The 72089-nt window shown below is 40.1% G+C and overlaps 1 protein-coding gene across 1 annotated transcript; it reads right to left on the reverse strand.

Annotated features, from left to right (window-relative positions):
- Positions 1-30178: 30178 nt before the first annotated feature.
- Positions 30179-44849, reverse strand: TMEM26 (transmembrane protein 26). The gene is made up of 6 exons (XM_033004293.2): positions 44530-44849; positions 41214-41292; positions 35500-35613; positions 34785-35005; positions 33664-33740; positions 30179-31300 (listed from the first exon to the last, which is right to left on the reverse strand). Exons 1-6 carry the CDS (start codon positions 44718-44720, stop codon positions 30879-30881), a joined length of 1104 nt encoding a protein of 367 aa, XP_032860184.1. The 5' UTR covers positions 44721-44849; the 3' UTR covers positions 30179-30878.
- Between the last annotated feature and the right edge of the window lie 27240 nt (positions 44850-72089).

A 72089-nucleotide genomic window follows, 5' to 3' on the forward strand; every position in this document is an offset into this window, starting at 1 on the left:
TGGGAGTATTACTCTGCTTTAAATTGCTATAGTTTTCAAAGCCATAGAACACCATGAAATCTGTCCCCAGATGACACTGGAGTCATCTCATCTCATATGTGACCAAGCCAGAATTCTTATCCTACAGTAAAGTCTATCATTTTGCCTACATAAAATCCTCCTGCCAGAAGGAGGATTTTCATAGTGACTCCCAGATCTTACTCACAATGAGATTTCAGACTCCTCTAAGTCTCTCCTCACTGTTTCATGACCAAGATAGCACAGAACTGCTACTCCAGTAAGAAAAAATAGATTCAGTGATGAATTCCTGCAGGTGTAATAAGTGTAAAGCAGTTCATTTTCTCCAGAAACACTGGACTTTTGTTGGATTATGAATTTTCTCACTGTCCAGGAAAACATACTTAATCCATATCCCCATTTTGGTTACTTTCTTCCTAGCTGACCAGATTGTTCTCATGAGAAACTGTACAGGAAGCCCTACAGAATTTACCCCTGCCAATGCTGAGAAAAAGGCAGGAGCCCAGTGGTTGGTGCGTTAATGCTTACAGATGTATTGCACATGATTTCCACCAACAAGTAAATATTAAATCATTATTCTAAGACAGACTAAGGTATGTAAGAGGATATATGAGCTGCCTGAGAACCTAGAAGGGCAACCAGCCCTTTTAGTAATAGAGAGATTCCTAAGCCTGAGAGTCAGCTTGGAGTGTGATTCACAGCTGGCAAATCAAAAAGTCCCAGGAAAAAGAAAAGAGGAATCATAGAATCATGGAATGATTTGGGTTGGAAGGGACTTTAAAGCCCATCTAGTCCCAACCCCCTGCCCCGGGCAGGGCCCCCTTCCCCCAGCCCAGGGTGCTCCCAGCCCCGTCCAACCTGGCCTTGAGCCCTTCCAGGGAGGGGGCAGCCACAGCTGCTCTGGGCACCCTGGGCCAGTGTCTCACCACCCTCACAGGGAAGAATTTCTTCCTTCTATCTAATCTAAATCTGCCCTCTTTCAGTTTAAAACCATCACCCCTCATCTTATTCCCACACCCACTGATAAAGGGTCCCTCCCCACCTTTCCTGTCCCCCCTTTAAGCCCTGGGAGGCCGCTCGAAGGTCTCCCTGGAGCCTTCTCTTCTCCAGGCTGAACCCCCCCAACTCTCTCAGCCCGGCCTCCCAGGGGAGCTGCTCCAGCCCCCCCAGCATCTTCGTGGCCTCCTCTGGCCCCGCTCGAGCAGCTCCGTGTCCTTCTGCTGTTGGGGGCCCCCGAGCTGGCCCCAGCACTGCAGGGGGGTCTCCCCAGAGCGGAGCAGAGGGGGAGAATCCCCTCCCTGGCCCTGCTGCCCCCCCTGCTCTGGCTGCAGCCCAGGGCACGGGTGGGTTCTGGGCTGCGAGTGCACGGTGCTGCCTCACGGGCAGTTTTCCTCCCACCAACCCCCCCAAGCCCCTCTCCTTGGGGCTGCTCTCCAGTCGCTCCTCGAGGGCCCAGCCTGGATTTGTGCTGGGGATTGCCCCGACCCACGGGCAGGACCTTGCCCTTGGCCTTGTTGAACTCCATGAGGTTTGCCCGGGCCCCCCTCTCCAGCCTGTCCAGGTCCCTCTGGATGGCATCCCTGCCCTCCAGCGTGTCACCCACCACACAGCTCGGGGCCGTCGGTGACCTTGCTGAGGGTGCACTCCCTCCCACTGTCCGTGTCACCAGCAAAGATGTCAAACAGTGCTGGTCCCAACACCGACCCCTGAGGAACGCCGTTTGCTGCTGCTCCCCACTTGGACACTGAGCTGTTGACACAACTCTTTGAGTGCGACCATCCAGCCAATTCCTTACCCACTGAGTGGTCCATCCATCAAATCCATGTCTCTCCAATTTAGAGACAAGGGTGTCATGGAGGACAGTGTCAAATGCTTTGTACAAGTCCAGGTAGATAACAGCCGGGTAGATCAAACATGGTATTGTTTAGATGAAGGAAGCTGCTCTCCTGAGAGAAACAGGTTGACACTTCTGTTGGGTATCAGTGTGGGTTATTGCTGTCCGGATTTTTTGCAGGTTGGAGTTGCTATGTTCTTTTATCTGATGATGATTTGTACACAAAATGTGCTATGGTATGCGTCATCCTGCTGGCAAGAGCAGGATGTATCTAGGATGTAACCTGTTCAGATTGTGTAACTTTACTCAGTGGTTGTTTACTAGCTGTCCCTAACCGAACAGGTAACAGTTCATTCAAACCAGGATCAATATCTACTTCGTTTGTTTCCGCTTTTCAATGTTTTATTTTAAGATGATTTTTTTCTTTCTTTTGGCTGTTCTAAAGCTTTGTTAAGCTGTGGGAGGTGATCATTGTAGTATGTGGTTGAAACACCCCTGAAAATATATTTTAAGATCAATTCTTACTATATTAGTTTCTACTGGATTGAAGTTTCTTTGTATTTTCACTGCTAGAGCCAGTTCTTGTTTTTTTAAACAATATTGCTACAATTCAGGACATAGACCCAATGGAATTTAGTCTAGATTTTGTTTTTTAGGGTTTTCTTTAAAGCTTTCATTTACAGAGGGGGAAGAGGAACAATTTCTTGGTGGGCAGCAAAGCCATTTCAGCTTAGAATAAGGTAGTCCTATCCTTAGCCTGTGAACTGCAGTCTTTCCTGACAAGGAATGTATTGCTTCTTTTTATGTAGGAGTGCACTCAGCCCTGACATTGGATACATTTCTGTTCTCTTTCAGTATAGCAGACATCTAAACCTGATGTAACAGTACTAGACAGATGAGTCTCATCTTTATTCTGCAAAATGAGTTACTACAGATATTTATGCCTCTTTTTAGAAGATCAGTTTTAATGGAAAAAACCCCACTCCTTTCCTTCCTCTCTCCTTTGAGCTTGTTCTTCCATGATAAAGTATTGAGTGCAGAATATGCAGCAGTGCCAAGCTCAGGCAACCGGTGTGGTGGAATAAAAGTTCAAGAAATCACTTCCCCTATTTACCCACTGTGTAGGTAGTGAAAAAGCACTCTAGTACATTTGGGAAATACTTTCTCCACCAATAAAGCCTTTATTTATTGTCTTTATACCACTGATATAAAAATGTTGTGGTATGAGCTCAGAGAGCAACGGAACACCACACAGCCGCTCACTCACTCTCCCCCAGTAGGATGGGGGAATCAGGGTAAAAGTGGGAAAACTTGTGGGTCAGGATAAAGACAGTTTAATAAGCAAAAGGTGCATGCACAAACAAAGTAAAGTAAGGAATTCATTCACAACTTCCCATGAGCAGGCAGTTGTTTCCAGGAAAACAGGGCTTCACCACACAAAATGATTACTTGGGAAGACAAATGCCAAAACTCTGATTTAGCTTGATTCGTTTTTTTCCCCAGCTTTTATTGCTGAACACAACATCATTTGGCATGGGATTTCCCTTTGGTCACTTGGGGTCAGCTGTCCCAGCTGTGTCCCCTCTGAGCTTCTTGTGCACTCCCAGCCTACTTGCCGGTGGGGCAGTGTGAGAAACAGAAACAGCCTTGATACTGTGTAAGCACTGCTCAGAAATAGCTAAAACTTCAGTGTATTAACAACACTGTTTTGGTCACAAATCCAAAACATAGCACCATATGGGCTGCTATGAAGAAAATTAACTCTATCCCTGCCAAAACCAGTACAGCAAAGTATGTGATTGCCACCAAAAGAACTGAAGGAACTGATATCCATGAATTCTATTTGTCACCTATCAGAGAATCAATTGGGATGTCATTCTGAATGGTGGAAGATGAAGTAGGTCTGAAAACTAAAGGATCATCCAGGGGAACCATGTAGCCAGTTTCTGGAAGGATTGCTTCTGTGGTCCTGCTGTGCACCAAAACTCCAGTTGGAAAAGAGTTAGCCCAGGGCTAAAACCCAGTACATTGAAATTGTTCTTGAATACCATTACCAAGCTGCATTGCCCCATGTAGCAGAATTAATCCAGCCTAAGAAAAGGCATATCAGCTGAAAAGGAATAACCAAACTGAATCTAGGAGATAATCTGCTGCCATAGTGAGAGCTTAATCTTTACTGATGAGGTCATTCCAGAGTGGCTACAGCTGGTACTGATGGGATCTGAACCCCTAAGTGACAAGTAGGTTTCAAGTAATCATTTCAGTGGGCTAATTTCAGTCATATTCACTCCAGAAATTTCCCTTCAGAAGGCTCAATTGTTAAGGCAAAATGCAGCATCTGAAAGCAAAGTTTTAAAATGCCTTTTTAAATTATTTTTATCTAGCACATACTGGTTCATGAAGAAAGAAATTATGTGCTTTCCCTGAGCTCTCTTGATGTAGAATTTTATTCTGTAGCAAAGATTGTGGTTATCAGTGCCTGTTGCTGAGGATGTTCATTAGATATTATCAGCTTCAAATACGAGAAACAACCTTTGCTCCTACTTATTTTGTAGGAAAAATGATAGCACACAATGATTGCTAGTCATCATTATGCTTTTCTGACAGTTTGGTCATGTGGCATGCCTTAAAGAGATGCGTTTGCTTAAAAGAAAATTCAAGTGCATATATACAAGTGTGACCTATGGCTTGGTGGAAAATAAACAAGAATTCAAAAAAGAGGTAGGGCTTTCTGGTTTGTGTTATCCCTGAAATCTGTATAGATAATTAAGGCTTTTTCAGGGATTATACATGAAGATTGGTTTATATACAATACAAATTACAATTTTTTTCATAACATAATAGATTAATTGGCTAGAAGTTGAGAGGAAGATTCTGCCAACTGGGGATGTGAATGCAGGTATGAAGTGATTCAATACTGCCAAATTACTTTTGTGTTTAAATCACTCTTGATTTGCACTCGCAAACAAGAGTTTGTCTCTTCCAAAATTTGTTCTGGTAGTTTGAAAAAAAAGAAGGAAAAGATAATAAAAATTAGAACATCTTCTACTGTTCTTGTTTAATGAGATAAGGATACTAAAGGATTAATGTTAGACATAATGACTTTACATTTAGAAGATGACTTGCTGTAGTTTTAAAATCAGCCTTTCCTGTTAAGGTTGATCTGTCGTCAGTTTGTTTAATCTGTACCATATAAAACAGCAGTAACATTCAACAGGGTGTGGATTAGAACGTGGTAAGTGTATTTCCCAAGAGCCTTGGAAAATATTGCCAAAGTCTGAAACTCAATACACATCTTAGAGCCTGTAACTGTGCTTAAGCAATGAAACCTTCGATTATTATTCAGGAGACCTGATACTTGATTTTGTGTGTTTAGTTTTTGGAATGGCAATGCTTTGTGCTTAATCAGTAAACTAACTCTTTTCAATTCTAAATTCTGCTTATTTGTTCCATTCACTTCAGGCTATTTGCTTGAGAACCACATTTTAGTAGCTATTGAGCTGGGTAGGGAGTTAGTTTTATGGCAACTTTCATGAAACAACTCCTTTGAAAGCCTGTGGCGACACTGCTGATTGTCCTAAATGGTATTTGGCTCCTTTGTCCTATCTGTCTTCTTTTGCAGATATAACATGAGATGCAGGAGAGACAAATCAGGTGGATTTATGTAATGTACACCTAGAAATATTTCTACCTGGAGAGCATAGAACTTCTCTTGACCCCCAGAGTAAAGACTGTTACTTCAGTGTCCCCCTGCATCTCCACTCTTTTTACCTGAGCCTCCTGCTGTAATGTTATCACAGGAATTTTTATGGTCCATTCCCTTCTCCACAGAGGGATGAATGGGAATCGATAGCAAATCTCTTCTCAGTTAAGTGGATTTCATCAGACAATATAAATTTACTCACAAATTAATGTTTCATGGAAACCATTTGGTTTTCAGGAAACTTTGACCAAAACACCAGGTTTCTGGACAAAATGTGGCATACTAGCTGGCTTGTTTGTGCTACTGAAAACCTTCTGGTCGTCTGATATCCTTGCTCCAAGGAACCTCGCAATAAGCAATCATGGTCTTGTCTTCATACTGAATACTCTGAGAGCCTCAGCTCAATGAGGGCTCTGAGGACTTCTAGGCTAATCTTACAACAGCATGGGAAAAGAACTAAAAAGTTCCTTATGTCCAAATATCCTGAGTTGCTCCTAGCATACTGAAGCATAGGGAACCCCTGGAGATGCTTAAACACCTCCTCTTTTCCCGCACATTAAAAAAATAAATATAGAATGGATGTTTTTCCATATTAAAAAATTACTTTTCAGAATGTTTTGTGTCCACAGGAATCTTTTAAATGTCAAACTTTCATACTCAGCTGGAATTAAGACTTGGGAGAGTTTTAGGATCTAGTGGTATGGTTCTTTAGAAATAACACATTCTCAACACTGAGACATGATAATCTCTGCTTTTTACAGACTATTGTCTTCTCTGGAACCTCCCACTCCTACATGCTTATTTATAAGAGCCCACACTAAATAACAGCCATCCTTCAGCTTCCATGAAACAAGTTGTCTTTTTACAGCTGGGAAACTGAGGCACAAGATGAATGTCATTTGCAATGTCATGGCTTCAGAAAACTTATTGGAAAACTTGGCAGTATCTTGATCTGATCTGACTCACAGTACCTTCCACTTACTCTTCCACCCACACTCCAAAGAAGAAAGACTCCTCCCTTTCTCTAAGGAATAATGCTGGTAAAAGTTGTAAGCAAAATGCTCTACTTTGCACTCTTTCCCTTCTTCTTCCATAGCTAATCTATGGACCCTTTTTGTGGCTCCATATTCCTATCACTTCTTTCCTGGGCACGTGGAAAACCTCCTACTGTTTTGAGGAGGATGAGATGGGAGGAAGTTGCAACCACAATCTCCCTGTTAGAATGAAGGGATTCTGCCTTTGGCCAAGATATTTCTACCCTCTTTCCAATTCTGGATTATGTTTTTCTGAGAACCTTGCCTTTGAGTGCAACTGACAGCATTTTTTGCCTTTTAGTTCCTTTCCAAGGGGTGAGTCTCTGCATACAGTCATGCCCTCAGACCTCAGGGTCTAACTGAGCCTGTTCTAAGATAATTCCTTGTGCCCTCCTGCATCCAGCACTGTGGCACTGATATGCAGTCAGGTTAAGAAAGGTGAGACTACAGTTCTGTAACACAAGCAGAGCATTTAAATATGGGGTTCTTTTGTCTTTTTATTGTATTCATAAAAATGTTCCAGTGAAGGTGCGATAAAAAAAAGAGTGGCTTTATTAAATGAGAAAAAATAAGTTTGTAAAGTTGTTCCAAAATCTCCCTAAGATTCATAAAATGACCTGAAGGCAGAGGATTAAAATAAATGTGAAAATAGCTGAAATTCAGAGCTACTTCTAAGATACAGGGAGAGAAGTACTTCTATGCATCAAAAGAATAAAATGTCCATTTTCTTTGCTGGAAAATGTTCTGTGGTTTGGTGTTCAGATAGTACCTGATCTGGACCAGCTCTTGGGTGATGCAGTAGCTTGAAGCAGAGACCTGAGCAAAGTGTAACACATGAGCTGGGACTCCAGGGATATTATGTGACAATAAGATATCTCTGAGTCACTTCTTCTCTTTGTCTGTGCTGAATTGGGGTGGGATAAGAATTTTACTTCTGACTTAAGTTAGGGTAATGACTAAAATGTCTTTCCTTCATAATCTACTAGATGTGCAGGCTACCTGAGTGCTTCACTCAGTGAGGAGCTGCGACTATTTCCATCCTCCCCTCCATGGAGTTTAGTTACTGGGTGGTGGAACAGTTGGAAGAACTGGCTTTCTTTTTCTGTGTGCTGATTTCCATCCTGAAAGTGGCAGAACTCACAGGACTCTTTGCTCTGGCTTTTGGTTCTTAAGTGTTGAACATGCTGTGAGCTGCAATAGAAGCATATGCAACTGCTTCTTGCTAATGTGGAGCTGTTGATACCTACAAGTGGAGCTTTATATTAGAGGTTTCCTGTCAGTGTGTGCGCTAACAGGATCTCCCTCCTTTAGCTTGCTGTTTGTTTTCATGAAATTTGTAGGAACTTTTCTGTTCAATTCCTGCTACTATACCAGGTTTAATTCACATTGGCTATCGGGTATCCAAGTTATTAGGGGGAGAAAATGGTGGCAGCAGTGGGCAGGCACAGAAACATTTACATAGTATGATCACACAAGTCTTGTTTTCTTGTGTGTTCTTTTTCCTTTTTCTAAAGCCAAAATGTTTCTCAATTTGGCATAAATTTCTAGAGAGTTGGCCTGAAACTTCAATATCTTTGTCAAATCAGCTATTAAAAGATTTTTCTTCCAGTTCCATCCAGCAGCCTTGGTTACACCTCAGTGTAGGCTGGTAAACAGTTTAGTGAAGAGTAGGTCTTTTTTATTCCACCACTCAGGCATACAACTCATGTTATAGTGTAATTTAAAGAGCCTTTCATATGGAGGCAAGGGTACCAAGAAAGAAGGTGTCCTAGGAGAAAACTAAATTTTAGCCTCTGTTCCTCCTGCAATTTTTTTTAAAATGTTATTATTATTTTATTTAGCCTGAAGAGACATATAGTTGGGCAGCATGGCAAGGAAATAGGACAAAGAATTTGTTGAATTGAAAAAAAAAAATCCACATCTAGATCACAAATGTATAGTGGAAACAATATCCTCCTTTCCTCTTTCTTATAACATGTGACCGTAATGATATTAAATAGCACAAATGTGGATCAAATAAAAGGAAATACTACTTTTATTCGGTGTGTGGTAAGTCTGTTTAATCCATTGTTGAAGAAGGTTACCAAGATTAATACTGTAGACAGGTAGTTTAAACGGGCTGAATAATTTTATGACCAATAATACTAACTCCTTAAGCTATGTGAAATCTCCTGCTTCAAAATGTATGCTGATAGCAAACCACTCTTCACTACTCTTTTCTTCCACCACATAAATGGCCAGAGTTTGGCTTCAAGGTGTTTTCTGCAGTAAAGATTTCAGGATGAATTGCTGAAAGCAATGTGGTAGTTCCATAGTTCCTGTATAACGTGTGCACAAGAATTTAGTTAGACTGTGAATTCTTTCCTACATGTAATAGTAACTGAAAGATAAGGGTTTTTAAAAAATTTGGATATCTTAACATTGTTAGTTTCAGCTTCAGTGTTGTATCAAGCTCTGTAAAGGGTTGGTCCAAGTCAGCTTCTCATCTGTAAAATATATACAGTCCTCTTTGGACTACAGTGGTAATTTCACCTTGGCCCAAGACTTTCAGTTCTCCAAAACATGATTAGTAGCATTACTTGATGTGAAATAAAAATGGAAGTCTTTTGTATTGCTTCCACACAAGCACTTCCAGATGAAATCAAGAAGATAAATGCACTTTACCAGGTTTCTCACTTTTATCAACTTGTTCATCTCAAGACTTCCACTTCAGTCAGTCTTAAGTCACTTGTTCTTAGGCAGTCTTACACGTAGCAGACTTTTAAACTTTTCATGTCTTTCTAAATAATCTTTTAAATGCATGGCATTTGGTTTTGCTATTGTAATATTATCATTGAGGTTCTCATGTTCAGAGATGAAGGAATGTGGTTGTATTTCCTGTAGTAGAAGTCTTGAAAAATTGCGTTCTGATTCTAAGATGCTGTATTATGTATTATTAATTTTAATCTTAATCTTTTTTTGAGGGGGCAGTTACTGTGGGGGGAACAGTATGTAACTAATCTGTATAGTAAGGATACTATTCATTGTGACTTGCATTTGCCTCCCTGTATAGAACAATTTACAACTCAGACAAAAATAAAATGAGATGAATCTAGAAGATGCAGAGGTCTTTTAAGGTGTCTCAGGATGGGGTAAAGGGAGGTTGCTTTCACTGTGTAACCTGTTGAACTGTCCAAGTTCCAGGCCATATAGGATTCATGGCAAATGAAGATGAAGAAGACACATCAAGGAGGGTAAAACCTTTGACAGTAGAATAGCTCAACAGCTATTCTAGACCAGTTGTGGTCATATGTTACTGTGACTTTCATAGAAGGGTTCCTTTGCCTACATATGTCTCTGATCTTTCTTTTCTGTTCAGAGTGCTTGAGAGACAAGTAAATTGAATGTTGTTTTCTGCAACCCACCAATTAAACCCTTCAAAATTGTTCCATTTGTAAAAGTTTTACCATCAGTGTGCAATATTGTTACATCAGATATGACCAGAAATGGCTGCATTCTATTGCAGTCAACTGAGAGGTAAAATTCCCTGTGATTTTCAATAAGTAATGTCAATTTCTGGAGGTTTGTAGGATCTTACGTTTCAGTGAAGTCACATAATTTTTGTATTTTCTAGTGCTTTCAAGTTGAAGTAGCAGATTTCGATTAGACATCTAAAATACAGAAATTGCTTTGATGCAATCAATTACTCTCTGGTTTAAAAGTGCAGACAGCTGGGGACAAAAAACAAAATATGACTTTGGCATGGTTGGCTTTCAACACAAATAGAAAGTAGTCACAGCAATCGACTTCAGAGTAGTTCATAGTATGAAGAAATGTTTGTCCTCTGCTTGTTCATTCTAAGAGGTTGGATTGGTTTGTGGCTCTGGTGTTAACTGAGAAAAGAGTAACTTTGGAATGGATTGGACTCGTAATTAGCTCAGCTGTATTGGTTTACCTGAGATGGGTGAAGTGTCACACTGAGGAATCTAAGCTTCTGTAAAGTACGCCAAGGACTTCTTAGATGTGGGACAGAATTTCACTTCGTTACAGTTTCATAGGAAATTCAGTGAGCATTGCTTCTTCCAGGAATAATTTAGGTTTCACATCCAGAAGGATTTCTATTGTGTTTGTACAAAGGTAATATGAAATAAAGTAAAAAAACCCAAAGGGTTTTATAGCAATATATAGGACTTTCCTTTGCCATTTATCACTACTCTAATCTGATAATCTGGACTGTTCAGTGCCAGGGACACCCATAACACCTGGTGGTCTGTTGATCTAATTGTATCTGATTCCATCTCTTTCCCACCTTGCTTGGCAAGGATCACCTGCATGCCAAGCAGTGCAGGCATGCAAGCTGACACGCTGCAGCAGCACTCGTGGGAGAAGCTGCCATTTTGGTTCCAAAGTATGAGTATAGTAAGTAAAATTCTTTGTTGATCCCTTAAAGAGGCAACAGTGTTTTAAATAATAAAATGACAATGCAAAGACTAAAGGGAAGAGCTGTCACAGCCTAATTGAAAGTTCATTATGCTGCTTATACCATTATCGTAAAACTCTTTATCATGTGTCTGTAAATGTGCAAATTAAAAACCCAGAGGTAATTTTGTATTTTATCTGCATGTAAAAAGATTGTGAAATTATCATCTCTTTCATAGTTAAATAACTTTAACCTGTATGGTGACCTTTGAATATGCAAATAACAGAGCTTTGTTGGATGGAATACATTTTGTTAATTGTAAAACGATAAGTGGAGAAAATCTGAAGAAAACAGGAATTCATTTTGAAGTAATCATAGTGGAAGGTTTATGTGATAAGGAAAAAGGAAACGTTTTATATTTATGTGCAGGCTCAGAAGAATGATTGTCTACTGCTGTTCAAATCTGTGACTCTGCAGCTGTAATCAAAACCAGCAGGAGAATTTCTAACTTACATCACCAGCAGCAAACTTGGTGAATACATAATGCATGCCCAGAGACTTAGAGAATTTCAATGGGCTCTTAGGTAATAGGGCTTTTTCTTTTTTTTTTTTTTTTGTTCTCAGTTTGTAGGACATCTTTGAAAGAAACTTAATGCTGTGACCATGAAACTGAGTAATAATTAAACATTTTTCTGCAGGTCAGAATGATCATTTTCACATAAAGAGGAGACAGAATGTAATGAACACGAGGAGAGCATTAGTTGCTCTTAGGCATAGTACAAGTTGGTTTTGAACAAATCTGTCTAGTCTCTTGTCAAGACAGGCGTGCTGACTTGTGACTTGGCTGTCTCCAGGCCTGCTCACTTCTCTGTGTGTGTGTGCACATGAACATTTTAAGTGACTGTGTCTTGATTTGGTGATCTCTGGAATGAGGTGATTTTGGATTTCACTTCATATCTGGGGCCTCACCAGAAACTTCAGTTTACCTCTTCAGAGGTCTGTAGTGAGAGTCATAAGCTGCTATACTGTTCTAGACATTTTGGAGTGCTCCCACATACCATAACACTCCTGGAGGCATCAAAGTTTAAGCAAATTTCACCATTGATCTCAAGGGGAACAGTTTCAAACTCTCAGTGTCATTTATAGCTGACTTCCAAGCAAAGGTTTGGAAAGAGCTGGCAGTAATGCCTGCAGAATACAAAGCTTTACTCAAGGGATTCTTGCTTGAAGGTATGATTAATAGTTAAGGTAGAGGAAGTCTATGTTCTTGGCCCATTTACTGTTGGTATACCATTCACTGGCAGAGTTAAGATTCATGACTAGTCATAGCAGACTTCTGTAATACTGTAATAATGGTGTTTTTTAGTCAGCTTGAGCTTTGTTGGATTATATATAAAATGGAATGACAGAATAAAATTCTAACTGTAAATCTGGGTGAATTTTATTAATGTCTTTTTATAGGCATTTACTTATTTTCATAATTTCCATTTTAACAAATGTAAATTACAGTCAAGTCTTTCTTTCATCTCTCATTTTCTTTTCAGAGTGTGTTTATTCTCCATTGAGCTATACCATGACCAATTCAGATTTGTTGCTTTGAGGCTGCATTATTTGTTTTGCAATTCTGCTCTGGAAAATCAGAAGATAAACCCCTTTTCTTTTATCTCATTGGATCCTGCAAAACTCAGTCTTTCTCACAGTAGATCTTTCTGATTACTACTTAGCCCGTAAGTTTTGACAGGAAGTTAGACAGACTTGGAATTAAGATTCCAGGGGGCTGCAAGCATGCTATGTTTTGACTACTACATACGAATATTTTTAAAGGCTGCAAACTATGCTGTCAGTCAGAAATGCATCATATGAGCAAAATGTGGTTTTTCTGGCTAAAGTGGAAGGGCTTTATCAAGGGACATGGGCATTTTTAAAAATTAAATTCCCTAAAGACAGGGTTAGTCTAAGTTTCTCAAAAGATCTGACAGTAATGTAAATAATTCTTGAGGATATTTTGCTGTAAATACTCTTTTATACCATTCATATGCTCCATGCCACAAAAAGAAACCTTTTAGGTTGTTATGTTCCAAGAAGTGCAATAAAGCTATATGAAAGTAGAGAAAATTGAATTCTAACGTGTAGACAAGTTATGGACCATTTGTTGAAATAGTTTCATACTTGTACCTGTCCTGGTAATGTTTCTGCTCAGGGAATGAGTGCAGAAACTTCAGCTCTGCCATCACACAAGTCACAGCAGTTGAATTTTCTATCATTTTCTCACAAACTCCTCCCTATGGGTTTTCATTCCAGAGTTCAGTACTTCTGTTGTTATCTGGTTTTTGTAGGCACTCAGATCATAATGATATCAGGAAGGACTTGGGGCAAATTCAAGTATAGGCCAGATTCCGTTCCTTTCACTCATGGAGTGCATGCAGCTAGTTCTTGACATCAATCCATAGCTGAAATCAGTGGGAATTGCCTAGCTTACATATTTCCTACAAAATTAAACCTGTTAGAAATTAAGAAAATATCAAGGCCTTGAGGTTTGCTAGCACTGAACAGCATGTGATTACACTCGGAAACTCTCTGGGCCTCCACGTGTGTAAGTGCAGCTGGCTGGGGACAGCTCCTGGAGCATCATGACCCTAAAACACACGTTGGGGTTGTAGGGGCTAATACAGTTTTGTGTGGATCAGAAACATGCCAGGAACCATCCTATCTGCCTAACTGCACAGATGTTCATATTCAAGTGTCTGGGAATGTTCAGGGGCATTATTTAATATACTATTGCACTTCAGCGTAGCCATATTGGGCCAAATAACTTCAGAAGAAGTAGACTCCAGCTACCCATCAACTGCTTTATGCGCTCCTGAGAGTACAAGCAGAGTTGTCTGGGCAAGAGCAAGCTGCAGGGGTATTATGTCTTCTGAACTAGGATCCTGCACAGATCAACCTCAGGAACCCTTGATAGAAATATTGCTGTACTGGAGAAATGTTTGTTAGATAAGTACCTCTGTGTCTTATTTTGTATTTCAGCTTCCTTGGCAAAAAAAGGTAATTACAGGGGTGATTGTGGTAGTGTTTGGACTGCTGTTAATGAAAAATAAATTCTGTGTACTTTTATTCATTTTTGTGTTGCAAAGATAAAAGACTGCAAAATTTGGAAACGTGAGCAGCATAGTAACACGTATTTGGTACTGGGTCCTGGGGAGCATGCATATGCCAAAAACTCATTTGTAGCCTCATACTGATTACAAGCATATCCCAACAGGAAAGTCAAAGCCTGCAGACTTCCTAATCTAAAAGATTTTATTTTACCGATGTTGGTATCTGCTGATTCCTAGACATGTAGAGGGAGAAAGTCAGATAGACCGAAGTAAGAGTCTGTCTTAAGAGTGTGTGAAAAACTCGGTTCACAGTCATAGCATTGACTTGCTTTGGGTTTCTACTAGCAATAGAAAGATATCTGAGGAAATCTTTTATTGTTGCCATTCCTGGAATGGAGATGAGATGGTGAAGAGAGAAATGCAAGCAACAACTTCCCACACATCTTCCTGTTCTCACTGTTCCCAGAGAATGCCAGACTTCACATGATCATAGCTGATTTGGACAGTATTCTCATTCGTTGGGAAAAAAAAAAAAAAAAAAAAAAGAATGCCTTCCTACAGGAGACCAGGGTTAACTCTTCAAAGAAGCTACATTCCACCAATGTGCTCATTTACCTTTTCTCAATAGAAGAGGTAATTGTACCTCTGTAATGTTTTTAATGTTTGTCATTATTAGGTATAAAAGTGTAGTCATATACTAACAAATCTTGTGATAGGACTGAGAAACAAACATATTCTTCTTATGCAGAAAGGCTAAGTTATAAATGGGAATGGACTATTACAGGAACTTAATAGAAAAAAAATCTTTTCCACTGCCATATGGTTGTGATATAACACAAAGCATTTTCCTGCCAAGATATCCCATTACAATGGCAGTCAGCCAGTAGCTTCTCTCTTCCTCGTTTAAACAACAAAAATATCCAAAAAGAATTCTTTGGCTGAATCAGGCTTTTGCTTATAAGCATATACTATTGGCTGGTACTCAGTCTACATGCTCAGTTTCTCTAGAGAGCCAGTCATTTCACCGTGTTTTATTCAGAAGTGTACTGGAAAATGGCTTATCCCAGCTTTAGGAAGAAGAGGTCTTTCATAGCTGCAGTCATCTGTCCTGATTGCTAGTTCCTGCTTGAACAAATTCTGATGTTGGTGCAAAACTCAACCCATCTTAGCCATCTCTCTTTGAATCTATACTTATAAACTTGCAGCTTAATGAGGTGTGACATCACTATTCTCCAGACACTTTGGCAAGGTACATTTGTTCACTACAGCTCAGACTAGGAAAAGCCTGCTGAACTAGGCCTTGTCTCTGGCTCCACAAGGATTTGTCATGGGATCTGTGGTTGCTTCCTAAGACTATCTTATGTGATTAACATATGTGGCATCAAATTATACTTTCTGTGTGTTATAATGAGGAGACTGGGAACTTGTTTTCTTGTTTAATCCCTACAAGTAGGAAAATCATGGAATATAATAGAATAGAATCATAGAATAGATTACCAAATTGGAAGAGACATCAAGGACCATCTGGCCCAACCTTTCTTGGCAAAAGCACAGTCTAGACAAGATGGACCAGCACCCTGTCCAGCTGAACCTTAAAAGTGTCCGACGCTGGGGAATCCACAACTTCCCTAGGGAGACTATTCTAGTGGCTGATTGTTCTCACAGTGAAAATTTTTCCAGTTGTGACCAATCAGAATCTCCCCAGGAGTAACTTGTACCCATTAACCCTTGTCTTTTCCATGTGACTCCTTGTGTAAAGGGAGTCTCCATCTTCTTTGTAGACACCCTTCAAATACTGGAACATGGTGATAAGGTCTCCCCTAAGCCTTCTCTTCTCAAGGCTGAACAAACCCAGTTCTCTCAGCCTTTCCTCACATGGCAGGCTTCTCAGTCACCTTATCATCTTTGTGGCCTCCTCTGGACCCTCTCCAGCCTGTCCACATCTTTTTTTTATAGCAGGGACCAAAATTGAACACAGTGTTCCAGGTGTGGCCTGACAAACGCTGAGTAGTGTGGGATAATGACTTTATCTCTGCTGGTGATGCTCTCATTGATGCAGCCCAGCATCCCCTTGGCTTTCTCTGCTGTGGCAGTCCACTCTTCACTCCTATTGAGCTTGCCCCCCAGGAACGCCAGGTCACTTTCCACAGAGCTGCTTCCCAACCAGGAAGATCCCAGCCTGTGCTGTGCTCCCGGATAATGTTTTCCCAGGTGCAAGACCTTACACTTTGCTGAACTTCATAAGGTTCTTCTAGCCCACTCTTCCAGTCTATGCAGGTCTTCCTGCAGAGTGGCTTTCCCTTCCCAAGCGTCCACTTCCCCACTCAGTTTGGTATCATCACTGAACTTCATCAGGATACCCTTGACCCCATCATCCAGATGATTTATGAAGATGTTAAACAACGATGGGTCCAATATCGATCCCTGGGGGGACCCACTTGTGACAGGTTGCCAGTTTGAAAAGGAGCTATTTGCCCCCACCCTCTGGGTGCGGCCTGTCATAATTGTTTATTCACAGAGCCCGAGGTAGTCACTAATATCCCCAGCATCAAAGTGCATGACTAGCTAAGGATACTGATTCCATGTATGGCAATGACCCTCATTGATGCTGATGTGTGTTCAGGAAGCATTATGCCTTTATAGCTGTTGATGTCTGTTCCTCTACCTGAACTATCTACCTCTAGGAAATGCATCTGGTAGCCTTTACCTGAAGTCTTTAATGAGGACACGGTTTTGTATTGGACCACACCCTTAGATGATATAAATTATTACAGCTTTTTTGCCTTTGCACAGACATCTCTGATTTCCTACTTCTGAACTGAATATCTCTACTAGGTGAAGTGCCATTAGATGTAGTTACTTTGTGACCTGAAAGCACGTTATCAGTACCCCAGGGCATCTGACTTCATTATTGTTCTGTCTATCTTTATCTGCACCTTTGTTTCTGTGTAGTTCCCTGGAGATCATAGGAATATATCACACCAAATAACTGTCCTTCAGGGGGCAAAACAATATTTGCAAAATATTGAACAATTTGTCTTTTGGCAAAATAATTTCTTATTGTGTGTGCAAAGCTTGCTGAGCTTTCAGCCTTGCTAGGGATAAGAAAGGGTCCTGTTTTCCTTGTTGTCCTCACTTCCTAAAACAGCTAGAACTGACTGCAGCCCAAATACATGCTCATATTGCACTACAAATAATTATCCTCAGTTTCATCTATGTTACTGTTTGTCACAGATCATTTCATTTTGTGTGGACAGACTAATGTGATTAGCCACATTTAGATTTATATGTGTGCTGAATTGAGCTGCATTACACTGCATGGGTTTTAGGTGCAAATAGAATGGTGGTTGATGTTATCTCATGTTCTAAATGAGATAAGTGTCTTATCATGAAACTTTGCTCCTTTTACTAGTAATACATTGCTTTTTATTTCAGTTCACTTAGGTGAAGATTGTTCACAGGTTCTTTTTCTTAGACAACTAATGGTGTTGGAAAATAATTTTGTTTGGAAACAATTTCATGTGTTTGGAAAACAATTAATAAGTCATCTTAGCTATTTCATGAATCTTCGACAGTCAGCTTTAACAAATAAGGAATGATATATGGAATGATAGATGGCTGTTGGCTAACCTGAGGGGTTGTCATTTTCCTGCTGTAAAGAATTTGAGGAAGGTGTAACCAGTATGACTGTGTGTGAGCTGTAACAGGTCTGTCATCCTCCAGTACCAGAACTCTAGAAACCTCCGAAGTTGTTTCATCTCCACAACCAGGCCACTTCTCCTTTGGAGGCTGCAGATTCTTTGCTCAATTTCTCCATGCATGTGACTTTCGAGGAATGGATCTGTCACTTACTGAACTTAATCTAACAAAATATCTTTGTCTTGCAATATACTGAACCAAGATTTAGCACTTGGTCTAACACCCCCAGTCTACAGTGTGACATCTGGTGCTATTATCATAAAAGCCCAAGTCTAGGGCTAGGCCCCCAGTGTTAAGTAAGCTACAAGTGCCAAAAAAAAAAAAAAGTGCTGTTGTTCCTTCTCCATGAGCATTATTGAAGCCATCTACCAATCTGTTACAAGCCTGTCAGTGTAAATGCTTGTCGAAGTGCTGTACGCAATAACAGCATCTTCTCCATATCGGAGGACAGAACTTAATCTGCAGACCCAGGTAACAAAAGGGAGGGAGCCTGGGGGAGAGTTTGGCAGCCAAACATGTGGGTTTCATGAACCCCCTGGCTCACTGGTAGAAGGCTGGAAGGTCCAGTGTGAAGCACAACAGGGTGACGCTAAATAGATAATTATAAGGTCAAACTCTGTCAAAAGCAGAGAAGTGGAAGGCTGAGGCACAACACCCTGTCCTTTATATAATTAATTACTGTCAGAAAAGATCATTGATCTTCAGGGATGCTCATGTTTACCTGAATGTAAGGGACTGCTTGATATGCTGTCGTAGCTGTAAGGCAGCATGAATGGGAAACTGTCCACTATTGACTGCGTTGGAACTATGGCCTGACAGACTGGCATGATTCTGGAAGAGCCTGACTACACAGCTGAGTTCGTGCTCTTCATATCTGGCCTCTACCCTCTTTCTCTCATTGTGGCTGAAAATATGAATAGAGACAAATGGAAAACTTGCTGAAACACTTGGTATTCAGGCAAGCTATGGAACACTAAAGAAATGTATGTCTTGTAAAAATTGCCAAAGGAAAATGGGGACCTTAAGTTACTTTTTAAGTCACTTTAAAGAAATTCTCCCAAGTCTCAGACCTGTTTCTAAAAGAGTGATTTAATACAATTTTTTTCTTATTCTTTCCACAAGCCAACATGACAGTGCTAGTTAATCATCCCTTTTCCAGCTATATTTGAATGCAGTCAGAGCCCAAAGCGGATGAGGCCAAAATAGTCTGGAGCATCATTGCCATCTGGGATCCTAATCCTCTTTGTTATTAAGGGAATACAGAGAAGTGGGAAAGGCAGGGGAAGGCAGTGAAAAACTGGCAGTCTTCTGTTTTCTACTTGGGGAAAGGGTCCATATCCTTTTGGTCAGTCCTCCACTCCAGTTTCTCCTTAGTGCCTCATAGTCTCTTGTTCCAGTTGCAATCAGCTATTTTGGATAGACTTGTTCCACTTGAAACAGAAAGGGATCCTGCCACTGTGGTTTGTCCTTCCTGGGAAACTTTCCAAGTGCAGGCAAATCTGAAGAACTTTCTGCTGTTTTGCACCGGACAGAGATGTTCCTGGATAATCTGTCATATTGTGGGAGTCGGCAGCAGAGAAAAGAGAGCTTCCGACAGTAATGATCCACTAAATACAAGCTGAATTGTTCAACAGTTAACAATAGAAACAGTTTCCTGATCTGGCTCTTTCCAATTAGGTTATGTGACTTGTCATTCAACAGGCAGGTAGGTAACACAGCTGAGTTAATGCAACAACACGCTATTCCTCTCTTTCCTCTGCTTTTTAATTTTCTGCTGAATTAGTACATTGAACCAAGGAGCTGCTAACTCACATCAGGTGAGCCCCATGAGCAGCAAGAAGGGGAGGGAGTGGCTTAATAAACAGGCACTTGCAAGGGTGAAAATTCCTCCTGTTGTAAGCAGGGAATTGGGTTAGTTCAAATGCTTACGTGTCTGTATTCTTGGTCTCTCAGATGCTGGATGTAAAATGGACTGCCCTGATGTGGTAAGAGCTTTTTCTGTTCTGTGTTGATAATGAAGTTGTGAATTCAGAAACTGGTTATTTTGTAAAGTTTTCCAATGTATTTGGTCAGGGCAGACTCAGAAACAAAAGGGATGGAGATGTTAACCATAACATATGTGGTACCATAGTGAAGAGAAAGGGAAGACAAAGAAGCAGTTCACCATCTGCTAAACTGTCTGCTTCAGGAGGGTTTGTTCATATCTTGAATGCAGTAGAGAGGAAGGTAACCCTTTCTAGTGGGACTTTGTCCTGCTTGAGTCTGTCCTGAAGGATTATCTGCAGATTTCCCATTTATAGGATAATTGAAAACAAAAGTATGATAAGTAGAGCTGGTGAATCCTACATGTCTTTTGTAGTGTTGAAGGTGTGTGGTGTGGAGAGGTATATGTTACCCCATGGTTATGCAGAATTGTGCTGAAATTGTTACAGAAGGTATTCAATTACTGTAACCCCAGGGTTAAACAAGCCTTTGGCCTGCCCCAGAGTAAGGTGCAAAGGTATGCTCTAACTGTCTGAGTACTGTTTTTTTCTCCCTGCTTCCCTCCCAGTGCCTGTGGCCTTGTTCTAATAGTCATAAATATAAATAGTATATAAATATATACTATATATATACTATATAAATAGTAAATAAACAGAGTGTTTCTAAACACCGTCTAGTATAATCTGAAATGTTACTAATTGTTTGAAAAAGGTATGGTCCTTTACAGTGTCCTTGAAATGTGTAGCTAGAGGGCTTGGCTATATGTTCTTGTACGTAGTTGAATGAAACCTCCCTGTGGTGGTGCTTCTTCTCCTGTATCACACGTGACTACTTGCTTCTCCTACCAAAGCAGTATCTGTAACACCAAATTCCATCAGGACAACAATGCCTGTGCAGCATTTTCTGTTGTTTTCCTTAACTAATATTGCTAACTGCTGTGAGATACTGTGGGAAGGCAGTGATACTTCAGACTTTACCCACTTTTATTTTCAGTTTTTATGTAGCTTGATGTCCATTTTTCAGAAATGACTGTAAGTAATAAGGGATCCTTGTTGATGAAGCTCCTTGGAACAAAGCTGTGTAGGAGCAAGGGGATGGCAGTAACTTCTCAGGACATAGAAGGAAGGCAGAATGAAGAGGTTTAACTTCTCTTGCTGCCACTATGACTCAGTAAAGGACTTTTTTTTTTTTTTCTTTTTTTTTTTTTTTTTCCTCTCTTTTTAAGCATTTGTAGAGGTTAAGATTCTATGTTCTATTAAACCATTAACAGCAACTCTTTCTAGAATAAATCCTTTCATGCTCTGAGTGTAGTGTTCAGTATTGTCTTTGCTGCTGCTTAGACCTATAATCTTGCAAGGTGTTAATGACAGCTGTTTTGCTAAATCCTCCACCACATTGTAAAAGTGTGGGTTATGTGTTGTGGGGTTGGATTGTTTTGTTTATTGGTAGGGTTTTTGTTTGGTTTCTTTAGAGTGCAAGGGCAGTATAAATCTGTGGTAAGGAAGTAGTGCAAGCAACAAACAGTTGTTACTGATGACAGAACAACCGGCAAAGAGCCTGAAATCTATAAATAGGACACTCCACAATAGGAGTTAGATAATGGGAGGCTAGGAAGTATAAAGTACTGAAAGTGGAGTGCTCATGGAGTTTCATAACTCACAGGACATGTTTTATGTTCTGTCTTAGATACTCTTTCTTAGAGATACACGAGTGTCTGACATGCTTCAGACCTTTTCTTTTAAGACCAAACCATTCAATGGGACAAACAGTGTTTTTTCTAGTGGCAGTGTAACTTCTAGTTCCTGGTAGACACTAGTTCTCAGTGCACCACAATTAAGTATGTTGCTCTTCTAAAAAGGTTTGGTTTTTATGTGATGTGAATAGTTGGTGCTATTGCCCATCTGTTGAGACCACACTGACAGGATATTTGATTTGCAAAATGTAAATCTGCTGAAGTTCATTATTGGAAACACTTCCACAGTAAAGTCACTTTAAGAGCTAGCTTAGATTCATAGCCAGTTCCCATTGTGTTTCCTTACAGGACATGCTTTCTTCCATTTTCAATGCTTTAAAGAGAACCTTGGCTTCAGAGCTAGTTAAAAGGACAATTTGCTGTAAGAAAGCTCTGTCCAGGATGCGTTGTATGTAGATAAACACAGAAACATTCAGTGCAAATTAAAATGTGATCAGCTGAAGGTTTCTTAAGGGGGCTATCAGACTAGCTCAGTACATTTGATTCAAACTAGGAAGCGTGATATAAGCTATCCCAGCTACAGAAACAAACCTTTAAAACACAAGTGTACAGCCTTAAAGCTTTTCTGAAAGAAACACTTACCTTAAAGAAACGATACTGTAAAAATCTTCCCTTCTCTGTTCCTGCTCATTTTACAAGGATACTGTTTCTTATATCCAGCTGATGAAGGGAAAGACTGTAACTTCGGAACTATGCTATTGGTAACTGCATTACATGGTGTTCTCTGGGAATTGCTCTGTGGCACTAAGGACCCTAATAAAACTCCAAGAGGTTAGAACAAAGCCTTTTCCAAGTGTAGTTTTATGATGTTGACTGTCTCTGGGCCAGCCTACTTCTTGTCTGTCTTTCCCTCTTTCTGCAGTGGAAAAATTGATGTAGTTGGTCTATTTTAATAAGGAAATGGACTTGAAATCATCTGATGGGAGTATTGTTTAGCTAACATAGCTGGAAGAAAATAAGGAGCCTCTTTAAATACCCTACTTGTCTAATTGTGTATCCTTTCAAGAGTCCTAGAAAACTGTGTCCAGACGGACTCAGTCTTAATTTAAAGCACCTAAAGCTTGGCTACTGTGGTACATAGGCAGCAGGCAGAGTGTGAAGGTTGAGGGTTGTCTTCAGGAGCAGCCCAGCCTCTTTGTACGCTCCTTCATAATGGTGTGCATAGGGAAAACTTCCTAGACAGCTCTTCTATTTTAATATTGCACAAAGGAAGAACTTATAGCTTTGGATTTCTGTTTTCATGTTTGCACATTACCTCAGTGTTTGCCTGGACTGTGATATACAACTATCATTTAACTTTCCAGCCTTCAAAAGATTTGCCCAAGTTTATCATCTTTTGATATAAGATAGCTTTCCTTCATGCTTCTCAGATTTCAAAAGGATGATCCCAATTCAAAGACCTCTCTTGAATTTGCATAATTATTGTGTGTTATATTTATTGCTTCTTTTCATTATTTTCTGCCTGTAAGGGTTTTGGGGCCATGTCTTTGTTATTACAGAGAGGCCCAGAGCCTTCCTATGTAGGAATTAGTGTTTCTTTATAATGTAACTTTAGAGCCCATATTTTATGTGTAAAAATACAAATGTATCTGAATCCTATGGAAAAGAACCCACTACCTTTAGTTATATTAGCTTTCAGTTCTCAGCACTGATCATTTTAAAAAAGGCATCAAAATCTGAACCTCAGATGCATATATTTGTCAGAAGTGGACACACTTGTAACTCTGCCACATATTATTTTTATATAGATTCTAGGAGATATTGATGGAGGTTTTAAAGTGTTCTTAGGCCCCTGTATTTGTGCGTGCATGTTTCTCTCCTCTAAACTGGCCCAAATGCAAATGCTAATTTACCTGGGCTTCTCTCCTGATAATCTTTTTGACATATTTGTGCTACAGTCATTGGTCCACCTTCAGCAGTTGTGGTGTGTATTAATTTGTCTCTATATGCAGCCATGATATCTCTGCCTTGTCACACCTCTCTAAGGGAACTGCCTGCCTCTGTATAATTTGGGTTTCTCCTCAGCATTTGTCTCTTCCCATTTGTTCTAATACCTGACAAATTATAATATTTTGAAAATAGGTGTGTGTGTGGGGGGGGAAATGAATATTGCAAAATATAATGTGATGGAAATGGGATAAAGATTTTGTAAGAAGCATATGTACTCTCTCTGTGTATTTTGTAAAGATGATTTTGATCAATAATTTTCAAACATTTAAAAGAACCTTGCACTTTTATTGTAGCATTGGGTATCTTGCAAGTGAAGTTTTATCCTTGTTCTCTGTATGTGTGTCAGCAGTCCCTACAGGGTTATAGACTATTGTGATGTAAGCAAATACATCCATTGTAATCAGCCCTGGCTACTACAGAATGTATTGTTATCCTTTGAAATCAATATTAGTACAGATTGATTGCAGTATAAGAGAGACTAAACTCTAGCCCTATCAGTTTAAACTTTGAGGAAGATAATCAAAGAAGAATACAGTAGTGAAATTTTAGTTTTGTTATATCTGACTTCAAGCTAAAGATTGGCAAAATTTCTGCTTGATTTGTTTGAATGCTTGTGGATTGCTCTAATCTGGAATCTATTAGTCACTTAAGAATTCCCAGCTGTCCTCCACTATCTTTTAACTGGGTTTACTCTTCTCATCTTACTCTTCTCACCTTTCTCAAGCCTGTATACTACTCTGCAACACCGAAAGGTGCAAAAATTTACATAACACAGTGGTAAGTGTATTTTTCCTTCTAGAACATGCTCAACTGCAGCACGAGTACCTTGTAGTGTAGAAATTGCCATAGTAACTACTCATTTCTTATTGATTAGATGGATAAAAATTCTCATAATATACAAGCAGACTAACTTGCTGGCATATGGCTTCAGGCTACCCCTGTGGCAACTCTTACTTATGCATTCTCTCCTTTTTCTGCATATAAGAGGGTTTTTTAATGAATTAGTATTCCTTGGATTAGACCACAAAATAGTCTTTTTCTCTTCTGCCACAGTGGAGCTTAAAATTTAAGTTAAACTTGATATGTAGCTCACAAGGCAGAATTATAGAATGTTTGGGTTAGAGGGAACCTTAAAGCCCATCTAGTCCCACCCCGCTGCCATGGGCAGGGCCCCCTTCCCCCAGCCCAGGGTGCTCCCAGCCCCGTCCAACCTGGCCTTGAACCCTTCCAGGGAGGGGGCAGCCACAGCTGCTCTGGGCACCCTGGGCCAGGGCCTCACCACCCTCACAGGAAAGAATTTCTTTCTTATATCTAATCTAAAGCTACCCTCTTTCAGCTTAAAACCATTACCCCTTGTCCTATCCCCACACCCCCTGATAAAGAGTCCCTCCCCACCTTTCCTGTCCCCCCTTTAAGCACTGGGAGGCTGCTTGAAGGTCATATGGGTTTGTTACTGAATCGCAACAGCTAGTTTTCACCTCAACATGAAGTCAGGAAAGAAAGAAGAAAGTTCTTCCCTTCCCCCTCACTTAGGGAGAAGGCTAACCACTTCACAGAATTGACCTGTAATGGGTAAAGGAGTATTATATTTTGGCAGTTGTGATAAATCTCTTTAGAAGGCGCTTCTTAAAACATCTGAATTGGCTCCATGAAAAATGAGTCCTGTTTTTGTTTCTCTAGTGATACTGTAGAAACAGTAGTGATCTTCAACAGTGGCACTGTGAATGCTTACTGAAAGCAGGATTAGGCCTATAGTGAGCTATAGTGTCTGACAGCTATCTTGGTTCATGTACTGCAGTTGCTGAGCATACTCAGCTTGCAATCCTGAAAGATGCTCCAACAAGGCTTCTACCAAGTTTGTTGTGAAAGACAAGCTTTTTGTGAATTGTATTGGGGGACTCAAATTGTGAAGCTCTTAGGCAGGATGCTGGATAAAATGAAGCCCAACACATTCTTCAAATGTGAAGTATCAGTTTATTCAGAATAATATAAAATGAAAGAACAGCAACACTCAGCTTTTTTTACACTGTAAACCTATTCTAATGCTATGCTGGAGTCTTCTGTGAGGCCTAGGTGTTAGCTGTGATTATGTCTATTCTGTATGATTATTTCAAGATACTATTAGCTAGACGTATAGGGGACTGAAGATTTTAGAGCAATTTTTAGTTCAGATCTTCCAAGCTGCTATTACAGATGATACCCATGCAGGCCTGCTTGGAGGACTTTCCCACCTCCCAAAATTAAAAATGCTGGGTTAGGGCATCCCTCTTCTATTGTACCATCCTTCAATTCTCTTACCTACAGTTTTACAGCCTTGTTTCAAACTTTGTATGCCCTTAAGATTGTTTGAAGGAGATATGAATCCATAGGACTAAAGAAAATGATGCTGCTGTTTCAATAAGCTAGTCCTTCACAAAAAGACTACTTAGGAAAACATTCTTATCTCTGTAGTAGGCTACAAACAAACGGAGGAAACGCTTTGACAGCTGTAGATAACTTCCGCCCTTAACAGGAAGAAATAGGCTTGGCTCTTAATCTTTTATTGGCCCGAATTCTTGTGTGCTTTTGTGAAGACTTTCACAGGCAGCATTAGGAAGTTCAGTGTTTAGCATCTTCTGTCTGTGTGCTGAGATCTGGAATGTGGGCCCAGAAAACAGCTGGAAATGTAGACAAGGAAAGAACAGCAGTATGTAGCAGATGAAGTTGATAAATTAAGTATTTCATATAGTTATGTCACTTTTTCCTTCCCACCCCTTTAATCCAATCTAAAGGGAAAATAGAGGACCCAGATGAGCCCAAATTAGGAAAAGTTTGCACAGGGTTTTTTAGGATCATCTGCAAGACAGACTCAGGATCACTGGAATTCCTGTATTAGCACCTTGCTGGAGGTCACTGAAGTGGAGTTGTTTTAACACAACTCTTCCTATGTGGGCTCTGAAGGGCCAGGGAAGGTTTTCAGAACACAGTTCATGCATGTTTTTTGCAGTCATTAGCATCTATTCCTTTAGGGGTCTGTATCGCTGTATTTCCCTGCTTGTGCAGTGATCAATCTTGGGCAAATGTCTCTGCTGCTGCTGCCGCCATCGTACCTCCTTTTTATTGCCTCACCATTACAGATTAGGAATAATGTTTTCCTTCCTCTCACAAGGAAGGGAAGGCTTCTTTCTTCATAGAACAGCATGGAAAAAGAGGGAGAATTGGACCCAAAGACCAGAGGGACAAGGACTCTGCAACCTGGTGATTTCAAGGCTTGTCTATTTTCTATTGACACAGGACCAGAGAAAAAGCTTTGTGCAGTTTTAGATGCTGGTGTTCTGTTCTAGTGCTCTCTTCAAAAACTTTGTTTTTAAGAGGGGAATAGTGATTGGGTCAGTTTCATTCAACTGAGGAAACTTGAATAGAAAGAATATATTCCAAGGAACTTAAAAAATATTTTTTTTTAAAAAATCAGTATGTTGGTCAGAGTATTGTATGCTTTGTATTTAAAGCTCTAAACTTTAAGATATTTGTTATGTTTTAGAGATCTGCAGAGTGTTTTCATCATCAATCTCACACACCGTAACAGAAATAAAAGCTGTATCTATTAGGTATTGCCAGGTACATATAGGTATCTAAATATATGTATTTGTGTGCGTACGTAAAATGCATCCTGTCTGCAGATACTGAATACATCCTCTTTGGGTTTATGCTGTGACTTGAATACTTGGAGGCAAAGGTTCTGAATTAAGAAGAACTTATCTAGAATAGAGTGGAATTTACTGCTGTTGCTGTGTATTTTCAATGGCTGCAGTCAAAATCTGGCTGAAGTAATTAATTTACGAAGGATGGAAAGGAAAAGCAGCATGTGGAAGATGTAATTAATGGGAACATATAACAGTCAGCTTTCACGTCATAAATTGGCAGCTATGCCTGAGGTAACTGCCTTTTATTTTCAAAATACAGTTGGAATTTCCTAAAAGTAATTGCACATTTTCTTCTATTTCCACATGGTCCCAGAGAACATAGTACAGTACAGATACCAACAGGAATGCAATAAAAACCTGTTGGTGGTTGGAGTTTTTTTTGTTGATCTTTTCTGTTTCAGGATCAGGGCTATGATCTTATCTGAGCCAATGTCCAAAGGAAAGGAGGAATACACTTTAGCTCACATTTTAGTAAATTTTCATATGGAATAATCTAAACAGACAAGGCAGGAACAACCAGAATAAATAACAACAAATGGCTAGGTATCTATTTGCAGAACAGATTTAGCAATGCAACTCTCCTGACTCAAGTAAATAATGGTTAAGATACATGTTCTGAAATCCTTCCATTCTGAAGGCTTGAATTTTCCCCGCCTGAAAGTTTTTACTGCAGCTTTTCCTGAATAGCAAGCATGACATCACTTGTTCTTTAGATACACCACAGATGCTGGCAGATCTTCAAGAAAATGCATCCTGCCACTTGCCTAGTGCAAAGCCCTGGAAGGCTGCAGGTTGACACAACGGCTCCCCACACCCAGCTGCTGATTCAGCTGACTCGGACAGCTTGCTGGAAAAAAAATAAAAAACAACAACAAAAAAAACACCACCACAAACAAACAAACAAACAAACAAACAAAAAAAAAAAAAACAAAAAAACCCAAACCAAACAAACAAAAAACCCCAAACAAACAGCAAAAAAAACCCAAAACAAGACAAAAACAGTGCTGCAGTCCTCTCAAAATTTACAAGAGGAAGATGAGGAGGGCTTGCAACTGGGGTTTGCCACTGAGTCTAAACATACAAGCTACTAGACTTCTTAATTGCTGTTTTCAGGCTTCTCGATGAAGTAGAGGGAACTGCATGTTGTTCCTGCTGCTACCTGGCATATGTGATTCCACTCTGCAGACAGGTGGGGAGGCAGACTACTCACCGTTTAAGTGCTTTGTCTGTTTGGATTTGCTTTTGTTTTTAATCTGTTCAATTTGTTCGTTGTCACCCCTGATAATGGGGAGGAAAAGGGAAGTCCAGATCTATTCTATTGTGAGGGAGGAGGATCTAGCCCATTTTGTCTGTGAGTGAATGGGATCTACTAGTAACAACCTAGCATCTGAGTGAGTTCTAATAAGATTTACTGTGAGAAGAAGCTTTACTGCTGTTCAAAATGGAACAGCCTGAAGACCAGGAAATATAGTTCTCTGTAAAAATATTCCTGCTGTAACTAGACTCGGTATTGCTGACCCCAGGGGATCTTGCATTTGCTGCAGGCTGAGCCCGGTAGGCAGTTTGTTGCTGAACCAAGCCTTTAAATAGACAGCAAGTTTAAAAAAACTATGTCCTGCAAATTTTGTGCTGATGAATTTGGAATGATGTTCTAGCCAGCTCAGTACACTCCAAATTAATTAGCAAGGATCCTTTTAACAGGATAATTACTACATCAGCAAGTGGTAAACTCAAAATGAATGTGAGTAGTCCTGGCCTGCATCAACAAGGAAGAGTTGTATTGCAGTTGTACCAATTGATTCCAAATTCACCCTAGTGTGAAAGGTTTTAGACAGCGCAGCTGGTCAGCAGCAGCACTCTAGCTTTTTTTTACCTCTGGACTTGAATTAAAATCCCAAATGAATTTGCATTCTACTCTCCATATGTCTACCTCACAATGCCATAGCAAATGATGATTGGCTTTTTAAAAAACATCTGCTGGAAAACGGCCCAAAATAAGAAGAGCAGGAGGTGTTGCACATTATTACTAAAGTATAAATGGTAGAAAGGGCTATGAAGTATGAGACTTCCTTCTTTCTTTATGGCTATGAATTTTCTTCTTTCATAATGGAAGGACCTGATCCTGCATAGAACAGTGACAGCTCACAGGTATAAACACAGGTTCACATGTTTAGGGGCTGGAATTTTTAAATAGGTTCAGCTTTCAAAGAATAAACATGCCACTGCTTATCAGGCTATGGATAAATAAGTATATGAATGCTGCAGTGGTGACAAACATTTTTATTAATTCCCAAAATCAGAGTCTGTCTTTAGGTAGCTGAGGCTTTAGAAAATAAGGTTTAATTTGGAGTTTTTAATAAGGGAAATTACCTTAATTAGGTCACTTTATTTTTGTTAGATTTTTTTCCTATGCTTTTCCACTCTCTTAAAATGGATACAAATTTGTAAAAGCACCTTCCATATTATGTGAGAATATAATTTTTAGGAAGACTTTCAAAAATCACTTATCTTACTTTCAGCTTCTATAAGCTAAACCCAGGAAAGTCTTACACTGATCTAAAGTGTGTTCTTGGGAGAAATTAATTGGGCCCTATGTTGTTCACTCTAAATGTGAAAGTTGTAAATTAATAATTATTAGCCATTTCTTAAAAATGGATCGTGACACTCAACAGACCAATCTCTCAAGTGATTTCATGGGACCTTGTGGTGCTTTATGAAGTGTGAAGCACAAGCCCAAATCCTTTTGTCTAGATTGTCTTGTCAAACTTGTGCAGTGCTATTTTCTTTCTAGTTAGATTGTATGCCTGAGTCAGGCCACTTTAAAAAAAAAAAATCATACAAAATAGGGACATTTAAAAAATGTATGTCAACTGTGAGCAGTGAAACAAGGGGAAAAAAAAAAGTCTTTACAAATATTTTGGGGTGGTTTTGTTTGTTTGTTTTTGTGTTCCTACTGGTATAAACAGAAAGGCAAGCACCTCTATAGAAAATGCCTATGACAAATGCAGCTGTAATCTAATGATCTGTGGGGCTGCATTTTATTTTTATTTATTTGGAAAGCTTAGGTTATTCAGACCATGCAAGTCGTAAGAGACAGTCTTGTGTATGCAGTTTCATCGTGTTGCATAGTTTTTAAATGAATCCAGACAAGAATGAGGTAACATTTGAAGATGACTTCCTTAAATTTCTTGAATGAAAAATGTGTAGACATCACAGTAACAGTAGAAATCTGTTATTCCCCCTTCACTTACATGCCTGCACAGTTGTAGCTGCTGAAGTTGCTCCCATACACAGTGAACACATTGTTCATCACACTCTAGTTATAGCCCAACCATTTGAGCAATGCTAAATGCTTCTGGACTTCCATAATGGATAGGCTTGTCCTTCTATTCGAATATATGCAAGTACGTATGATAGCACAGTGCCACCAAATATTATTAGCAACTTTGTTGGTGTGCCAAACCTTTCTTGATACTACAAACTATGTCTATAAAATTCCTGTGGATAATATAATAAGGAACTAGTCAAAACCCACCATACAAATGGATAAAAGAATGCCCCACTTCTATGAATTTGCCTCAGAAATTCCCTCTACAATGCAGAAGAAATTATTAATCTCATGGTGGAAGAGATGATTTAGGCACTCAAGGTATGCTCAATCATAGAAATAGGTTAAGCCCTTCTGAAGAAGCTGTGGGAAATGCAACCTCTTTCAAGTCAGTACCTATGCTCGCTGATCTTCTGATGGAGCTTGGCCTTCCTCTTTTGGAGGAGAAGTAACAAACTCTTTCATTTCAGTATCTTGGTCAGCAGTAGTGTGAATACTAGCTTCGTAAGGCTCGCATGGGCAACAGCTGACTTCTCCTTTCCTGCTCTTCTGAAGGATGGTAGCACGAAAATCTAACGTTATCACTGCCAAACGATACAATTGTAGAGTCACAACTAAGATATTCTTAGCTGTAAAAAACACCAGCATCTGATTGAATATTCTGAAATGGCCCATCAGGATTGAACGCACAATGAAGAAGGGACCGTCCTGTATGAAAAGGCTGACCCCGATGTTCCACAGTTCTGCGCTGTACCTGCAAAGCAGCAGGCTGGGGATCCGCCTAGTCGATGCAGCTGGTTTGCAGCCAATATGCTGTACTGGAAATAAAACACAGTTATAACAATTTTAAAAATTGAGCCAGGGTTGGCCTAAAGGGCAGTTATAATCCAGGGTACCCTGGATTATAAATACATTCAGCTGTGAAGAATTCAATTTAAAGCATATCCAGTTTCTGGGATCTGTTTCAGCAAAACACACTAAGCTCTCAGGTTAAGCAGGCACTTATGTGGTCTGCCAAACAGGACCAAAACCCACTTCCCTTCTTCTATCCCACAAAGGTATCAGTATTTATATACTTTCAAAGCAAGAACCAGAAGTAGGTCACCTACTCTTTCTGTAACAACTTCCCAGATATTTTTCTGTTAAATCAGCGTGGTAGGATAGTATGTATCTTTAAAAGGAAAAAATAATACCATGCTGAATGGGAACAGCCTGAGCTGTAGCACTTCAATTTGTTCCAGGCTGACCTTGCTTTTAAAAGATTCACCAGATAGCCATTGCCTTTTTCATGTGTCATAGTAAGAATAAGTCATTTCAGTGCAGGTCAATATCGAGCATTATGGATAGGAAGAAACTGTGGTTGCTGCTTGTCATGTAAGAATTGAGCCACAGTTACTGATTCTTAGCCTTCTGGGTATGAAATTGCATGTGACTGGAAACTTGTGTGGATGTGTTCCCCTTGGCTATAAAAGTGGTGATGGGCTAGAACGCTCTTCGTGGGATCATCAGGAGGGTTTGTGTGTGGTAAATACGGCTGCCTCTTATGAAAATGCACGTAGCTTAACTAACTTCTTTCTCAGGCAGTGGGATTTCATTAGTTTAAAATACATAGCTACCTGTGATGCAGTAACAACTGCCAAACATTTCAGCTTATCTCGATAATTCTGTTTGAGTCAGTGCTGGGGAGGGAAGACTTAGTGGAAAATGAGTTGTAGAATGTAGAAATTTGCTGAATCCAGTAGGCAAAGCTTCAGCAGCAGCTGATTTTTTAACATGTTTGTGCCATTACTGTTTAATAGTCCTAAATGCATTGCTGTAGTCCAATAATAAGTGCCTAAAAGTTTATATTTTTGTCATGTTTTTGTGAGGAAACCTTCTGATGTTTGAAGAAAAAGTACTATCTGTGCAACTATATGGAACTACCTAAAATAAACTCTAACTGTAGTAAATTTCAGGACAATGGGTGTTCAATAATTTAATTTTTATCTGGTAAATATAATGAAATAATCAGGAAAGCAATAGCCAGAGAAAAAAATGCACAGTTCAAGAGGTTACTTCACTTGAATTAATGATATGATTGTTTAAGCACTGTTTGAATTTATTTGGGTGGTGGTGATGTGTACACGGGTGTTTTTGTTTGTGTTGGTTTTGGGCTTTTTTTGTGGTGGTGTTTTTTGTTGTTGTTGTTTGGTTTGTTGATTTGGTTTAGGTTTTTTGTGTGTTTGTGTCTGCTTGTGGTGTTTTTGGTTTGGTTTTTTTTTGTTTTTTTTTTTTTTTTTTACACCTGAGCATTGTGTATCTTTAAAAGGAATTTTAGCTGTGATAAATCTGAAATGTGGTTGCATCAGTTTTTTCAGATGGTGAGCTGCTGAGCTGAAGTATTTTCATAACCTCAGTGTTAAAAACAAAGCTTATTGCTGTCCATGAAGAAAAGGCTAATGAAAAATTCCTGAATTTTTTTCATTATTATGCTTTTATTATTTTAGTCAGTGTGTTAACCTATTCATCAATTTTATAGAAGATGCTAATGAGGATAACATATCTTTGGACTGGTACAATTGAGTTGCAAACTTGGAATGATTGGAAGACAAACCATCTGTTGAAACAGATGATTAAGACAACTTTCGTTGTTCTTGGACATAGAGAAGTCCCTTCTGCCTGGGGACAAATACAAGCCTGAGTTGGTTGGATGTTGGGCCTGTAAGATAATGGTGCATAGTCCCAACATTACATGGTCCTTCAGGTTCCCTGTGAATAGGTAATTTCTCATGTGATAACATCTGTGCTGTTCCCTATGGTTAACAATCTCTTATTTCTCCATAGGGTCTAGTAAACTACTTGGATTCAAGCCATAATATAATCCAAGACCAGATCTAACTTGAGAGCTCACATAGTGAAGTTTAAGGCAGTAACAGGCAACTGGAGCAGATGCTCCAATACAAAATTGCAATTCTAGTTGTTTTCTGGAAATAGTTTTATCAGGGAGATCAGAGGTTAGCCAGAAACAAGTGTTTACTCAAAAGAAACTGCAATGGGCTTTCCTCAAAAACCATCACTGTCATATGAATTGCTCTCTACCAGAAGTTTTTGGTATAGCCTGTTGTGTGTGCACAACTGCAAGACATGCCAGCAAAAACTTAAAGCATTTGATCTCTTTTCTTGTCTGTGTGCGAGTACTAACCTGCAAGATCGAGTGGAAACTGTAACATACTCCAGGTCCATACAGCAAGAATTGCATTTATGAGAGCATAATTCTTCCTATGGGAGGGGAAAAAAGTGATAACAGTGAAGATGCAGTTTCCTTATGTGATAACAAAAATGTTTCCTGGAGTATTTAGAATGTCATTTGAAGGGTGGTTGAGTGAAACAGTGGTTGATTAACGAATGCTCTTGAGATGTAAGACTAGGGAAAACAGAGGCACCTTTTGGTATGGAATTTTTGCTGTTCAGTCTACATGTTCCAGCTGTGTAATTACACTAAATATCTGATGCTAACATTATAATGATAAGCATATGGAAATAGACTGTGGCTCAAAGAGGAGATATCTTTACCCTTGTAGTGATTACAAATTCCTTGCAAGCCTGAAGCTTCTCTGCCAAGTGGGAAGGACCTCTTTTCCTACTGTAAAACATTTTCTTTGATATTAAAAAAAAAAAAGTATGTATGTAAGAGAGGCTGAACCTCTTCTGTGATTCTTTTTCTTTATGATGGATGTTCACAGCTCATCTCTGTGCTGTGAAGGGAAGATGAGCTTACTTTCTCTGGGAGAGATCAAAATGTTGAAAATTCATACCAGAAGACTATGTCATTCCCTTTCTTCTTATCTTTGAACACTTTGTCATTCTATCATGGAGAAAGTACATATGAGAGAACCAAAGAAGCAACGTGGATAATGAATCACTAAAGCAAAGTCTACTTGCTTCCTTGCCAGTCTAAACCAATTCATTAACCTGAAAGAGGCTTACTGTGTATCCACTTTCAGCTCCTGTAGTTTTAAGAACTGGCTCTCCACAGCAGTTATGCTAGTTGCTTGGCTCTTTGTACACTTTTATTGTGATGGATGTGACATGCTTCTCTGCTGGCAACAGATGAGTAATCCTTAACAAATCCCATAAGGCTGTTAGGTCTTTTACAGAGGGAAAGGTGAGAGTAGACAAACAGAGCCCTTGAACATAGTCTTCTGTTATCTGTGGGAAATACCGTTCCACCAGTCTGAACGCCGCAGATTGTGCAGACAAGCCTTCAAACAAAATCAATATCTTGCATTATGCAAATTATTTATATCAACAAATAGTCCTTACCGAACATCTTCGATGTCCAAGGTTTCACTAGCAAATTCAAGTATATCTGCTGCTGTTCCCACAAACATGAGAAGCAGTTGAGACAATTGATCCCGGGTGATTTCAACTCCAATGGGGAGAAGCCATCTCCCAACTACTAGTAGCAGTAGAAAAGTCTGGTGGAGGGCCAGTGTCCATACGGTCTCACAGATTGTGGAGAGCTGATTCACAAAGACTTTAGCCTGTTTAAAAGACAACAACATACTGTAACTTCAGGAGACTTGATTCATCCTTAAGCCTGCTTTTGTTTTTCTTCACATTGTATTAGAGCAAATCATTTCTATGTGGCAAGCATAATTTGAAAAAGGCACATTAATACAGACTTTGGGTAATGAATAGAAATTCTTTCTCTGTGTACTACTTCTGTTCTTATTTTTAAGCTGAGCATTATCCTTTGCAGAACCATCACCCAGACACTTTCTAAATTCAGTTACTGAGGTTTGGAAGAGAATGGTAGGAGAGTCTCCTCTTCACACAGACACTTGTCCTACCAACACTAGTTAGTATGCAGCACGCCATAAGCCATTTTCACAATGCAATTTTCTGAAACTATTATTTTCTTTCCTTTTCTAGTTTTACTTACTGTGTGAGAAGCTTGCCCAAATAGACCCAACAGCCCTCTCTAAGTGCTTTAATATCATAAGATCTCTACTAGGAATAGGAAAAAGTGTCCCACCGTCTGAATGATGTGGTGATCTGTTCCCTCGCTTCCATGGCTGCTGTCTCTGGATTGATTGAAGTCTTGGTTGCTGACATTCACCTGAACTGCTCCGGGCTCATTGCCACAGTACTGTTGTGAACAAAAACATCACACATGTATAAACATCCCACACAGGGACCAGGTGCACTCTGTGGCTGAGTCCTGTTTTACTGAACTAAAGAAGGTTCATTTGTGGAAGTTGTTCGATGCTTACAAAGGTACATGATCACTCTGAATGTAATTTCCCTCTTGTTTAGAATGGAGGAATTCCTCTCATGAGGGCAGGAGTGATGTGTTGGTAGGTCCCTAGGGTAAAAGTTGGTCATGGTCAGTCTCTATATTTAAACTTGTTCTCAAAATATCTGCTTCTCATGTCTACTATCCATAAAAAGTTCTATAAAAATGTTTTTGATTCATTCTTCTGTATGACTTCCCTCAAGGCTGAAGTGAAGAGAGTTGGTGTAGAATGTTTGGGTTGTATTCTTTGCTGCCTCAACACCCCCACTCTAGTTGTGCCTTATTCTGCAAGGAAATTCATAATGTGTGAGGTGAGATTGAGGAATAATTAAGAAAAATGGGCCTGTGTTATTGCCTACGCCCTGCAGAGTAGAAAAAAAATGGGTATTTTTACTTTTTCCAAGTAGCCAGTGCTCTGGAAAATTGAATGTTGGCTAGAACATTGTTACTTCAACTGCAGTAAACCAGTGGTGGGACTGTGTCCCATCTGAGGTCTGCAGCACTTCACTGCCCTTCTACCTTCACACCCAAGGTTGGCCCCCAAGCAACTGGGGTATGGGCTTAAAATCTATCTTCATAACAATCCCTTAGCATCTCTCTTCATTGCAATAAAAAAAAGGGATAATTAGAAAATCAAACCATGCTGTTATTAAAGACTTTTATCCTCTCCTATTTTTCCAGAGAACACCAGCTGATTTGCATTTTTCCACTGAGCCCCCCACCATTTTATTGCACAGGGAGTGATTTTCTGCAACAATCAAAATGTGTCCTAGTGCATACTGAGTAGCTGTGTTCAGCATAATGCTTGCCAATATAAAGGCAACATTTTCCAGCAAATGTCACATTCTAGCAAATTTCAAATTCCACTTTGATACTTTACTTGGTGTCTGATAATGTTGCTCAGTGTCTGGGCAAATGCTGCCTCTTGCTTGACCTCCTTATAGATAAAAAATACAACTCCTCGTGGTCTGAAAAATCTGGGAAAAAAGTTATTGCTTGTTGCTTTTATAATTGGTAGTGAAGGCTCTTAAACCTAATGCTTGCCTTGTTTGGACAGTGGCTGTGAGTGCTGAAAGATGGATGCATGTGTGGGGAAGATATTTCCATTCGGAAGAGGGAAGTCTAAAGTTCTGGACAAGGAAACAGTGAGATGGAGGGGCTGGTACTCTGCTGGGCTATAGCCTTGGGGGGGCTAATCTCTGGGTTAGCCTTTCAACCAAAGGGGAGAGAGAGAACAGCTTGTTCAGAAAGTGCTTCAGAAATTAAACTTCACTGGTGCTCTGGAGAAGCCTTTCTGTCTGTTGCCTGTCAAAAAAGTCTAAAGCCTCCAGAGGCCAGTCCCCAAGGTCCAAGTCAGCCTTTGAGTAACCCCTACAGACAGTGTGACACAGTTGAGTGAGACCATGACCTAAAAATAATGCATAACTGGCATAACCACCCCAGAATACCAAGAAGTGAGTATCTACCTTGTAAGAAATAGCCTGGGTAGGGCAAAGGGATTGCCAACTTGCGCTGGAGGAGGAAGGCTAACTCACTTCAACAGCCTCTTTTTTTGTCATCAAGTCTGCATTTCGGCATACTCCTCTACTCCCTTGTCCAGTCTGGCAGGAGTAAGAGGAAGGGATCTATGAACTTGCATTAAACTTCATGTCAGAGTTTGGGGATTTTTGTTTGTTTTTCAGTTTGTTTTTTAAAGCCCTGTTTCTTGGGGATGAATTTGCCAAATTTGAGGCGGGAGCCATGTAGGGCAGCCTGCTGCATTTGCTGTACATTCAAGGATGGTGGAAAACCTTTCCCAAACGCTCTGAGAACTCCCAGTAAGTAAATTGGGGGACTGAAGGAGAGGAGTGAAATAAGAGCCTGTTGCAGTTATACTGTGTGGGTAGTGAGGTGTATGGGTGCTGCTCAGCAGATGCCATGGCCCTCTCCGTGCCAACAGTGGAGAGCAGATAGCTCTCCTAGTAGGTCTGCATGGGGCCAAGGAGCCGTGGGAGTCAACCACTTGCACCACTGGAGGGAGGTGGAGGAAAGCATACCACATCTTACATGTGGCTTCCGAGGGGGCTCCTTTTTTTTTCCCTCCCCCCTGCCCCATGGCACAAAGGTGTAGAGAGCACTTCTTTAAGAGAACTACTTCAATTCATCATATGTAATATGTAACTACTTCATTCATTATATGTAATTTTTGCAACTATTCCCAGCTGAGTTGGGAGTAGTTACTATTTCAGTGCAAGGCTCCATGAACTCTGAATGGCACTCCTCAGGGCCAGGACCGTATCTTTTCTCAATTGCATGCAAGCAAGAAATGGAAAACTGTATCTGCAAAGCCAGTCATTTAAGTAAGCCCCTGTTTTTTAATTTAAGTATGTTCATATCTTGTTTTGGTTTGCTTCTCTCTGAATATCTGTTAAGTGGTGATTGTGATGGTTATTCACTTGGAAGTTTGGAGAAGAGCCTTTATTTTCATCATGTATATGCATGTAAATAGGACTGTTTATGCCAGGCAGATTTTCCTACCCAATTACGTATACGCAGTGACTTAATGGGAATGTGACAAGGAAAAAGTGAATACCAAGTTTCACAGGCAGTTGGTAAACGTAGGTTACCTCTCTACTGTTAGATCCCAGTTACTCCTAGATATTGAGACTGTGCAAAGCGAAACAAAAATACCTATTTTTTTTTTTATTGTGCAAAAAAATTAAATGGGAAGAAATTGTACACATTTTGCATTAATTCTATCTTGGTTTACTTTTGTTTGTTCTGAGATGAAGCTTACATTCCCCTGATTTATAAAACATCTAATCAAAACAGAAGCTCTGTTGCATGACACAGTGCTGTCCTAGTGTGCAGCCAGCAGAGAGCTCACTGTCAGTGCATGGGGAACTCCTGCAGCACTGAACTTATTCAGCAAATCTCTCTTTGCATGTTGTTCCCAGTCCATTATTTGCAAATAAAAGCGAGGTTAGCTAAAAATTCTCACAAGGGGTCCATCGCTGAGACGGTAAAATTGACACTTGAATACCTGGGCAGAGTCCCCTCAATCCTGTTTAACGCCAGCGCGTGAGGGCTGGCAGCCCGAGAGTGCTGTGGAAGAGGTTAGCCCTGCCCTGGAGCGGGCCATCTGCCAAGCAGCAGGTACCCCGCTGGCTCTCTGCAATTTGCTGGAAACCGTGTGGCCATCGCTACAGCAACGTGCGTGATGTCAGAAATTCACAGCAACTGTGACTGCTTCATTCTGCTCATACAGGAAAGCTGAAGTGTAAAACGGGGAGAAATGATTGCTGAAGCTGTTTTCCAAGTTGAGGAAGATAATGGGTGTGGAAGGGAAGAAATGGTGCAAGATGCAAGATCGCTTTTAGGAGAGGGATATACTAGAATTTTATCTGGTAAGAGAATCCCACCTCAAAATGAGGCTGAGGGAATAGGCAGTAATATTCACGGTTTCCTTAAAATGTTCAAGTTAAGGTGGTTAAAAATAATTACGAGGTTTACCAAGCATCTGTTTTATTCCTGACTGGGAAGCCTACACTGACTACAGCGCTGATAGCTGGGTGAGCCCCACGAAAGGTGGTCAGTTATCGCTTTCTGTGGCAGTGATGCACCAGGCATTTGAAAAGGTAACAGAGGTATTTGTTTATCTGAGATCTTACACACTGTTAAGAAAGAATGTTCGGGTTTTTTAATTGATTAAATAGTTTTAATTTTCTTGCCACTCTGTTTTGCAGTCAGCATTTTTTTTCACTCAGTACAGTCCAATTTATAGTCTCTCCCAAACATGTATTTCATCCCCAAATACTTTACTGCAAAGCAGTAGTTCCTATGTAGTTAGTATTTCACCACTGATATATGAATGGTATTACTTATGTCCAGTTCTGCAGCACTCACAGGCAGAATTGCCTCTGTCTTCAGGAAGAGAGACTCCGTATTAGCACGTGCCTTAAATAACAGCACCAACACAAGCAGTTGATGTTTCCTGTTCAGAGATTCAACATGAGAACCAAGTTCTACTGCCTTAAAGACCACAAACTGTTTTCACAGCATACATGTCACATGTGTGGATCTAGCAACTGCATAATTACTCATTCTGTTAGTATTTTAATAAGAAAAATCCCAGAAATACTTTAGTATGAAGAGTAGTACCAGTCTGGGGGCTGTATTTGAGAATAATTGTTAGGAGAGCCGCTCCCCTTCTGGAGGTATTGTTTTTGAATCTATTAGATAGAGTTCTGGAAACACACAATCTTATCTCTCCAGGTATAAACTAAGCTGTTAACTTGATATACTCCCTCTTTAATTCACAGTAGCAGTATATCAATAAGAACAAAGTATGCCATGTTCTAACATCATTTTGGGAAATAAACTGCTGCCTTTGACTACAGAATTAGCCTGTTTCTTGGACCAGATTTAACTATGACAAATGTTCTCAATATCCACATTACCTGTCTGTGGCTGTTTAAGGAGATTTGGCAAAACAAGAAGACAATAAATTCCTGCTGCTGTATTTAGAAAAAGCCTCGGGCATTTTCAGTGTAAACACAATTTTGAATATTTGATTATGCTTCTGTGGGCTCTAACAATATTTTGGAGGAGAAAATGAGGCACTATGTCTTCTTAGTCTAATTTATGTATTTTCTTCTGTTGCTTTTTGCTCTTGTTCCTATCAGGCACTTTTCTGCTGCGGCTGTAAGGTACTGCATACGTACAAATGCTGGGACAGATAAAATCTCCTTTTCAGTATGTGGAAGTGCTATGGGAGCTTAAAAGCAGCCTGCATGGGGAGATGGCTCACTCAACGTAGGCTGCTGGGATAAGTGGCTCTGTCCTGGCTCTGACTGACTCCACCTGCCAAAAGAACAATTGTCTTCAAAAATTTTACTGTGTGTTTTAGTCCTGAATTGGAATCCAGACACCCCCTCCCAAATTACTATACAGCATGAACAAAGAAAGGATATAAACACTGACAAATTACCGTGTCAGCTATCTGTGGTAGCAATCTGTGAGTATTCTCCTAGGTTGCAGCAAGCACGAAGTAACTTAAGACCCCTTTCACTAATACCTGTCTCAATTTAGGCTTGCTTGAAGTTGTGGTATCTGCCTGTAAGTGCCGTGAAACTCATGCTTTATTTTACAAAGGCCTCTAAAGCAATAAGGTTCTTTTACCATCCTGAGCAAGATTCAAGCTGGTAACCTGAGGGTGAGAGGGTGTTTTTCAAACTTCTAGGCCTTGGTTCCCTAGCCAAATACAAATAAATGGTCTCATTTTAGCTAGGAATGGGGCTCATGATTGGGAAATATACAGTATTCCATATTATAACTGGACCTGGACTGGGAGACCCACCAGTATAAAATAGAAAATTGGAACAAGACCTGGCAGATCTGTCTGTGTGCCCAAATCCAACCCATCAAACAATGCATCAATTTCAAACTAGTCCATCTTCTCTCATAATAAATACCTGAGTGCCATGATGAATTTCTAGTAGCCATAGTGATGGTACTGTGCAAATCAGATATAAAAATATTGCTGGTGAAAACCTGTGAAGGAAAAGAAAAGATAGCTTGCTATTATATCACATCATAAATACCATATATCCTATCATTATTTGCATTGGAAAGTATCTTGTGCCTCCTACCGTATGAGGTATTAAGAAACAGGGTAACTGCAAATAAGAATTGCTATTCTTGCTGAATTCCTCATGCTGTCGGTATTGTAAATCATAGGTTTATTTGTACATCCAAGAGCATATATGGAAAGTTATTTAAAATACCTTTTTAAGAACTAACCTATGACACTTTGCTGTTTGTATTTCCATCACAGCATTCTCTGTATTTAAAGCAACAACAAAAAAAAGCCTCTAGCTAACATGATTTCTCTGATTTCATGAAGGGTGAATTAATGTATTGAGTCATTTCACTAAATAATGCTGGAAGAAAGGCTGGTGATCAGAACCCTGTGCATTGACACAGGAAAGGTAGAAATAGCATCAGTTTGTCTAAAACAAGCATTTCTTCAGCAGGAGGTTTTTCAGTGCAGGCTAAAATGGCTTATGAAAATGGGTCTTGGCTTTTTTTCCCCATTGTACTTGCAATTGTATAATTCTTTGGGATTTCTGTCTCTAGTTCCTCTCTTCCTGCCAGTCTCCTGTATAGCTTATGATGGTGAAGCTCTATTATCTTCAGCTTCTTGAGCTCAGTTTACTCAGAAGTACTAGAGAGGTTCCATTATTCCTTCTGCAAGCGCTGATTCTTCTGAGAGTTGCAGATGTTTTCTTATTAAACACATGACAGTTTTGTTTGGGTAGGTGTTTTTTTTTTTTTTTTGGCAGTTCTTATCCTTTGGAAGTAGAAATAAGATCTGATGCCACTGATGTTCCATCTAGATGTGCTGTAGTATGGAGTGAGCATCACTGTAATGCTGCTGAGACACATCGCGTGTACTGGCCCAGGACAGGGCAGTGGAGTCAAACTCGGGATGCTTGCTTGATTCCTTCTATCCTGTCAGTGGCACATTCTGCAGTGAATTTAACTTGCTTATAAGTATGTAACTGCAGCAACATTCTGGTCAAAAATTGTTGACGTTTCTTTTTGTTCCTATCTGGAATGTACCTTTATTTTTCTAATCATGACTTTTCCAGTGGAGATTAAGTATTGAGGAAAAGAAAAAAAAAACCCTGTTGCTCAGGTAACTGACTGGATAGCTGAGCTGCTATGAAATATTTCAGTCAATCCCCTCTAAATAACAGTCATGGGTCTTGTTGGTTGGCTGGGTTGTTTTGGTTTTTTTTTTTTTTGTTTGTTTGTTTTTTTTTTTTTTTTTTTTTTCAGGGGTGAGGTGGTGGTGGTGTTTGTTTTGGTGATGGTGTTTTTTGTTGTTTGCTTTTTTAGAGAAAGTTAGTGATTCTGTGGGGTTTTAGTCTGGTTATTTTGGGAGAGAACACACCTCTCATTTGAATGGGAGAACTAACATATTTTACAGTATTTCCTGTAGGAGCACATGAAAAATCCATCCAGCTGGCAGGTTAGCAATACTGAGCTAATGACACCAGATCGGTCCAGGAGACTTCAGGGGCTTAAACCCTGCCTTTCTTTCAGAAGGAACAATCTAGAGGAAGTATTAAATGGCCAGGCCCACAATAATACTTTTTCTCCATATATGCCATTTATTTTTTTTGTGCTGGTGTAGTAAGTAACAATCTTCTGTCAATAATGAATGGAAAAAATATGAGGCTCATGGAGGCAGGATAGTCCTGTGTCACGGGCTGCCCATTGCCTGGATCACTGACTGTCTGTGGAGGCGTTTCTATAAATGTAGATGCTGCTGCCTGTTCTGAATGTGTTTTCCACCAGAGCAGGAAGTTATCCTGACGCAAATAGGTGCTGGCCACTTGCCTACTGTTCTTACCTATAAACGTACTTAACTGTGCTGCTTAAAGTGCTGGATGACATCCATTTTCAAAATTTAATTCTAGCTAAATTTAGCCCAGTCTTTTAGCACATATATTCATCTAAAATGGCTCTGTTTTCTGTATCTATTTTTCTTTGGATTTTCCAAAAGCTGCCATAGCAAGTGTTCCTTCATGAAGTCTCTGCTGCTCTCTCCTCTCCCCAGTAAATCTGGTCTGCTCACTCTGCCTCCGTCTCATAACTGTGCATTTGGAGCTCTGCTGTTGTTGAATTGTCCTGTGTCCCAGACTTTATCACTGCTTTTATTACCTTCAAATTTAGAGTGTGGAACACTTGTGTGAACTGTCACACAACACTGCTTCTGTTATAATGAGTTTCACAGGTTGAAATGGGCAGGAATTTAAGAACATTGAAATACTTTAGAGCGCTTTTTCATCCTGGACTTGTCTTGGATCATGCCTGCAGTTTGAATTCTTAAAAATAAAAGGTCCTAATGAAATCCTGACAATTAGTGATATGAGTACTTCCTTTTAACAGAGCATTTGTTTTGGCTGACTGTCCACTGATGAGCTGTAGATGACTGTAGTAATTCTTTAGATGCTTGTAAAAAGCCATGTGCTTGGGCAAACTCTGCAATGACTAACTTTTTGTTTATTTCTCAGGCAGCCTTTCATGCATGAAAGTTCCCCTCTGGAATAGCCTCTCAAATTCAAATCCAAATATTTAAGCTGCTCTTGCTGTACTGCAAGACTGATTGCCACTCATCTTTTATTTGTCACCGAGTTCTGGTTCAGTCACCAGCGTGGCCTTAGCGAGGTTAGAAGCAGCAGGGCTGGGGGATGCAGACCAGGGCATGGCAGGATGGGTAAGAGGTGCAGGGCATCCGCGTGGAACTGCCTGCGTGGGCCCCCTAACACCCTTCTGCCCTTCACACGTGTAGTCCCTGACACGATGTTGCTTCGGAGGTGCCCGGCAACGCTGTGAGGGGGTGTGTGGCCCCCCTGCTCCCCAGCCCACCGGGTCGGCAGCCCTACAGCCTGGACCTCTTTGCCTGCAGCCACATTTCCCACATTTTTTAGCTGTTAGTATGGATACGCGCACAGAACAGTACAGAGTGGCTCCCAAGTAGCCTGCTGCAAAATGACCCCTCCTGAAAGCCCTCTGGGTTTGGCAATGGCCTTGCCAGGGCTTTACCGGTTTCCCCCCACCGCCACCCCCCCAGGTGCAGCAGGGGAGAAAGCGCAATCCCCTGAAAGCTTGGCAGAAAGAAAGCCAGGGCAGCAGCCGCAGAAGGCAGACTCGCATCTGCAGCGAAGCACATGCAAAGAAGCAAGAGGGGCTTCCTCGGAGCCGGCGGGATATGCTCACCATTTGTAGCCTCTGCCTTGCTTAAACTTGAGGGTGAGCCCTGTCTCCAGGCACAGAAGAAGATTGAGCAGTGCCAGCAGCCAGTACTTGGGTTCTTTCTTCACTGCAGTCACTCTCCAGACCCCGATGAGAGAGTGCAGCACAAAGAGCAGGCGGGTGGCCAGGGCATTGAGCAGCACCATCAGCTCCATCCCGGAGCAGCCCCCTCCCCTTCTCCCCGCTCCGCAGGGACCCGGCGCTTTTCAGGAGCCCTGGGAAGTTGCCCTGGGAATCACCGGGAAGCCTCGCACCACAGCCACACAGATCTCTTCTCTTCCATCTCCACAAAGGGGCCCATTATAACAAAAAAGAAACGGCATCGCCCCTCCCCCAGACTTCCTGAAAACTTTTTAAAGGGAGGAAAAAAAAAAAAAAAAAACAACACAACTCCTCACGCTTTCAGGCTACAGTGGTTTGTAGCACCCTGTACAGCTCTGACCACGCTAGGATGGGCGTGAAGGGTTTCCTCCTGCCCCCTCTCTCATCTGCTCCAGGACAAAACGGCAGGGAGATTTCCATCTCGCAGGGTTACCATCTCTCTGCTAGCCCCACTTGCTGCTCTCATCTCATAGATCTCTACCATTAGAGAGAGAGGGAACATAGCAAAAGAGACAAAATGTAAGAAGCGTTATTAATTTGAATCTTCCTTGCTAAAAGCTCTGCAGCATTACTGAGCCTGCAAAATTCTCTTTCTTCTCCCCTCCCCCTGAAAGGTATCGTTCATATTTGGGATCTTTTAAAATGATTCATTTAACATTGCAATACAGAATCATAGAATTGTGGGATGGTTTGGGTTAGAAGGGACCTTTAAAGATCATCTAGTTCCAACCCCCCTTGCATGGAAAAGCAGAAACTGTGTACTTAGTTCAATACTGGGATCTCTGTGTGCAACAGAAGTTAAAAAATCTAACCAGTAATGAAATCTAGTCAAACTACTACATTATATGATCCATACCCTGCTTCAGGACTAAGAAGCAGCCCCAGTGAGGAACTCCAGAAATCGGGCTGAAATCTGAGCTAACAGTAACGTTACTGAATAAGCTAATAGGGACATATACAAAAAACATACAGAAGTTTAACTGTTAGGTCAGTTATGTCCTGACTGACCTTTAGCATCTTCTTCAGGAACAGTTTATAAAGTACAGAGTATGTTTAAAAATTGCTTTGATGTCTATTTTAGTGATTATAAATTTTATTTTAATTTACACTTGGGTAACCAAAGAGAAATTTCTTCTTGATTAAAATTTGTCACTGTGGTGCTCCAGTTTTGTGTTATTTTACTTTCAAAGTACTTCAATTGATATACACCATTGTAAAATACAAACTGATAATCAAGTGCATGTAATGTACTTTGGTGCTCCAAAGGTCCTAACTTTCTAGCTGATTTCATTTCAAATAATTTGTTCTACTTTTAAACGTAAGGAGACATTCTTCAGAGAGTTGTGGCCTTTGTAACAAGATATTTTCCCTCAATTAAGATCCAGGTTTTCCTCACTGCAAAACCAAGCCTCTTTCTCTATGAGGTGCTGGTGCTGGCCACCTCTGATACCCTTGGGGGTGGGGAGAGATGAGGAGAAGACTACTTAACCCTGCCCAGAAAAAGAAAAGGCCATTCCACAGTAGAGAGCACTCACTCAGGAAATGCCTGAGTAAATAAATGGACTGTGCAGCATGCCTTTTTGAAGCCACAAAATCAAGTTCCTTGCGCTCGGAGGAAAATTAATTCAAGTCAAGGGCCTACTACTGATAATCCCCTGCCAGCAGCCACCCTGCCGTATCGTGCCTTGAGTGCTGTTGTTTCACAGCCCTTCCGTTGGTGTTAAGGTCGAACCTAGTTGAAGAGGAAACAGGGAACAGACAGAATTGAGAGATTGTTTAAACAAGATACTCCTCTGTGGGAGTGCTTGATGTCTAAGAAATGACATGGGGGAACTGGTATGTCTAATTGTTCATGGAGATCCTAACAGCGCAGATGTCATAAACTTGGAAAGATGACGATCAGTGGGACATTCCCATGATATCGTCTATTCAGGAAGGATGCAGTGAGCTTTGCTGATAGCTAATAGTTCTGCATATTGAAGACGCTTTGGAGCTGAACCAAAGATAATTTCATCAATGAACAATCCAGACTTCACAGTGGTGGAAGTACCAAGCTTAATTAGGAAGGATATACAATACTGATTCTGCCTAGGTGACTAGCGGCCATGATGTCAACACAACAGGCCGAGTAGAGGGAAGAAATGAGTAGGTGTGGATGACCTCAGTTATTCAGTTTAGAAGAGGCAAAAAATGCATCCAGACTTGACGGAGTACACTTTCAGATGTCTCAATGGCTGTTTTGTGGAGCAGCTGGTTCAGGAGCCCATGAGGGCAATGCTTGACTTTAATCCAGCGTGGTTTAAATGATACGGTGTAGAGAGTAACAGCTGAAGACCTCTGAAATGGGGATCTTAATGTGCTTAGACTCTTCACAGGAGTAAGACAAGCCTGAGTTTTCTACCATTGCTGTGTTCAGCTTCAAAAGGGAAAACTAGACACAGATCAGGAAACTTGTTGAAAGACAGACAGATGGAAGACCTAACTCTTTGCAGGGAGTATGGATATTGCTTCCATAAATCACATGGGAAGCGCAGAGAAAATAACTGTGTATCAAGAAAAACTTGAGAAAGAGTGAAAAGAAGCCAGCATTGGCAGGGGAAATGAGATTGCAGGAGCAAGAAGGCATCCTTCAAAAAGCTGGAGTGGCATCCAGATGAAAAAAACTGAAGAGATTATAAACTCTGGCAAGTTCAATGTACAAACATGATAAGGCTGGCTGAAGGAGTGTGAGGGGCAATTGGTAAAAAGCATAATTAAAATGTCTGTTACCTGTTCAAACACATCGTGAAAGGAAGCCTGCCAAGGAATTGTTGGGTCAGTGGATGGCCAGGTGGCACAGAAGCCCTCTGGGGGTGACAAGGCTGTGCAGTAGGAGTGGGTGAACAATTTGGAGTCCCAGCATGAGCACAGATGTACACTGTAGCATGGGACAGCACTAACTTCTGCCCAGAAGCTTATAGAATTAGCATTTTTTTTTTCCTTATGACATTATATGTACTAGGGTTCCACCGATTCTGTTCTTTTAATATTTTCTGCTAATTTGCAGTTTACAGTTGTCAGGATAATTGATCCCAGGCTAGGGAGTACTTAGAGGAGAAACTGTGTTTGCCTTGTTCTTGTCATCTTCGTCTGAGCATGGAGTTAGGTCTACTGGTGGAGGCAGACAGTGGAATAGATGGACCTTTTCTCTGCCCCACAAATGGCTACACTGATGGAGTAGACACTTTCTAGTCTCTAAAGAATTTGACCTGGAGTTGAGACCAGGACAGTGTATGCATATGGTAGGTTGGTAGTGTTGGTTGGATCCAAGCTCAAAGCAAGACTTGTGCCTGTATGGAGTGCTCTGCTAATGATACACCCTCTTCTTTTTTTCTGTCTGGAAACTTTATCCATGTGGATGCTGAAAATTGTCTGTGTCTGGGAACCTTTGAGAGTGAGATGCTTCCAGATGAGCTGTGTACTCTGGCAAATTCTGAAGATGTCATGGTGTGTGGGATTTTCATCCAAGACATCTTGGCAAGACCTACTGCATGTCTCTTCCATCTAATAGCCAGTTGCAGCATGTCTAATGCATTTGGGAAATGTTAAACCTCACTGTGCCCCCAGAACCAGTGACCTTCCTCAGGAATAAGAAATCTGGCACTTTAGAAAGCTGTGCCACAGAATCTTTGCACATGCATTTGTCTAATTTCTGCTTTTAGGTTGAGTCACTATGTTGATTTCCCTAAACAGACACTTTAACTGTCAGAAATTTGAAATTGCACTAGTTCTCAAGAAGAAACTAGGGTTCAAAATGGATCACAAGCTGAACACAAGTCAGCAGTACCATGCTGTTGTGAAACGGATGGTCACATTAGATACAGAATTGAAACCTGCCAAGTGTCTGCTGTCCTCCTCTTGGGAAGGCCTTAGCTGAAGTGCTGCCCTACTTTTGGTCAATGAGGGAGAATCCAGTGGAGAAGTGCCAAAGTATTTCTATAGTAGGAAATTGCTAAAGGCATAAACGAATTGTTCATTTTTAAACAGTAAAAGTGACATCCTTATTAGATTGCAATACTTACAGTGTCAAAAGATCCCTGTTCAAGCACCTGGAAGACTCCAATTTGGACAAGAGTGCAGGGGTTGGAAATCCTGTGAGGAGGAATGCAATTCTAATACAGAAGTTCTGAGGGTTTTGATGATCATGTGCAGTGGTTTTTTTTGAGGGGGAGCTCTGAACAAGGGAGGTTGTAAGCAATAGAAATAAATTCTGAGACAAACTGGAATGTTTTGGCAGTGAAATTTGGGGGTAATAGCTATTTGTCATCTTCAGTACAAAAGACTTTGAAGATTTGATTTAGAATATTCATAAGGGAATAGTTATAAGCTATAAGCAAGTAGCAATGTTGTTCTGCTATGGAGGCACATCGAGATGTATAAACAGACCTGTAACATGTCAGAGTTGAGTTATTACTTCCACCTTCCTTGAAGCTGGGAAAGACCTCAGCTAAATTACCCTAATTCGGGTGATGCATTTCCAGGAGAAAACTGATGGGATACGAGTATTCAGAGAAGAACAAAACTGCTGAAGAAGAAAAAGACAGTGCTGTGATTTAGTCTAGAGAAGAGAAAACTGAGGAGAGATGGAAGTGGCCAAGTGTTTAGGAACTTGTTGCAGGGAGGCCACAAACAGCCCATTTCGCAGTCCCAAAGCCATAGGGAAGGAAGTAAAAGGCTTAAACAGCAAAAAACATTGCAAATACATTTCTGGAGACATACCTTACTAGGAAGGACAGCGAAGTACTGAAATAGATTGCACAGAGAGACATCAAATCTCTGTTGTCGTCAGCTTTTAAGCACAGATGAGGGAAACATCTGTCAGGAGTGACAGCAGTTTAGTTGATCGCACTGTGGGGCAGAGGGCTGATTAGAAGATCTCAGGAGGTTTCTTCAAGTCTTATCTCCTATGGCTCTAAGGTTTATTTCTTTATTAGCTGATCATTGTCTTGAGTCTCTGAGGAAGTTTCTTGCTTAAATTAAATCTGCTTAATTTTACTTCCAATAGGGTTCTTAAAGAGGAGGAAATTGTTCTGTTTTCTGAATGCTTGACTGCAAACTGTGAATAATTATGACACCCTTATAGAGAGATCACAAGAAGTGGCAATTCACATACATGTTGAAATGAATGGGAATGATTCAGTTTTACATGTGAAACCAAAAAAATCTATCTGATTCTGGCATAAGTGAAAGCCTGACTCTTGCTGATCAAATGCAAGAGGGGAAAGCCAGACTTTCAAAACATGATATGTGATAGAAGGTACTAGCTATAGCTCAGTAAGGGTGTGAAGGAAATGGATAAAGGAGTGAAAAAACAGAATATAAAAAGATTAGCTCTCCAGTAAAGAGCCAATATGATTGAAGAAGCATTAAAATCCCTGCAGGAGATTTACTGAGGACTCTGCCCTGGATTAGAATTTGATATAAAATAACTTAACTGAAGTCATACAATTTCTGTACCATTTGTAGCTGAGTTAATAGCATATGTTCCTGGAGGATTACAGTCAATGATTAAGGAAATTAGGTTTTGTTTGAATTTAATTTAGTTGTATAAAGCTGCTACAATAATTTACAGCTTTGATATTTAATATTTAACAGCCCAGATCTTTAAAGAATCCAAGATATAGCAATGTCATTATATATTGAAATATTATCCCCATAAGTCATTTATATTTGCTAGTTGATAAGAATGTTCATCAACTAAATGGGCTCAACAGGAGCTACTTGATAAAAACCAATGCAGTTTTACAGGTGGTGCTGGTGAAATCTTTCTGTATGTGTTATCCAGTAAATCATAATTCACTTAAAAAGAACTTTGCACTCTCAGTTTCAGTAATCACAAGAATATACCTCCTGATAGTTTTCTTTCCAATTTCCTAGCTTTTGGCTTCATGAACATTACAGATCCTGTCTCTTCATTCTGGTAAGTCTGTTTCTGCCACTCCTCCCTTCTCAAAAAAAGAAAAAAAGAAAAAAAAAAGCCTTCTTCAGTCTCCAATTTAGCCAAGCCTCTGTTCAGAGGAAAGGAGGCATATAAAAGAACAACCCCATCTAAAAATATAGCCCCCGGTATTTTTGGGCACCTTTCTATTTGCCTCCAAGTTTATAAAAGCCACAAGACATGGTCTAAGTCCCATACTGTACCCATGCCACCAGCTGCAGAATCCAGTCTCAAAAAATACATGTGCAAGCTTAAATCCAAAGTACAAAACTGTACCATACAAAGGAAGAGAGCAAAAGGCTTCTAGTGGCCAGCCTGTTCTCATTTTCTTCTTCCCCTCCGTAACCTGGTCATAATTTTCATTCCATGTTTCCCTTCCTGTGCTTGTAGTGATTATTTCTCTCCTCCTCTCTACCCCTTTCTTGGAAGATGGGGCCCGTCAAATGGTTGGCTGATTTGGATAGCTACCACCTATTGTGGGCTACTGCCTTCCAAGACATAGATGTGATTCAGGAGAGTGAGCTTAGCACAAACTTCAGTTCATATTTTAATTCATTGTGAGTACAGCCTTTTAGAAAAGAAGGTGAAAGCACTTACTACATGGCATTAGCAATTATTAGTGGGCATGGGTCTGCCATGAGCACTAGGCCCCTGGCTATGGTGTCAGATGGTGTGAGCTGGCAGAGCTCCACTGGCATTGAAGCTTCTGCAGCCCCAAAATATGTCACAGAGAGGTATGTTTTCACCTCTGTTTAAAGCTGGGGTAAAACATATGAACAGTTTATAGCTCTCTACAGTTATACATCTTTGCTGTTGTTTTTATTGTTCAGAAAAAAAGCCTTCTGGAAGGACCATTTTTTCTTAAAGAACTAGGAGGAAAAAGAAAAAAAAAAAACAACCAAAACCAGTTTCAAGTATTTTATTAGGATTTGTAATTCCTCCTCCAGTCTAGGCTCTGTTTTTAAGAACACACAGGAGTTCTGCAGCATGGCATATTTCAAAGAAGAGTAGAAGCAACCTTGTTCTGCAGGCACTATTTCAACCAAGGTTGAAGTGGGATAGCTAAAGTTACAAACATTGAAAAACTATAGCATTCATCCTCAGCAAAGAGGAAAACTTTCAATTTCTGGCTAGGAACCCTTTGAATTGTCTTTCTAGTCATTCTCTCTCCCGTTTTCTAGTGTAAGAATCATGTGATGACCCCACAGAAAAAAATGTTCAGGTTTGGGGCACAGTGCAAGGGTGGCTGGGTACATGTTCCTGGTGCAGCTGTTGCTAGTGAAAAAGTCATCTCCTTTCACAGATGGAACACTAAGCATACAGGCAAGATATTTCAGGCTTTATGAGACAGTTGTCAATAGAAGTTTGTAAGCTGAAAGATAATGGCACTGCTTTTGTTTGAGCTGTGGATACCTCTGCATAGTATTTTACAATCCCGTTCTTCCTCCATGGTCTGAATTTTTATGAAAGCAATTATTATGGAACTGAATCTAAGCTAATGGGTCTGAGGCCGAGCTAATACAACCAGTGTCTCACTACACCTTAATTCCTTTGGGCATGGTGTCTTGGTAATTACAATCATATGCCTCTGATAAGTGCAAAGCATAAGTGACTTTCATCAGTTGGTAAAATATTGAATATATTAAAAAAACCCTGTAACACTAGAACTGGGTACATGAGAAGTCAGGTCTCTCATAAAGCCAGGCTGTAACTCGTTAGAGCCATCATGGAAGGACACCGGCTTCTGTGCACATCTGTGCCTGATAAATAGTGCCTTTGCTGATAATTTTAAAATGTTTTCCATGATATGAAGGTTGTGTGTAGACCTTTGACATCATTGCTCAGAACAGTTAAACAATGGTACTTGGCTATGGGCCTAATAAGCCATGTTCCTCCCTGGGGATATTGGGGTCCAGTGATGATCTGCATATATGTGTATGTGTATTTTTATGTATATATTTTGTCTGTCCCCTAACACATGTTCAGGATTTAATGAAGAAAATAATACTGAAGCTGCATACAAAACTCCTTAATATTTCTTCAAGCTAATTTGTTAAGCTGGCATTTTAGTCTCTGTGTTGGAAAGGACTGAAAGACTGGACTGTACCACACAATACAGGTTGGCAGATTGGGAAATTATTGCATGAATGCCGACAAGGGGAGGGGGAGCGTGTAAAAGAAACAACTCTCCCCTCCACAAAAACCCCGCAGTTACAATCTGCTAATCATATTCATCATCACTGCAGTAGAAATATAATGACATGGGTCTTTGTCTGAGAGCAAGGCTTCCATAAAGCTGTCAAGATTCTTAATTATGTTCTTCTGTTGCATTTGACTGTCACAGACATGATAAGTAAAAAAAAAAAAAAAAATAGTAATACAATTAGCAATACTCTTTTCGAAATGGAATACTGTGCTGACTTTCCTGTCCTCTTGTTATCAGGGAAAACTTCCTAAGGACAAAAATTTCCACTTCTTTGTTGGTTGCAAAATATATTCAATTTTACAAACAAGCTTCTTCCCAAAGGCTGCAGTTTCTGAACAAACCATCTGCTCAATCATTTTATTTTCTGGCAAAAAGAGAGGCTGAGTGCCAGAATTTTTCTCTATGAAGTTTACCCATAAGTTATTAATACCTATCTGACACCCATAGAGATTTTCAACTTTTTTCTTTTATAGAGTAAGACAATATTGTTGAGTTGTCTGACAATATTAAAAAATAAGTGAGCATTGTGTCTGATCACCCCCACTGTACAGCTAACAATGCCAGCTTAGTTATAAATAATGTCATCTGTTGCCTCCTCTTGAGTGCTTTATCCCATCGACTATACCTCCCTTGTCCTTTGAGACATCTGTCTGTGCTGGTTCTGGTACACATAATGACTTGAGAGACTTGAATAAAGAGAGCTTATACGGTGTAATAGGCACGTACAAATATCTTCTGGAGTTTAGACTCAGCAATGTCACAGTATGTTCCTAATAGTCTTTGAACTGCCTTGAAGCCAAATGTCAATTCTGAGTACTGCTGATGGGAAAAGTCATACATGGAAAAGCCAGTTTAAAAAACAAACAAACAAACAAACCCCCAAAATCCAACTAATGATCCCAGTGAATGGCTACTAGGTCTCATGAATTTCCTGAGTCTCATAAAACTGTGTTAGAAATAGTGAAACCTTACTTGATGGGAGAATCTTCAGCATCTGACAAAAAATAATAAGGAAATGTTTTAGACTAAGTTTTGTAATTATCTGCTGACTTCTCCATGTTCAGTGTATACTAGTAACAGCACTACAGGATTCAAATGAGAAGACAAAAGGATGGGTGTGTTGCAGTAGGTCTGGCATGTGTTTAGGGCAGTTTTACTCTCAAATTCCTTTAGAGAGAAGTTTAGGAGTACATCGGAGTATTTACTGTACTAAATGACAGTCAGAGGACAATAAAGTCTCATCAGGCTTTTACTTTTTTATTTTTTAAAAGCAAAAATTAGCTATTTCATCCATGAGTTTCTGCTGGAGTATTTCAGTTATGCCAGCTTCTGTTAACAGTTTCAACGGAGGAAGATACTCCTATTGCTCTTTGAAACATCTTGGGTGATTAAGACTCTCCAGTACCTCTACTGACTAGAAGCTGTGGAGTCCCTGCTCTGGAAGTTTGAGATCTACTAATTCAGTGTTTTAACATTAACTTTGTAGAAATCAAAGTTTATCCAAATGTAGTATATGTTTAGAAATCCTACTAATTGATACTTTTTGTCTGCGATTGAATCGGAAAACAGGGGCTCCTCTAGAACAGAATACATAAGATTCTGTCAGTTTTCTACTTGAAAGTCCTTTTCAGTGTCTCAAAGACTGACAACACAGTTTTGACATGCTTGTTGGAGAATTTGAGAAGAGGTAACTTGTTCACAGAAGGAGCTTTTATTATTTTGAATGTGCCAAGTAAAACCAAAATCTTTTCAAATAAGTCCGTTAAAATGTAGAGCTCAAAGTGGGTCAGCCCAAAGAGAGCTGCCATATTCAGAAGTTCTACAAAAATGGGCCACAATTTGTTGCATCAGAAAAACCTTGCTTTATAAGTACAGCTAGTCTGTGTGTGTGTTGTTTTGAGGGGTTTTTTGGGGTGTGTTTATTTGGTGGAGGTAGGAACCAGAGAAAAAGAGGTGAGCAAGGACAATGGAGGCCTGATCAAGCTGCCCAGAACTCCTTTCATTGCATAGAGGTAGTATAAATCATATGGTAAGGTGCATTAGTTTGAAATGCAGACCAAAATGCCTAGAAGCTCAGGATTCTGATTTACAGTACTCTCTGAGCTGAAGACACTTTGAATTCTTTCATTCCTGTGGTGAGTCAGGAAATACTGAGCACTTTTCTTGAGAATATTGTGAAATTGTGGGCTTTTCTTAAAGTATGTCTAACTCTGGCAGGAGAGAACTTTGAAACTGAGATTCAGAAAAACCTTTATTCTTTAAGTTCATAGGATGTGTGGGGACCATCTTACTCCTAATCATTGTAGCAAGGAACGTTGCCTACTGTGACCCTGAATTTCCATGACTTGTAGAAGGCAGGTAATGCTTACTCAGCTGTGGTAGATATACAGGTGTACCGAATAAGTGAATCACTGGTGCTACAGAACTGGAAACTGAAATCAGTATACCAAAACTGAAACACTAGTATGACAAAGCGAATGGCAGATGAGCATATGATTTATAAATTGTAATTTGGCATACTTTGAGGAAACATAATACGTGTAAATAATGTCCACATTCTGAGATACTGATGTTGCAACACAGATGAGTTGTACAGTAGTTTTGGACTGCTCCGGTTTCTGCATAAACTTTCTACGTATATTTAACTGGTTAGCTCATCTTTATGGCTTGACAGGTTTTTTGGTTTTGTTTTTTTTTCCTTTGCTCTTAACTGTCTTACGTATGTTTGGCAATAATTAGCTACAAGTCTGTGAACTATGATGCACAAATTAAATGGATACTTTCCAAATATAATACATTTCTAGAATGGAGAAGGTTCAACAAAAAAAAAAAGACCAGAACAGGGGGGTTTTATTACTCATTGTTGTCATTATTAATTGCATTGTACTTGTTAATTACGTAGATAGGACAGTATGAGGAGGACTATACTGGTCCTTTTCATTTACTTCTCCTGTTTTGTTATTGTATGTTAAAAGCTTTCTTGTGACACCATTTTATTCTGCACAATATGTTTAATGAAACTATCCCAAACTAATTTACTGTAGTTTACCCATTCAAAGCATTAAAACATAGTGGGACTGTGATTTGAAATAAGATGCAAATTTTAGTAAACTTTCTGGCTGTTTCTACAGACTTTGAGAAGTCAGAGGAGAAAGTAATTGTTCCAGATGTAGAAATTAACTGGTGTTAGTGTGTAATGAGAGGTCAGTCATAGTTAAATTAGGAGCACCACAACAGGCACAACTTGAGATATGCTGAAAGAGGCATCTGAAAAGGAAGAAGTGAGCCTGGAAACGAGAGCTAAACTCTGAAATTACTCATGTGCTGACTGTTGATACAAGTTTGAGAATATTCTGGTGTGGTGGCTGGATATGCATTCTTGAACTTGTAGTAACAGTCAGTTCATGAGCCTGACGAGGAACCAGAAAGGCAAGACGTGGCTGAGATTTCGGATAAGACAGAATTGAAACTGTTTTGGAGATGTTGAAGGGCAGATTTACAAATGTAGCAGGGGGTGAAGGAGGGCAGCATTGTTCAGGATTATGTCAGTAGTGAAGTATGAGTTCACATATCTAGCAGTAAATGCAGTACACTGTGTAGTATCCTAAAGGAACATACTACATACTCTGGAGGATGTGGATGAACTGTCCACCCATTCTTGGCAAGCTCCATGATTCTGAAGTTCTGCATACCAAGGTTATAAAACTGATCATTTAAAGAATGAGGCATTTGGGAACTGAAACCAGAGCTGCAATATGTTGTAGATAAATATGTTTACATTCAAAGAGTCAAGTAAAATAAAGACAAAAAATAGAGTAGACAGAGTTGATTTCCTATAATCTGGAGACCCTGACTCTTCCTTTTGTATTTTGAGGCAGTTACCCAAAGGAAATAGAGAAGAATACGATAACTGATTCAGTGCTAGCAGAGATGTTTTACAAATTCATCTGGGGCAGGTGGGTGTGGGGTGTGTGGTGTGGTGGTGGTTGGTGGTGGATTGGTGATGCTTATGTTTTTCTTTTTTGCTACCCTCTGTACTGCAGGTTAATTCAGGCCCTCAAACTCATCCTTTTCCATCTTCCTTCTCAGTAATATGAATAGCTTTTTAGTATCAGCTTTTTAAAATGTTTCTTTCAGTAGCGCACCTGACCTCTTCTCTTCAATCTGTCACTACCAGAAGTTAGTGAGGGGGGAGGAGGTTATACCCAAGCTTACTCTTGATGCCATTTACCTCTTAATTTGCATGAATATTGAATTCCTAAAGGAAGATTTTCTTTGTTTTAAGAACAACGTATATAGTCACTGTTACCCATGTACTGGATACTAATAAAACTGGTAAGAGGAGAAATGTCACAGTAAAGCATATGAAGTAAGGAGCACTTCATGGAATATGGAAAATATCATCATAAGTCAAAATAATTAGCCTTGAAAAACTTGCAACTAGTATTGTTATAAATACAGCTGCACCAAAGAGGTTAAGCAAAATGTCTCCATGGAGGTATTTAAAGGTATTTTAATACTTCTGACTCTGCAGTAACTACATGCCGTCTGTGGGTGCAGCCATAAAATGTTCACTTGCATGAGAAAAGAGCTAAATGTGAAGTATCTAACAATAACACAACCTTATGCATCTTTCTTATGTCAGGTATTTATTATATAAAAAAGAAACATCCTTTAAAATATAGGGTCTGTGTCCCTGACAAACTAGTAGGGACTTAAATTGGTTGCTCTGAGTGGATTCATTCCATTCCTTTCATTAGCTTCCAAGGGCAAGCTTTTAATGGAGCTTTGATCTCTATTTTCATGTAAGGAGCTTTGAGCCCTTGAAGGGTAGGCAGAGCTGGTCGATGGGTGTTGCTCAGGGGCTTGTTCTAGACATGAGGTCTGCATGAGAAAAGCTACCAGCATAGGAAAAGCAGATGCACTGTAAAGCTTTGGCAGAGAAGCCATTGCTAAGTCATGATGGTGTCTACTGGATTGAAAGTGGTTTAATGCATTGTTGTATGCTGGTCTGAAGCCACTAAGGAAGGAAGCTAAACATCAGACTAAAAATAGGCTGATGAATCAAAGCCTTCTTATGGCTCTTGAGGAGATGTAAACCAGGAAATCCCTGTAACTGTCTGGGGCAAAAGGACATGCCATTTGTCACGGATGATGCTGCATCACCCCATGTTTTCAAAGACAGTCCTGTAAGTCAGCAGTATGTGTAATGAAGTGATGAGTTACTGTGAAATTACAGGTTGAGCCTGTATTCCTAAACCAGGGGCCAGTTTTCAAACATTTCCTTATAAATAAAATACTTCTGGCCAAGTTTGGGAGAGCATAATTGAAGCTTCGTATTGCAGTCCTAGAACAATCTGGATTTGGGCCAAGAGGTGAAACGGAACATGCTTTAGTAAAACTGTTGGGCTGATCCTATTGGGGAGGGACTCACCCTGGGCTTTGACAAGCACTCTCCAAGCTTAACCAGGTCATCTAGTCTGTGGCCTTCTTGGTGGATCTGGTGAGAGGCTACACATCCAACTAGAACAAACTCTTTCCATTCCAATCCTTGTTCAGCTGTTGCCTGTAGAGGACTGGACTGGGCTATGCCATGAAGGTGACATGCATCCTATTTGTCTCTTCTTACGTATGACCAAACACACTGTCCCAATGCCATGCCACTGCAAGATGGCGTGGTTAGCTTATGGTTGAAGAGCGGATGGGAGAAGCTTAACTTGACCAAGGTGGCAATGACTCCAGTTAGCTGACAAGAGCATTTGTGGATGTCCTTGTGATGAGACAGCTTTGTAGGGGAGCTCAGCACTACCTCATCATGAAGCCTTGTGAGCCTCAGAAGCTTCAAAGAGCACAGGAGTCTCCTCACCACCATGAGCTCCCTGAGCACACCAAGCCCATCTTCTCCACTGTGCTGACCTAGTATTTGGCACTGAATCAAGTTCAACTCCACAGCCCTTCTACTTGGAGACCCATGGTGTAGGCTCAGGCCTTCTAAAAGGCAGCTGATGGCTCTGTGGTTGACAACTTTCTCCTCAGATCTGATGGAACATACTTATGATCAAGATACAGGCCCCGTGCCAGAAAGCAGATTTTCCAAAGGGGGCAGTGCAAGACCATGTTATAAACTTCCCCAAGAGCTAGGGACCCTCAGAGATATCATATTCTGCTCCAAGTGCAAAATACATCTCTTTGATCTTGGTTTCTCTTAGATAAACATGTAGCTGTGTGCAGTTTTTCCTTTTAATTTCCTACCAAAACAAAACACTTCATTGCAAATTCTTTTCCCCTTGAGGGATGAGAGTACTAATGACACATGACAGATGTTAGTCATGGCTGCTTCATACACTACTGGAAGGCACTTGGGTGCTACAGAGATGTTTATGGCATAAGAAGTTTTAGAATAATGCAACTGGAGCTTACATTGGTATTTAAAGTTAATCACTGGCTTTCAGTTTTTTAGCCACTGACTTGACAATTATTTTCAAGCCATGTGAAGGGTAGATCTCAGGCAGGAGAATAAGTTATTTTCCTGCCTGAGAACAGTGCATTAGTAATAGATGATTTATGTTCAAGGGGATTTGAAATCCAGGCCTTAATGGTAAGGTATGAGAATTACATGTGTGTGAAGGGAGAGAGAAAATTTAAAGAGTTACTAAGGGAAGTGAGTCTCTAATGTTCTTTCCTGGCCCACTTGCAGTTTTGATAAAGATGCTAATGGACCTCTATTGTGCCTGTATCTATTTTGATAATCATAATGCGGGGGAAAAAAAAGCATTAAGTTGAAGTGCTTTTTTTCTGAGGTATTTAATGAGCTGTTCTACAAAAGCCAAAACTGGGCTCCTACTTTAAATACTGGCTTCAAATATTAAATGGTAGATATGGTGCACATGGCATGACCCATGTCAGGAGTTTAGGGCCTTCAATTTTTACCTCTTCTTACAGTCATCTGACAATACCTAGGTTTTAGTTTTATTTATTGTGGACTGGGTAAATGCAAACACAGGCAAGATACTTAGCACTCAAAAGGAAGTTCCCACCCTAGTCACAAGTTTCAGCAATACTTATATACAACCTAGTCTGTACTGCATCTTTCCTTTCCAAAGCCTTGCAGAAGAAGATGGCTTAGCTACTAGCTAGAAGATTTGGGCTGTCATTTTGGTTGAAGACGTATAGCACAAAGTTTTGCATGCCTCAGCAAGAACATCTGTTTGGCAGCTGCTTCTGGTTCCAAATCAAATACAACATCCTACTTCCCCACTGTTACTAAGAACTGCACATGAGAGGAGTTAGCTGTGGCTTGCTTCCAGTTCTGTTTTGTGATCAGCTTACACGCTGATGGGACAACCAGTAATTCAGAGAACACTCACAAAGCTTGGCTTTTTAGCTGTCGAATAATCAATCCACAATGTGAAATTCTATAAGAAAATTGAGTATATGCAGAAAGGATTTCCAAGTGTGTTTGAACTGACCGTTCATTTTCATGTTTTGAGAAGTTAAGACCTCATCCAGTATCATGGAAGACTTGAGCATTTCTCAAGTTTAATAAGCATTGAAGCAGATCTTTAAATGCCCTGTGAAAAATCTACTTCCTCCATATAGAATGATAGTGTTGTTTGCTATTCTTATTTGTCCTTTGTAAAAAGAGCTATCTCTGTAAAATGGCATTGCAAAAAAAGGATTTGTTGCTGGGAGTGTTTCGATTTGGACTTGTTGCCACATCCACAACTGCCTACTGCATGGCCAAGGGATTTCCCAGATCCCAGCGTGTAGGCAGTGCAGGCAAGAGCATCTCCCCCGCTGCCAGCAGTGCTGCACAGCCCCAGGGGCTGCCGGCTACGCAGGGCAAGGGCAAGCAGGGTGCTGAAACCGGTGTCTCTGGGCCTCGGCCGCCAGTGAAGCTCAGCTCCCTCCTCCGGTGCAGCTATGGGATCGTAGGGCGCCGTGGTTCCTCTCTGCTCCGCTCCCACATGGCTCTGAGGTCCATCTGCATGGTTTGTGGCTCACGGCCATGAGAAGCTTTTGCTGTGCTGGCTGACGCTGTCTGAAATGATGATTGTCCTTCTGCAATTTGCTGGTGTTGATGTATTTTCATCCATGCAAATTGCGTTTGGTATAACCTAACTCCTTTCTTTAAGTGCCGTGTACCTAGGCAGATCTTTGCCTGCCTACCACCAGGATCAAGGAGGAATTCAAGGCAGGAAGATGGCTAGGGAATGAAAGATGGTTTAGAGAAGGAGTTGCTGGGGTGAATTCCCATCATATTTGCTATACATGGGTATGAACCCCAGTGCTATTGGTGCGTGGTTTCAGATACCTCTCAGGTGGTATGTATGAAAACGTAGCAATTCCTGGCATGTACCACAGTTTGCTTGAAAAATATAATACTAAATAGTTCGTGCAATAATTTGGGAGTAAAGACTTTTTTTTTTCAAGAACAAGAGCCGATGTACCTGATATGCCCAAAGACCAACTGAGCAAAAAATGCAATTATTCACTTCTTTGGCTGTTTTAAGTAAGCCCTTGTTTGTCTAGCTGTTTGCTAACAGTTGTTTTCCCAGTGGTTTGTGTTCATTTACCTCAGTGAGCCTTCTGGGTGTACAGCAACTGCAGAAATGGATAACAGGTAGCTGAATGAAGCTTTTTCCACTGATTTTGTTCAGCCTTTGAGAGAAGTACTTGCTGTTTAAAGGAAACTTTAGTTCAGAAAACATGGAGGATACAAACAATACGATTGGGTTTCAGATTATGAGATTAGGGTAAATGTTATCATTAAAAGTACCTTAAAACAGAGCTATCTCTGAAACCAATTAGCAAGGGCTTTTAATTGGTGGGGGCATACCATATTTTTAAGGACCTCTTATTTAATCTTTTATGGTAATCAGGTTTTCACATTTACAATTCAGCATTGTTCTCCATACAAACAACTAGTTAAAATTCTTAATTAGATTATAGTGACTATAGGAAAAAAGTTGTTCTAAAAGTAAAATTACAGACTGTTATGCTGTACAAATTAGCATGAGGTAGCTCAGACCAAATTATCCCTGAGAGTTTGCAATTAGGAGCACCTGCTATTAGTGCAGTTGCTAAACTTTTATCAATTAATCATTGCTTCCTTGAATAACAAGAACAAAACTGAACGTTGTGAATATTGTGAGAATGATTAATTGCTGGTGGTAAATTGCTGCCTAGCTCCATTATTACTTTTAAAGGTTTTCAGAAATGTGTCAATCAGTTTTATGAATGCTTAAATTATGCTAACGTACACAATATCAGTTGGACCTTTTTTGTCTTACTTAGCTCGTAGCATCTGTTCTCAAACTTATCTAAGTTTCAGAGACTCTCAGAGCATGAGCTACGTAACAGAACATTATTTCTACCTTGATTTATTTCTCTTCTCTTTTCCAAAATAGACCCTAAGATCAGACTCCTAAATTCTAATGCTAGGAGACTAAATTAATGGCTTTATTAAATCTTTCAAGTATAGGGTAATCCCCATCATCTGAAAACACTCACCTTTGACATCTGAAAAAATATGTAGTGTTGTTAACATCATTGCCTAAACTTATCTGTTTATTTCCAGCTTTATGGAACAGAATTCTCCTGCTTCTATTTCAGTACATACGTTAATATATGAAGGAGTTTTATGCTACTGCTGTGTCACTAAAGTGGATGTTTTAGTCTTTCATTTTTCAAGAAGATTCTCTTTCCACGGGTCTTAGACATTCTAAAAAAGTCAGTGAAGTAGAATACTAATTAATGGTCCAATAAATTATGTTTTAAGTTGTTTTTTTTTTTTTTTTTACACTAACTGGGGGTTGGAGTAGATCTTAAATTTTGCCAATTCAGGAGTGCTTTTATTCCTATGTAATCAGAGACATTGCAGCTTTAATATGAATTGGAAAAATCTAAACTGGGGAACACGTCATTACAGCTGCTGAGTGAAACAGCAGCAGATCGCTAAAATACATGATACTATGTTACCAGATTCATAAGAAATATAGGAAAATCTGGAAATTATCAAGAGATACATGAAATGGTATGAAATGGACAGAATTGTTTATCTTGGCTGTTCTGAGATGAAGTCACTACATGGATGGAACAACTCTGAAGTGCAGCTTGTGAAAACTGCCAGAAAGTAAGATTTTACAAAGTTGAAAAAAAAAAAAAAAAGTTGTAAATCAGCTAGCAGGGGCAGGGGAAGAAAAAAAAAAATATCCTAGATATTTTTGACATGCCTCAGAGATGTAAATGGAGAAGTTAAGGGTGAAAGACTCATTATTTCCAGATCATCAGAGCTGTAAGGAAGAAGCACTTTCTGATAACCCTTTAGATTCCTAGAGAAAAACATACTTGTAAATTAAGTCTACAATTTTTACTATACTGCTGATGAACAGGTAGTGCTAGTAAATATTTCTTAGCTTGCTTAGTCTCTTACAGTAAAATGCAGACAAGAGGAGTAGCAGCAAACATGTAGCTACCATTTAAAACTAACCTAGCACCTGAAGTGTTCTCAAAGCTTTATGAACATAGTAAGTGAGATAATAATAGCCTTTGTCCTAAATGTTGCAATCAAGAGCCTTGATATGGTGCTGTGGAAATTCCTACTGAGAGCTCTGGGTGAGACAAGCTTAGTGCCTCCCTATGAAGCACCTCCTCACTTGGAGCACTGGGCTTCCAAGCAGAAGCCCAGCTGGAGACTGCTACTGCAGACAAGGCTGGCAGGAAGGCAAGCAGGGGAAGGTATGTCTGCAGCACCCTTCCAGGGAGTAAAAGAGTAGATTCTGGACCACTTCTCTCTCTGTTTTTTTAGAGCTTAACCTGTGTTGAAGAGGAAACTAAGAGCAATGATGCATTTCTGTGCAGTTACTATCAAGGCAATAATCGAAGTCAGGCTTAAGCAGACACATCATCCAAAGTAGTGTTCCTCTTCTCTAATGCTGTTCTGTCCAAACTTCCACAGATCTTTAGGATCCATTGTATGAGAGTATCTGGCAGAACAGGTCTACTGCAATGAACTCTCCTTTGTGATTAATTCCTACATTGTATAAAGTGACTATTTTAAGGTAACTATGATGCTTACACGAGGTGCTTATTATGGTTCGATAATATATATGCGTGTTTCAACTATTTCATAATACAGTTACAGAAATTAATCTAAATTCAAATACTCTCCCCCTCTACTCCTCTCTTGTGAGACCCACCCTGCAGTGCTGTGTCCAGCTCTGGGGTTGAAGCAACCTGGTCCTGTGGAAGGGGTCCCTGCCCATGGCAGGGGGCTTGGGACTAGATGGTCTTTAAGGTCCCTTCCAATCCAAACCATTCTATGATTCTACCAAGAGCTTAGACCTGAGGCATGTGAACCATGGAGGTGCACACTGGAGCTCTGCGGGGGAAGCCTGGCAATCATCAGAACAGAGGTAGCCATGCAATGCATAAGCATAGTGCGGGGTTCACTAGCAACACTCTTAGGAAATGCAATGAGAACAAAATGTTGGCATCGTGAAATGCAATATTCATCAGAGATTTCCCTTGATTAGTTCTACAATTGATAAAGTGGCCACAAGTATAGTTTCAGCAAGCAGCAATGAAAATTACATAGCACTTAATGATGATCGTGCTCAAAAGCGTAAATATTTTTGCTGGTTCTCTTGCTGACGTTTACTTATCTACCAGCTTAAAGGTACTTTTGACAGATTCAAATTTTCTCCTTCTCCACCTTATCAATTGTTAGACAAACTGAATTTGTGTTGTTAAATGAGCCGTTTGTACAAGGTGGTGGTGTGCTTTCCCTCTTCTTTTCAGTAGCTTCAGGGTCTGTAAACTTGTTTTCTGCCTTTCTCTCCCTGTATTGACCTCACTCTTTCACTGCACACCTTTAGCAAATGAAACTGTTTTATGTGTGATAAAGTGCTGAAGCCTAAGAATCATCTTCTTGGTTACTTTGATATACCCTGGATCCCACTGATATTTGCACAGTGCTGCAAGTAATAAATAGCTTTGGTCATGATGGGTGACTGTCACTGTAACTCTTACTTGAAGTTGCTACCACACCGTAATGAAAGAAATGGGTGCTACGGGCTCTGCTCAAGAGAAGAAAAAAATCTGAAATCCTTGGGACAGATGCTGAATGTGGGAGCACTGATTTTAAAGAAGCTGCAGTGATTGACATGAGTTGAGTATATAGCCACATAAGGATATACAGGTCACCAGGGAGCTGATGTTTCAAATGCTTCTGCTAGGTATTCCCTTTGGCAGTTTTGTTGCCTAGTTGGGAGCAAATAATGAAGAAAAATAAAGTGATTCAAGTGACCACTATGTGGCACTTCTCTCTCCCTGCTTCTTGCTTCTCTGTATTTACACAAATCATCAAATATTTAGTTTTAGTCATTTTAGATGCCTGTTCAGTCCCTTCTCTTCTAAACATAAGGCAGGAAGTGTTGAGTAGATATTTCTCATGAGAGTTTCAGCATTTCCCCATTTGGACTTGGTTGAAAGTTCTGCTACAAAAAGCTCTTCTTGTAATATTGCTACTAGACATTTTTGCCAAAATCGGAGAGAAAACAAATAGGTATAACAAATATTTCCCCAACAATTGTAATGCACATTCACTTTGCTTTGTTTTTTAGACCAAAGAATGCAGCTGCTCTCACTTTACTAAGCTAATTCCCCACATTCTGATTACTATAGGCTTCTCTTTTTAAACTGTGCTGCCATGTGGCTGCATTTGAGTTATGCTCATAGCTCATTTGGAATGAATAAACTGTAGTTGAGAGCTGGCCCCAAAATGCAGTACTAGAATGAGAGCTGTGCTTTGCCTTTTTTTTTTTTTTTTTTTTTTTTTTTTGTGCGCATGTGTGAGATTCATATGCGGGGGGGGAAAAATCAACATAAATGTTGGTGGGCACATATCCAAAAATCAACTTTATGTGCCAATGCTTTTCTTGTTCAGTTCTGTTTCTACTGATCTTGCAGCAAGTGGTGATAAGAGAGTTTTGCACTTTCCCAGTAGACAAAAGTCTCACCTCTCTTGACACTACACCAGCACCTTCGCTTTAAGTATCATGATAGAAATATAATTGGAGTCAGAGGTAGTTATGGTCCTCAGCTAGCTGGCCGTGCATTCAGATTAGAGCTAGTTGGCGCACATTAGAACAGCCCCATCTGTATGCTAGGCTCCTCCAACCCAATCTGCTGAGATGGATTGATCCAAACCATCAAGGGTTGAGAGCAGAATCTTCTGCCTGGTCAGAGAGCATCTGGGTATGAAGGAAAAATAGTTATACTTCAATGATTTGTTGAGAATGTTCCTGATCGCTTGCAAACAATCATATATAGGTCACCATTCATATATATTTTAACATTTTGTGAATCTAACCTTTGGAGTTCTTTCAAAAATTGCAGTGGTATTTGGATCAGTTTTAGGCTTGTAAAAACAAGTCTGTCTCTTTTTTTATTGTTCTGTACCAAATAACTGCTAGCCCATTTTGACCAAATTTAATGGAATGATGCAAGCCCGAAATCATCAAGTTTTTACATATTTCACCAAACCAGAATGAAACCAGGGAAAGTCACAGAAAAGTAGGAACAGCTACAACGGAAGTTTGCATATACCTTCACAGATACTGAAGTCAATCAGTTGCAACACACCAATCTTAAAGAAATCTGTTTGTTACCCTGCTAGCGTTCCTTTGGGCTGAATAAATTGGTTTCACAATGCTATCCTTTCTGATCTTTTTCCTGTGATAATGTAATTGTCGAAAAGTTGTTTTTTACAGAATGTCTCTTGGAGATTGGCAATTGCTCGGTATCACTATGTCTGAATTTGTGGGAATTTGAGGGGGTCTTTGAAATACTGTTGTAGTCGCTTAGGACACATTTCAAAGACTTCCATGGCTCTGCAGAGACTGAAGTACATGACTTACTGAGTAAATGTAGCTCATGCTAATTGTCTGTGGACCTTAGTTTTAGCAATATATTGTGTTTCTTGTTCAGAGAGATCAGTGCAGTCAATAAAAGGCTGATTTCTTTAAATGTAGGAAATAAATAAAATCCCAAATTAGATATCGTTATAATAGACATCTTAGGAACCCCACAGAACAAACGAGATTAGGTTATGTGCACAGGCCTTGTTAGAGGTGGCTGACTCTATTCCCTTCCTGAAAAAGTTTTTTTACTTGCACACATGCCGTGCTAAGTAATTTCCTTATATCATTAATCCATTTTTCCGTACAAATTGGTCTCATTAAAACTGGCTAGTGAGAGTTAATATGGCAAACTCTTCTAGAGAAATATGTTGCTGCGTGTAAACAGGCAGTCTTAGATCTGCCTTTGCTGGCTGGCAAGGCAAAAATTGCAAGTACTCTGTTCCAGCAATAACGATTACACTGCATACCATGCAACAATATGTCATCGCTTCTTACTTACAGCAACATGGCAAGGCTTGCTGATATTACCAGTCCTCTGAAAATAACCTGGAAATGGTTAAATTTCACAAGGACAAACTCTATTCCACTGCACCCCTGCAAGTCATAAACAACAAGAATGCTGTAATTTCTCAGGTGAGAGAGTTAAACTGTGGTGAGTGTCAGCATGATTTATAGATCTTGATTTGTTTAGGCAAAGGGCAGTGTGTCTTTGTGTCATGTATAGGTTGTGCATATCTGCAGAGACAATCAGTATTTGACTTTACACTCTATTCCCGAGTAACTCCATGCTTAGTACTGTTTGCCTTTAGCAAACATTCTTCGCTGTTTTGCATTAAGTATTTTCAGTGATTGATAGTTTTCTTGTTCCAGGATTGATAAATGTGAATCTGCTTTTCATCTTGGCCTAAAGGGACCCTTGATGGAGTGGAGCTTTTAGGGCTGTTTTTCTATAAGCTTTGAAAAGAGACTGAAAGACTTGATGTTGAGTCACTGGGGAATGCAAGTTATAACGTGTGGCTTGGTCTATCACTCATTATGTAGCATAATCAACTAAGTGACCAGTTCTGATGGGAATAAAAATGCTGTCAGTTTTCTCGCAGAACATCAGTGGATGAATATCCTTTGGCAGACTTCTAGTCAAACTCCAATCTGAGAAACAAACTATGCTGTCTTTATGAGTGAAGAGCAAAATCATGGGAGGCTTGTAGAGAAGCGGGGGAAAACAGAGCAGTGCAGAGAAGAGCATCTGTGTGCGGATTGGAGCAACCATTTTGCCAGGTCTTCAGTGATACTGGTTTTTGAGGTCTTCACTAAGAATAGTGGTTTGAACGGTAGAAAAGCACATCTGCAAGGTTAGATATGTTTGAGGTCTGTAAGTCAAACCAACAGGGTCTGTCCCAACCGTATGTTACTGAGAAGGGAGCAATGAGGGAGGGCGCAGTGATTCTAGAACCAGCCTACAACGCACCTGGGCAGGGGTCCTGGTTGTTGCCTCCTTGGCAGAAGGCGACTCCAGGGCTGGCTGCTGCTCTCGTCCTCTAGCTGTGCCCTGCTGCGTTTGCCCGGATGGCCCTTGAGCTCCAGGCCCCTGGTGCTGTGTGAGGGAAGGCACCCTGAGAGCAGGCCTGCAGCACCCCAGCTGCTCTCCTTGCCAGGCGCTGCTGCCCCGGTCGTGGTGGCCAGCCCTGTCGCGGTGGGGACCGTCAGCTACTTCCAGAGACAGCTGGGGAAAAATAAACAAGGGAAAATATGAGACAGACTTCTTTGAAGGTAAAGGCAGGGAAGATAACTAAGGTCCTGCAGTCCCTTGCCCACAAGGAAAATTTGAGGTATATGAGTAAGTCTGTGGACTGTGAGCTTTTTATTTGTTGCTATATAGCGTTCAGAAGAAAATGACCTGTTTCTCAAAGTTCTGTGCCATGCATCTAGGGTATAGTTTTATGGACTTCTGTGATTTTAAAAAAAAAAAAAAAAAAAAAAAAAAAGGCCACAAACCAAACCACAAAAAAAACCCACCACACAACAAAACCACCAGGAAAAGACAAGCCTTAATATAGCTAAAAAACCCCAAACCAAGCAAAATGAAAAGGGGTACATATCTTTGCCCTAAAACTGAAACATGCAGGCCTTGGAACTTCTGAATATAGTTTGGAAACAGTGTTCAGCGTATCAGGAAACAATCAAATAAATAGGTATTAAAGCTAAACACTTAAGATGCTTATTTAAACCAAAACATCCAGGAAAAATTTAGCAATGAAAGTGTTAAGTGAAAGTGAAGAGAGAGCATTTAAAGGAAAAAAAAAAAATCCCTTATGAAGTTACTGGGATAAAAATCAAAGCCTTCTGATGATCATATAGCTTTCTCATCATAAAAATGTAAATGAAGAGTATTTATTACTAAGCCAAGTTAAAGACTCATCTGAACATTAAATACACTGTTACACTGATGAAAGAAAGTTAGCCATGTCACCAATGGAGACCAACTATAATGCTTCAGGCTTAAGGTGGCAGCTTTGCCTAATACCTGTAACTTCTTCCTTCTGCTCTGATGGATTCTGCTTTCCCTGCTAGCCTAAGAAATCTCACGTCTCTTATGGTGCATCAGGAGGGGAAAAAAGCAACCAGATGTAAAAAATTTCATTACACATATGAAACAAACAGTGAGTTATGTAGCTGCTGGTGCCAGTAGCAAAGTCAGAATATAATGAAAGCCTTAGTTTCAATATCATGCAAATGATAAAGAACATATAAAAAACAGGCCCTGAAATGAAAACATCTTGAAAGGGATGTAGGCAGGGGTGGGGAGAGAGGGAAAGAAAGTGTCTGATATATATTGTACTAGCTTAAATGGAAACATTCCCCAAACTAATTCTATTTCCCTTGTTTGGCTTGTTCACTTTTTGGTGTTTTGGTTTTTGTTTTTTTTTTTTGGTTTGTGGCTTTTTTTTTTTTGGTTTGTTTTGTTGTTTTGGTTTTTTTTTTTTTTTTTTTCCCATTTGTCTTCATCCTTATTTCTGCCTTAACTTTGTGTTTGAAAGGAAGTGGTAGTCCTCAGCAGCCACACAGACTTGAGTTATTACTGTAGTTCTGTGATTTCTTTCTTGAAAGAGAAAATCAGCATATTAATGCAGGAGATTCTCTGGGCCAGAGGAACCATGGTTGTCATGTGTGGGAATAGTGAATTGCAGTAGCTGAGCCAGAAAATGAAAATGTGTGTGTTTCTCCTTTCCCAGATGAAGGGACACCATTTCAGGTGCTATTCGAATGGCAGTGATTAAAGAGGATTTTCAGGTTAAATGCAGGTACTCCAGTTTCCTATATACAATGGTGGATATGAATTTGTAGTGAGTATCTTGCCATCCATTAGATAACAAACTTACTTGTCGTGGAAGGAAACAATACCTTCTGAACCCTTTTCAGTTGTCAAATACATGTCACAAGGTAAATAGAAGTTAAAGGTACCCATAGAGGTTATAGAAGAAATTATATACAACAGGCATTTCAGAAGATGTTTGTGTTTTGTATAGCAGTGGCATTTGAATTTCTCAAAAAGCAATTTCCTTAAAATATTGGGTCTGAAAAACTTTTGGTATGGAATTTTAAAATGCATCAAAATTTTGAAATTTCACAGTGGATTTTCATTTGGGGCACGGGGGTTATTTATATATTTACCTGACGTGAAACTGAGCTGCTTTTTGTTGCAAGGAGCAAACATTGTGATCAAGGAAATGAAATCCACTTTTGCATTAGAACTGAGTAGTAGCTGCTGTTATTGACTCTTTAAGTCCAATTCAAACAAACAAAAATTTCAACTATTATGTCTTAATGCAACACTAGTAGGGGAGCATGTTGTATTTGCTATTATTGGCAAGCTGTGAAATAACACTTATAGATCAATTTAGGTTACTTTAAGTAAAATATTTCCAAGAGACACTTTTAAAAAATAACTTAATTCCAATGTGCTGCTTTTTCCTCTATAGCAATTCTTGCTAAGATGTTTTTACGTTGGCATGGAAATGCAGACTTTGTTTAAAACAGCATTGCTAAGGACAAGATTTCATGCATGTACTCACATACATGCAAAATCTAATTTATTATTATCAGAAATAGTTCTAATACCACACAAATCAGGGCAGCTATACAGGATGAAACTGGGAGGTGCTACCAAACCCTTAAGCCTACGAACAGAATCCAAAAAATTGAGAGATGGGTGAAACTATCAGTCAGATTCTCTGTATCTTTATGGCAAGAATGACCAATTATTTGTAGGCTTTGAGATGTCTTTTGTTCCCATTCAGGTAACACGGGGCTGGACACGCTGTGCTGCCTTTGTACATCCCAGCACCTGACCCAGCAACCTGTTATTTCCTCTCCCTACCCTGAGAAGGTGCTGAATTTATGCCCAAATAGAATGATAGCTCCTACTTCTGTTTTTTGAGTTTTCATTCTTTTTGTTGTTGTCCTACCAACAGTTTAAGTCTGACAAAAGCTTCCATGTATGTCCACCACATCTTGGCCATTCTTGATTTGAACCAGTGCAGTTCCAGAGATTCAACTGACCTGTATCTTCCCATGCTCTGGCTGTGTCTCAAAACTCAAACGGGATGAATGTGGGTTGCCTGGCATACTACCATCCCAACTTTTTCTGGAGACTGAAATTTTACTATATATAACACAAAACTGGAATGAAAGTCCTGTTTCAGGACTTTTTTTGCCTTTTTTTTTTTTTATTCTCACTGTAGCCTTTACCACTTTACAGAGAAAAGAAGTTAAAATGACCAACATGAATCTCTTGCAAACTTTAATCAAAATATTGGAATGAAAACAGGGAGCTTTTAAAACTCAGAAGTCTTATCTGCAGGAGGCAGCTAATATCATCTATTCTTTAAAAAAAAAAAAAAAGGAAAATAATATCAAACTGTTGAAGCGAATTTTGTTTGAGAAATAAATTAAAGCAAAGTAATAGCTTAGGGCCAAATGCACTCCTTTACATTCCTTGATTTTTACAGAGAGGCAGGGCAGGTGCAAAGTAGCTGAATGATTACAGAAGATAAGAGCAGCAGTGGCTCAGGTCTGTGGCCTGCCATTTCATCTCAAGATCCAGCAAAAGCCTCTTCTCCCTCTCTCACCTTTGATCTTTTAACAGGAACTAGGGAGGAGAGCTAGGGGTAAGGATACTAAGCGGGCAAGTTCTCTCAAAGACTTTAATTGCACAAGCAACAGATCCTGTTCCTTCCAAACTCTGTGGGGCCATTTCAGCCCTGTGCCTTTGGAGGGGAGATGAGGAGGGGTGGGGGCTGCAGTGGGGGGCCAC

This window comes from Tyto alba, unplaced genomic scaffold, assembly GCF_018691265.1.
Source record: "Tyto alba isolate M040663 unplaced genomic scaffold, T.alba_DEE_v4.0 Super-Scaffold_1, whole genome shotgun sequence".
In the NCBI taxonomy this organism is placed as follows: domain Eukaryota; kingdom Metazoa; phylum Chordata; class Aves; order Strigiformes; family Tytonidae; genus Tyto; species Tyto alba.

Bases quoted from the DNA above. Each gene is read 5' to 3' on its own strand.
- TMEM26 (XM_033004293.2), bottom strand. From the start codon at position 44,720: ATGGAGCTGATGGTGCTGCTCAATGCCCTGGCCACCCGCCTGCTCTTT. The intron at 33,741-34,784 runs GTAAGGACTATT...CCCCTCCCATAG, and splicing joins TTGGACATCGAAGATGTTCG to GAAGAATTATGCTCTCATAA. The intron at 31,301-33,663 runs GTTAGTACTCGC...TTTTATTTCCAG, and splicing joins GTTTCCACTCGATCTTGCAG to TACAGCATATTGGCTGCAAA.